Here is a 72,089-nt window from a genome sequence, read left to right as displayed (position 1 = left end):
TGGTCCACACCCTGTGGCCACCTTCATGAACCTTCCTCTACCCCACACCAGCTCACAAGGCCTGGGAATAGAAGCCTACACTCCTGGCACCCTGTACCCTGCCCTCCCACGTTCTGTTAGGAAAATTGTTTCAGCCAATGCTTCCTCCTGCCCCCTCGGCAGCTCTACCTTCTTCCTAATCACTCTTTCTGGAGAAGGAAGGTCCTGTGCTAAAACTGCCTTCTGATCTCATTCCTGAATCAACCTCAGCAGAATTTGACCAAACCCAACCACCAGACTGCCTGCATTTCCGCGGAGCTCCTCAATTCCTAAGCAGTAAGCGAGTCTGTTACCAACACGAGTGTCTTCGTCCTTGAAACTGCCCCTCTCTAATGTGAATATTAACACAAGCTAACTTTCTTCAGGTCAGAGCTTGTTCGATGACTCTTTCCTGGTGTTTTCACTCTTTGGAGACATTTTCTGAACTATTTCATGTAAATAGCATTTGTACATATTTTAACAGGACTGCCATTAGCAAGTTTAACTTGTTTTATCTTGTGCTTAAATTTTGGATTTATTTGTGACTTCTTACTAAATTTTCTCTTTGCTGCATTCTCTCTGTTTTGTTATTTTTTTTCTCTTTTCATCTGCTGAATGATTGAGGTTTTTTAAGAGCGCTCCTTCTAACCTCTACTAATTCAAAAATTATGCCTATTCCTTTTAAAAACATCTATCAAAAAACTTGGCAAATATAGTAGCTACTTTTTAAAAGATATATATGTATATGTATATGTATATGTATATATAACTATCATAAGTATCTCCATTGTCCTAAGACAATCCACTTAGAGATAACTTTGTTCAAAGAGCAGATTACTCCATTTCCTCATCTGCTGAAATTCATTTCCAGCTGATTTTTCACAAGTTGTAATCTTATTAAATAATTATTAGACCCTTACTGTTAGCTAATAGTATTACTGATTATGTTGTTGCATTTTTTTTATTCAGGTCATTTTATTTCTAAGTTCATATTTCCTTTAAGTGAAGTAGTCATTTAGAGGTTGGCAAATATTTTTGGTAAAGGGATAGACAGTGCATCATGCCAACTTTGTAAATGTGTGGTTTCCATCATGGTGGCTGAACCTGACCCCTGCAACAGAAAGGTGGAAGAGACAACAGGTATGCAAATGGACAAGCTTGAGTGCCAATAAGTCTTTACGGAAAGTAAAATTTGAATCTCATATGATATTCATGTGTTGTCCAATTTTATTCTTTTTTTCAATTCTTTTCAATCATCTGAAGATGTCATCTCTGCTCTTACCCACTGGCCATTTACAAACAGGCGGTGGATGAATGTTAGATGTCCTTTTCTTCCAGAGGGGGTCTGTGGCCAACTTGCTGTTTGCTTGTGTCTTTACATTTCTTTACCCTGTGTCATTCTCATTCCTGGAACTGTTTGAGTTGAGTAAGGAGTTCACCTTAGGACGAAGCGGTATTCTCTTCAAACAGATAGCTTAATTATTCTGGCACCCAGTACGAAAAAGCTGATATTAGTGTGGTCTTCATTTCTTGTAAATAATCCTTTTTTTTTTAAGTGTCCTCCAGTAGCTGGTTGGATCTCCCTTCTGTCATGCTTGGAGGTCTTGCTAGGTAGTGCTGAAACTGGCACACAGCACATCCCTCCCCAACGTTTCATGCAATCCTTTCCTTCCCCCCTGAAACACAGAATATATCACAGCCCCGGCACAGCGTCTCCAGCTGTTCTGTCTACTGCTCAGGATTAACACAGTTCAGTGCATCTTTAGAGGCACTTTTCTTGATTTCCAAAAATGCATTTTACGTATGTAAATTATCATGGCTTTTTGTAGCTCCCTGTTACTATTCCCAAGCTCCTTCTTCCTCTAGTTTGCTGCCTTCCTCTCATGTCTACTCTTTGTTTTGTCCCTTCTGGGTTGTTCACCACACAGATGGCTTTCCACAATCTGCATTCCCTCCTTTTCCCTGGGTGTCGGTTCCCCAACACTGCATCTCTTTCTCTTTTCCCACAGGTTTCTGCTTCCCTTGGTGTGTGGTGATTCTTCGTTATGTGGTTGTCATTGCCTTGAGGAATTTCTCTTCCTTGCACTCCAAGAGGTCAAAGAACACAGTATCAGTTCCTAATGAGGAATTCCCAGTCCAGTTCGCACACCACACAATGGACTCATCTTAAGAGAGTTTCCGTCTTTATGGTGGTCCCTGGTGCTGCCAAGTGTAGAAGGTGTTGCTGCAGTCCCAAGACTAGGGATCCAGCTACAGAGCAGTCAATTCTGCAAACAGGGCAGGGAGTTAGATCTGCAGTTTACTTGCAGCCCTATGCCACATGCCGACTCCTAAATGTGGTCCCCACTTACAGGAACTGGAAATGAAATGACCACTTCTTATGTTTTAACACGGTTATGTGTTACTACAGCCTGCTATTATTTCTCTCACCTTTTCGGTGTTCAGAAAATTGGGGCAAGGTTACAGCGTTTATTTGATACCCCATTTGAACTGAAACTCACATTGCTTTATGAATACAAGGCAGCAACCCTATCTGTCTCGAGATCATTTAAAACCCACAAAGCATCTACGATCTACCTAGCAACAATATTCCTTTCTTCACTGTATGATGATCCACAAATTCAAGGTCAGTGGGAGAAAGGATGGTTGATTGGGGAACCTACAGATTCCGTGCCATGGAATACTCCATGACGGAGGGGTTCTGGAGTAAAAATAACTTCAGAAAAAGTAAAAACCTTGTAGCACTCAGCAGACTCTAAACACACAGACTGACACAGGCTGGAGTAACCTGGTATGAAGACATTGATTCTTCTCAGTTTGACATTTCCAAAGTTCATTGATCATGAAAGTCTTTTTAATGTAGTGGTTAATGATGTACACATAGGAGCAAATCGGGCACGTGTGGAGGAATCTTGATTTTCCCAAAAGACTAAACTACAGAAGAGAATCCAGTGGGGCTTTAGTAATCTCAAGTCCAGTATAAGCAATGAGCCGTCCTACAGGAGAGTTCACGTACATCATACAATGTGGTGGACTGAAACAGCGGGGATCAAAACTGGGCTGACCTTCCTTATCAGTAATCACAAACAAGAGCTTAGTCCCCACACCTGCAGATCAGTGAGATGAGGCCTCTTAACAGAAACATGCTGGACTGAGCCCTTGTAAGCTGAATGGGTTCATAGGGTCCATATGAATTTGAATGTTAATTGCAACTTCACTTATCCTGCGAGTTGTTAAATCTGTACTTCTATAAAATGACTATAACACCTGCTATAGTGATAGGCTATAAACAGCCACTGAGCAAACAGAGACCCCCTTGGTTGTCACCACAACACTCACACCAGGGGTGTAGAACACTTTGGACAAGACTAATTCACTTGAGAAGTCATGACTATTACTATGGAAAGAAATTCTGTTTTCTAGCTTTATACTTCAATTGTTACTAATTCTGCCTAAGAGATCCAAGGAGTTTTGGTGCTAGGGGAAGGTTAACGGATCATTTAACAATAAAAAACCTCATAATATTTGGATAATGAGACTGAGGTTCAAGACAACCCATGACATGTCAGCAGTCAACGGCAGGTGACAATTACAACTTTCTCTTACCAGTTCCTCAACCAGTTATTTTTCAAGAGGAACCGTCATATCACTACATAGGTGAAGGAATTGCTTATCCAGGCTCAGGTAAGGAAGCCAGGGTTTACAAGCAGTAACAGATTAAAGCTACATTTCCTTCCTCGGACCTTAAAGCACAATAGGAGGTACATTGTACTTACCTTCATGCACAGCACATTGCTCCCTCCACTTTGTACAAATAAATCAGAGCTGTGCAATATTTCTAACAGCCAGCACACAGAGTGAACATTTACTCATAGCAAATCTGCTCTCACTGAGCCTGTTTCTTGCCTGGAAGGCTGGGCTCAAGTTATCCATGTTGGTCACCAGGAATGGTCCATGCTTAAAGTTTGTTTCTGTCACCTGGAAGACAGTTATCAAAGCAGGCCATGTGTACATCTGAGATGCCTCTGGGTATTTTTCAAAGGAGTTTAGGAAGGAGCCAGCCAAAATATTTTTATAGCACAGCAGGCACTGTTTTCACATTGGTTTTGGGGGTGAAGAAAAAGAAAAGAGAGGGAGGAAATTTTTGATGTACAACCTGGTTGACATGGTTGATGTCTCCTTGGGCCTGGAGAATACAAATTCTGACCTAAGTTGGCTCCACTATCCCCAGATTCCAAGGACTACACAACTGAGGTACATGCCATGGGCTGAAGAGCAGGTGGGGGCTCAAACATGAGAGGGCAGGAAGAGCACTTCAACTTGGACAAGGATGAGAGTGGAATTATGTGGGCTGGGAGGTCACGTGGAGACTCCCTCCAAGTCACCTTCTTTGTGAGCAGAGTGCGTCTTGAGCAAAGTGAAGAGACGAAGTGGGACTTGTGGGAGTGTTGGGGAGGAGCTTTGCTGGATGTAAAAATCAGTGTGAAAACTGGTCTTGAGGTGACAAAGGCAGAGACTAAATCACTGAGACCCACTCCCATCTTTTCAGTATTTGTTCACTTGGTTTTGAATTTATGGAAAAGGTCTCAACTTGAGGGCTATGAAAATAGGCTGAGGGGTTGCATTTGAGCACTGACTGAGGTTTAGTATTCCTTGGGCCATCGCCCAGTGGTAGGAAGCCATCCAGATTTCACATTTTCCCAGACAAAGAACTGCCATGGGCACACAAGATGTAGGAACTGGGTAGGAATGTGCAGCAGCAGATGGGATAGCTGGATGAACTTCCCTGGTCAGTGTGCCTAGAGCATGATAATGCTCTAGGCTCAGTCTCTTGCCATGTGCCCCTCCCTGTGTTCTTGTGAAGTGAGGGCAGAAGCACAGCCAAAGGTCCCTGGCCATTAATGTGAGTTGGAACAGAATCACATCTAGGAAGGTTGGTACACCTGAAAGGCCCAGAGTAAAGCTGGAGGACAGGAGCAGAGTCAGCCAAGTGACACAAGAGTGGGTGAAACCATGCTTCCCTCCATGATGGTGTGGGGGATGCGACCCAGTGAAGCCCTATACATCGCGAGAACAGGGGGCTTGAGCAGGAGCACTAGTTGCTCCTTTTTAAAAAAGGAACTCTCAGCCCTTCAATGAGAAGCATGGAGCTGCACATTCTGTTCATCTGTCAGAAGATGAGCTGAGACGGATGACTCTGTGAGCAGGGGGATCACCTGTCTCATCCAAAGAACACATCAGGGAGCTGCTGATCTTGGCATGTCTGAGGTCAGACAGAGAGACGGGTGTGGCCAACCTCAGCAGAGCTGTCCCTATGTCCAGCAGCCTCCTGTCAGATATCCTTCCTGTTCATGGAGAAGCTGAATCCCAGAGCAGTGAGGAGATTTGTTTGGGGTAAGCAGTGATCAGACATGACTGGTTTTTCAACCACACTCTCTGTATTGCCAAAAGTTAAGCAGTTGTTCAAAGCAATGGTAAAAGAGACAGTGCAGGTCATGAGTAACCATTAGCCTTCCGTGCCGACTCCTCCAACTCCATCACATTGAATAATGGACTAATGGGGTTCATGACACCCATGAGGATTTTATCTGGGTAGTAGCAATGTCCTAGCAGTGTCATCTATGTGACAGACCCCTGGAATAAAAGGAGGACTATCTGGTAAAATTGCCAGCTTTTGGTGAAACGTGTGCTGGTCAAGTGATCATGTAGCAGCTGGAAGCCGAGCCAGGAGAGCCAACAGAGAAGCTGAGGAAGAAAGTTTCTTGGAACGATGCAAGAGCGTGATCCTCATCCACAGCACCAGTCCCCCGACCCAGCCACAGCAAGAGTGGCACCCATCCCATTAGCCAAACCCTCCTGGTGGCCATGCTCCCACTTGGATGGTTCCAAGATTCATTTGTGGAACTCCTGGAGAATACAGTTGCTTCTTATCTATGGAGGGTATGTTGCATGAACCCCAGCGGATGTCTGAGATCACAGAGAATACTGGACATTTTTCCTGTGTGTTCTTGCTGTCAGTCTTAGCAGCCTCAGCACATGCTTTGCGCCTTTGCTGATTGAGCTAGGTGTGTCCACTTATTCACTAACAGAAATGGTTTTACGGCTTCTATTTGGCATGTGCAGATTGGCACCCTCACTACACCTGCCATTCAGAACCAGTGAGTGAAATTATGTTCAGTGGAACATGGTGACCAGCAGGCAGGTAGCATATACTGCATGGACACACTAGACAAAGGACGACTCCTATGTTGGAGGTTGGGGTGGGAGAGTAGGGTTGAGCAACAGCACTCAAGATTTTATCTTGCTACTGAAATCATTCATTGAAAAGGTATGTCTTTTTGTGATTTTCCTTCCCATTAAAAATTTTCAGGCATCAGTTGATTGTGGGAATGGACCCATGTGACATGAGACATGAAACCACTCATGGCCAGAGTTGGGTTGGGGAAGCCGTTACCCACATCTCCTGATCCCATTTCATGAGACTACTGACAATCTGAAGGTGCTCGGGCTCAGGAATCAGCATATCTAGGGCTTGTGCCCCTCAGGTGAAGAAACCTTGGTCCAGTGCTTCATTGCCTCCTGAAGTGAGAACTCCTACAAGAGTATCTGGGTTGGAGTGAAGCAAAGAACAAGAGCATGCAGCTTTGGTGGAAAATCAAGGAAGCTCTCGGAGAAGCTTGTCCTTCTGCTGAGAGATGAATTGAGGAGTCAGGAGCCAGCAAAGAGGAGCTTTTCAGGAAGCAGCTCAGGCTAAGACGTGGAGACAAGAGAGGTTCCAGCACCTTAGAGAGCAACAAAAAGAGAAGTAAATGTTAAAGATATGTGGGAAGAGCCAGCATAGAATATGGAGGATATTTGCACATAAGAAAGAATGGGTCAAGCAGAATTCCCAGGTGTCCAACTTGGCAGCTGGGGTGGCTTTGATGGTGGTAGAATTACCTGCATATAGAGTACAGCAGTAAGAGCAGGGTGAGCCTCACAAAGCCCAGGTCTGGAGTTGTTTCATGCTCCCTGCCACCTCCTCCACATGCTGAACAAGTCACCGTCCAGGTGGAGGCTGCAAATAGCCATCAAAACAGGTATGCGTCTAGGTAATGCTGTGTTTGAAGTCCCTGTGGGATGACATAGTGGAAATGTCAGGTGACGGATCAAAACATGGACACATGAGATTCAAAAGAAAAGTTAGGAAATAGTGTTACATCATCAGAGCCACCGGACTTCGAAGTGCAGATGGTAGCTGGAACTGTGGAAGTGGTAGGGTCATTTGGGAGGCAGGTTGATAGAAAACAAGAAGAGGGAAAAGAAAAGGGAAGAAGAACAAAGGAGGGAAGGAGACCTAGGGGCCGTGACAGAGTCTCAGACTTGGAAGGGAAAGCCCAGGAGATGTTGAATGAGTGGCAGACAGAAGAAGTGTGTGAATGACTAGAGATCAAGCTGAGTCTGGATGCAAGGGGAACCCATTGTCAGAACCAGATTTTAGATCAAGGTAAAGGACACAGAATTTGTTGTCAGACTGTGCACCTGGAAGAAGCTGTTATTTGATACTGAAATGAGCCCATCTGACAGGGCTAACCTGCTTATGAATGAAGTTCTGTTTCTTACTCCCCATTTGGAAGGTGTTGCAGTGGGCTTCGTGCATCCACAGCCTCATTTCACTCTAACAACTGCCTTGTGTAGAAGGCAGCATCAGCCTGACACTTTCCATAAGGAGAAGGGATTTGCCCAAGATCACAAGGCCAAGTGGCTGAGCTGTGATGCAAACCCAGCTTCCCAGCACCTTCAGAACACGCTTTGCTACTATCTAAGAGCAATGGAAAAGGTTAAGTTTTTGGTGAGTGCTGAAGGAGTGAAGCTCAGTTGTGCAAAGGCAAAGTGCTCAGTCCCTTGTGGCTGAATACATGGACCCTTCGATGTCCAGCCCCCTCCTGTGGCAGCCTGTCTCTCCGAGGAGGACCCTGCTGAGATCTGCATGATGTCGTCAGCCACCTGAGCGCTCGCCTCCGACTGATTTATGCGTGTGTTTGCTGTGCTTAGAGTAAATCTCCACCCCCAGGACATTTCAGTTCTGGTATTTATTGACCAAAGACAACTTGTAGTAAAAAAAAGTTTGAGATTTTGCCAAATAATCACTATGGGATGGATATCTGAGAAAACAGTGTCCTCTGGTAAATGAATTTCTTCAAATAGTTAATTTTGCTACTGGGGAAAATACCTTTCCTGTCTATTTTATGGCCTCTTTGTTTTAATAGCAAAGGCAGATTCTTCGTAGGCGTCTCTTAACCGCCTCAAAAGTTCATCAAGAGAAACAGAGAACTGTCAGAAGACATCTCCCTCAGGGAACAGAGAAGTCTTGATTCCTTTGAACCGGAACTCCTGGCCAAGTTTGGGTCTGAAGCCTTCAGGTGGTTAAACACCTGGAGAAGAGCTGTGAAATATAGATGCCTCCAGTGTGAAAAAAAATCACATAAATGTAGCTCAATGTGATACTGACACCAGGTTCTAGTACAGACAAGCTTAAGACTTTAAAGAACATGACTGGGGGAAAAAGAGAAGTCCCACAAATCAGTTTTACTTGGTGGCAGTGCCTATGAGCCAGTGTGCATGGATGGCTGCTTGATGTTGCAAACCGCCAGTGATGATTGATACAAATGGTGGAGCTCACCTCATCTGTACCAACACTGATGTTCCCTGCAGGAACACAGTTGGAAAACCATTGTTTTAGATAAAAATGCCCAAAACTCTCAAATCACTGGGGCCCAGACACGTAAGAGAATACAGAAACCATGAAGAGACATCTTAGGTTTTGGAGGCCTGGTGAGCAGGTGTCTCTCTGAAAGGAAATGGCTGCCTTCTCAGTCCAGGTACCTGCAGTGGTACTATCAGTTCTTCTGGCCTCAAAACAGAAGCCAGAAATCCTGAGCCTAACGGGGCCAATCCATGCCCTAATGCTTAGTTAAAGATGAATAAACTAAGGAAAGTGCCAAGCAAAATACATCTGCAATCCAGATCAAGGCTCCTGGCCGCAGCTGAGTTTAGATCTTCACTGTGGATTCAGAACCGGAAGGCAGCTGAACACTTGCTGCTCTGTCCTACACTTTCTAGTATTTAGGTTGAAGGTTTGTGGCTGGACTCAGAAGTCCAAGGCTTTCAATGAGAGAATGAGGGCTGGAGTAGCTGGGCCGCAGCCTGTGTCCCTGGTCCTGTGTGAGGGCCTTCCCCGGCCTCTGCTCCTGGTCCTGTGTGAGGGCCTTCTCCGGCCTCTGCCACTATATCCTTTGATTCCAGGTCATTTCCATGATCACTGTCCCCAGTTATTGCTCCATTTGGTCTTATATTTGCTCACTGATGGTGATGGTGACAGAGACAACAATAGAAATTGTGTGATGACTGCAACAACTGTAGCAGTTGTGTTGAGCTCCTTATCAACTGTGAGCTCCGTTTCCAGTTCCTGACCCCTCGTCTTCTCTTGCAGGTGGAGCTGTGGTTGCCCTCACTCATCAAGTTGGAGGACCAAGTGGCCAACGCAGGATTTAAGCATGGCTTTGTCTTTCTGTGAAGCCCCACTCACATCTGGCAGCACTGCCTGAACCTGTACCAAGCTGAGCTGCTGGATGCTACTGCCATTGTCCTGGCCTGGGCTGGATGATGCTGCTGCCACCCACCTGGCCTCTGTGTGCTGCTGGTCTCCAAGCCAAGGCTCAGCTGTCATTCTCAGCACTGAGTTGTTTGCACCAGCATTGTTGCCTTGAGCCCTACCCTTGATGGACACAAAGCAACCCCAACTCTGACTTGGAAGCAGAGGACACATACATATAGCCCAAGGTTCCACCGAGTGAGGCCCCCTGAGCAACTAGCTGTGTAAAGTTCTACCAATGGCCTCAATGAGTGCAAACCACCACTCACCCATTCACATTTACCCAGTCGTGGAAGTCAGGTGGCCAATCCAGCTACTCTCAAACCTTGTCTGCTCTCTGCACTGTACCTCACCATGTGGCAGCCCAGCTCACAACCTCTCACTCCCACCTCCCGGCACTTCAAAGCTCTGTACCTCATCTCTGCTCCTGTGTTCTTGACCACTGCAGTACTTTCTCTACTCTGCAACCAGCACATGCATTGAAGTTTGATCACAGCATGGCTAACTCTTGTTGCTTGTTGGTGGGGATTCAGTCTGAGTAATTTGCACACAGCAATTCTGCTGTCAGGTAGATAACACAAACCTTGGAAGTCAACCAACCAACACGAACTCAATGCAGTCCACAACCCAGCATGCTGTTTGATGATACTTATCTTGCAGTAAGTAGGAAAACACTCCAAAGTAAAGAAAAATATCATAAATTCAGAAACTAGAAACATAGTTTGTTGAGGTTGATGTTATGACACACAGGTAACAGTGGCATCCACTATGGTACCACTTTGTGTCCTGGCTGCTCCATGTCCAATCCTGCTAATGGCCTGGGAAAGCAAGATGGCTCAAGTGCTTGAGCTCCTGCCAGCTATGTTGGAGACCTATTTCCTGGCTTTGACCTAGCTCAGTCGTGCCCATTGTGGCCACTTAGGGAGTGAACTAGTGAATGGAAAATCTGTCTTTCTCTCTTGTGTGTGTCTCGCTTTCTCTGTGTAATTCTGCCTTTCAAATAAATGCATAGATCTAAATCACCAAGTTTTGTTTACTGAACCTGATTACAACTACATGATTGTACACTTGTGTATTCAAGTCCGAAAACATACCTTCCTATGATTGGCTGGACAGCGGTTTAGATTCCACCAAGGTCACTGCAAGGTGATATTTTGTGCCACAGCATGGGAAGGATGGAGCTGCTTACTCTCTTGCATTCTCAGTGCTGAGAAGAGGGGAGTGGGGAGAGCAAGAGAAAGAGGGCCCTTCTTCCAGATGTGGTGGGAAGGAAACTCCTGTGACAGTCAAGAGAATCGTGCTGGCTACAGATGAACCATGTTCCCCAGGTGTGTTGAGCTTCATGAAGAAGGTACCATCTCATAATGCCCTCAATCCCTGAGTCCAGGGCCACCTTGCTTCCAGGAGAATAACTCTGGAGATTAGAATCTTAATCTTTGGTGACATCAGTTCCCCCTCACTTGGCAACTTCTTAAAATCTGGGTTTCACTTGCTCCCATCACTAACTCCATTTTCCTTGAAGATGGGTCCCATACCCAAGGTACATAATGTGCCTGCTCAGCCCAGAACACAAGCATGAGAGCTATGAATGGGGCGCATGGACAGACACATTCTTCTTCTAATTTCATTAATTCCTCTGAATTATGTTGTTTTCTAGAAGACATATGAGACCTTGGGGCCAGTACCACAGTGCAGTAGGCTAAGCCACCTCTAGCATCAGCGTTCGCATATGGGCACCAGTTTGTGTCCAGCTGCTCCACATCTGATCCAGCTCCCTACTTAAGGTATGGCAAGGCAACAGAAGATGGCCCAAGGTCTTGGGCTCCTTGTACTCATGTGGAAAACACAGAAGATCCTGGCTACTGGCTTCAGATCAGTTCAGCTCTGATCATTGTGTCCATTTGGACAGTGAACCAGCAGTTGGAAGATCTCTTTCTGTGTAACTCTGCCTTTCAAATACTTTTTAAGAACTCTTAAAAAAGAAATATGGAGTGGCACTGCTGGAACTCAACATCGCAATGACATAAAAAAGGTTTGCATGATAACCTAGTAGCTAAACCTCACTTTGCACACACCGGGATCCCATATGGGTGCTGGTTCGTGTCCCAGCTGCTCCACTTCCCATCCAGCTCCCTGCTTGTGGCCTGGGAAAGCAGTCAAGGACAGCCCGAAAGCCTTGGGACCCTGCATCCACATGGGAGACCCAGAAGAAGCTCCTGACTCCTTGCTTCAGATTAGCTCAGCTCTGGCCATTGCAGACATTTGCGGAGAACAAGGACAAGGAAGATCTCTCGCCTGTATTTCCTTCTTTTTCTGTTAATCTACCCTTCCAATAAAAATAAAAATGTTAAAAAAAAAAGTTTGCGTGAGCATCACAGAGGAGGAAACAAAATATGTCAGAATGTTGTTTTTTTGTTCATTTGTTTGTTTTTGGGCCAACAGTACCATGCTCTTCAACCTTACAGATGTTCCAGCAATGCAGGGTTCACAGCATTGGGGAGAGGCCCAAGGAACAAGGCTTGGGTAGTACAATGGGGCGGGCACACAGAGGGAGCAAGCCAAACGTGCCATCACCCAGGAAGTTCTCGTGTCTGGGCTCTGCCATTCCTGGGAGACACATAATTATCAAGCAGTCTGGGAGAAGACTCTGAGTGAGGCCCACAAATAAAACCCTGCGATTCCTGGTAGAGCCTCCTCGACCCCGTTCCAGAGAAAATAATGTGTCTGGGTAACCTTTTAAAGCATCTTTCTCTCGCTGATACACTGGATAATTATTTATTTTGTTGTCTAATTAGCTAATTAGGCTGGCGTTGTGTTTTAAGTTGAAAATCCTGTTGTTTGGGTACCAGAAAATGGTTTTTTGTTTTGGGGGTTTGTACAGGGTAATGGGAACTTTTTAATTGAGTGGCTGGCTCTGGGTGATGCTGAGCAGAGAGGCAGTGTGGATCTTCTGGGAGCAAATTGATGCATTAGCAGTGGAAAGCTGTATTCAAAATAAGAGCACCTGGGTGAGGCTAAGTCTTGGGGGATGGTTTTCATTGTCATTTCGTTTGCTCATGTGATGCAGCAATTTAGAGTTTGCAAAACCCATTCACTTAAAACAGCCCATTTAGTCCAAACTAAAGAGCCGCAGGAATGCAATTTATTACTGCTAATTTACAGACAGGGCACCTGAGGGCCAATCAGTGGGTGGTTTTGGGCCCCCCAATATCCTGTTCTGCAAGCCCTCTGTCATGAGAGGGGAAGAAGAATCCAAGAAGATGGAGGCTGGAGCGAAGAGTCCAGGCGTAACCCTGAGGGGCTTCACTCTTCAAATGTCATCCAGCCATCAACAAATGTGAGGCAAATCTCTGTCTAGTGCTGGGAACGGAGTAAGCGGCAAGAAACAAAAGAGCATACAACACAGGGCTCCTTGCCCTGGCATGATGGATGACTGACACCTTCAGAACTTGGGCAATTCTCTGTGAAATGAGGACAATGTGATGGTCCCTGAAGGGGCCACCTGCCCCTTGAGAGATCCTGCATGGTCCATGCCAGGCACAGCACCTGGAGCCCAGCGGGCGTCTGAGCGCCTCCTGTGGATGCCAGCTCATCACTCCCCTCATGAAGGCACAGGTTCATTCTGAGTGTGGGAGCCAGGGTCCAGGGCAGCAAGACAGTAAAGCAGGTGCTGGACCAGAGGTGAAGGAGAGATGCTGCAGAGACCCTGGTGGCCTGGCTCCGGCTTCGCCTGCAGAAGGGCATCCACAAGAAAGCTCCAAGAAGGCACAGGTGATGTTGTCGGAGTGGGCAGAAAGCCAGTATCTCTTCTCTCATTTGGTGCAGGTGCTGAAGGACAGACAGTGGGGTCTCGCGGGAAACCAGGCTGTTTCTCACAAGGTGGCTTGCTTGATGGCTGAGCCTGCGGGCTTGTCTCAGACCTCATCTCACCTCCTCCCGGAGTGTGCTCCACACCGACACCTCCTGAGCCTGCAGATGGTTCCCTGCCTTCCAGCCTGCTCCTCTCCTGCAGAATGCTTCCTCAGCTCCTCTAGCTGCCGTGACGCTCGCTGTAATCTCCACCTCCATCTTCTGGCTCCTCTTCTGCCTTCCAACCTTAGATTGCATCCTGGGCACAGAAATACGCTGACTTGGAGGGGAGCTTTCAGTTCCTCCGGCATTGGGCGTGGGATGACCTCAGGTACAGAACCTCTGTCCCCTGAGTATCACTGGTGGCCACATCTGGGTCCTGCCCTTGAAAGAAGATACTTTGCATGGAAGAATCAAGAGATGGCACAAAGGGTCTCAGGCCACAAGTTGCAACACAGGAAAGCTGAAACTGATGGAGTGGATACGACACACCTGTCCCAGGGATGGCACAAGAATTCCTGCCTAGAATCTTCAGGGAATGTTTGAAAGAATACCCTAATGAAGCTGCCAAAAACAAAATAATTAAATGCCACAAACTCTATGACGCTAATCCAACAAAAAGGCCAAGCTTCTCCATTCTGGAGCAGCATCTCTGACCAGGGGACGTTTGGCAATGTTACAGATGCTGTTGATTGTGACACCAGCGGATGCAGGATGCTCCTGGCGGATTTGGGTGAGTACTGCACAGTGCACAGGACAAGCCCCACACATAGATCACCTGGCCCTCGAGGCTAGCAGTGCTGGGACTGAGAATCCCACTGTAGATGTGACCCATCCAAGCCAGATGGCATCCTGAGACACAGCACAAGGCCCCTGAGCCTACCATGCCCAAGGACCCCAGATAAGCTGACCCAAAGGTCATAGGAAACTTTCAGAAACTTAATGGAGGAGGTATGTTGCAGAAAACAACAAGAAACTATGATGACTTTCAAAAAATTTTTGCACTGAAATAAACTCATCTTTCAAATTAATTTCCATTAACTTTTTTGGACTATCCCCATCGACTTGGATTCTATCTCCTAAAGGACTGGGGTTGGGAGCCAGCATCCTATTAACAAGCACCTCTGCCAACCCTAAGTGGGGATTTAGGGACCCCGCTAGGAAAATCAAACCAGGTGACCTTTGAGATCCATCCAATCCTGCCATCTCCGGCCTCTGAGAAAACGGTGGCAGGAAGGTAAAAGGCATTTTCCTCATTACCCACCTTCAGAGAGTACTGGTTGAAGGACCCAATTAATTAGTATTTTTAAAGAACTTGGATATCTAGATTTTTTTAAATAAGAAAATGAACATAAGTGCAAAGCATCATGACTACTCATTATTTAATTTAATGATTTGTGAAGATTCTGTTACCATGGCGACTGAGCACTATTTATAAAAATTAAGAACATAAATTATAAATAATAATATTATTACAAGCAAAGGGGACTCAAACCTCTCAATCAAAAAGGAATGATTTCCAGAGGGAGAAAAACAATGTTTGCATCACATATGGGGAAGGGTGCTGGCTGATTTGCATATGGGGAAGGGTGCTGGCTGATTTGCATATGCACCCTGTTCCAGAGGGGAATCAGGCCAGGATGCTGATTCCATGTCAGACCTGCCTTGTGGCTCAGGGAGTGTGGGTGGTGCTCATCATTGTGTCGGGCAAAGCAGGGACACAGGTAAATTGCACTCTGAGATGCACTCATCCCCCCACTACCCCGAGCACCGTGGTGACATGAGTCTGCTCCCCCTGGTTCCGAAACTTTAGTCCCCATGGGCTGATGGAGAGGCAAGTCCTACGTCCATCCAAGTACTCAATCCGGTCAGCATGCTTGGGCTTTGTGCCTGTGATAATTTGCATGATTTAGTCCCTTCCTAAATTTGTGTGGGGATTGCATTGCAGCAGAATGCTGTTGGGAGCTGGGGCCTACCTGAGCCATCACAGGGCTTTGCCCTCAACGAATGATCAGACACCCTTCCCAAGGAGGCTCACCACCTCCCTTCTCCTGCTGTGTGAGAAGACAGTGCTGAAGGTTCAGGCTGGGGAGCAGCCCTCACAGATTCCAGCGCCTGGGTGCTATGCTTTCCAGTGTCCAGGACGGTGAGAAGTGAGTTCCTGTTCTCTGCAGGTGACCCAGTCTGGGGGGTTTTGTTGGAGCAGCACAGAGCCTGAGGTGGGCTCACAGCCCTCAAGACCCAGGGGAGCAGGGCAGCAGGACATCTGAAAGAGTAAGATGGAAGCCATGGCCTGACTCTCAAGGTGTCCCCTGAGCTCCACTCTCGTGCAGCTGTTGGTTCACTGGTCACACTACAGAGCGTGGGAGGCCCAAAGGACAACCAGTTCCACCAAGATGAAGTCCCAGGAGGATAGAAACACAGGGCAGGGATTCATCCAAGGTCTCTTTCTCTCTCTCTCTCTCTCTCTCTCTCTCTCACACACACACACACACACACACACATGCTGGTAAGCCCATACAGAACCCAGGACAGAACAGAACACACACACTAACACACATTACATACATGGTGTTATAGATGAAGTAGCAGAACCCAGATACCATAACTCCCAACCTAGCAGCTTTCCCTCCTGGTCCTGAACAGAGTGGTTTCTGCTGTTGGTTACCGCCTTGGCACTCCCATCACCATCCTGGCTCTTCTTACACAATCGTCCACTTACCCTGGCTAGAATCAGTCTGGATCACCTGAAGCGAGACCATACAAATCTAGTCAAGCCTCTGTTTTCCTAATGGAGTTGACTGGGGATGATGAGTTCTGTCTACAGTAGGAATTTTCACTGAAATGCTGTCCTCCCTCCCCACAGCCTGTCCAAACCCTGTCCATCCTATGAGAACTAGAGTACGTCACCAGCAACCTCATGAACCGCTTCATGACACGCTTGCACTTTGAATCAGTATGTCTGCCTAGAGAGCAGGAGCGCCTAGCTGGCCACAAAGCTACTGTCCTGGAGAGAACTCACTGGCCTGTCTACCTGTACACAAGTTGGTTCTGGGCCAGTCTTGACACTGGGGCCTATGTGTGGCATTCCAGACCCCCAGAGTGCAAACCCTAGAGTAACCCATTAACTTCCCATTAACGTGATTTTCAGGACACAGAATTAACCGAAACATATCCTAGACACTGAAAGCAGCCGAAATGTTTCCAGAACATCATCATTTTCCTTGACATAAAGAGGGGGTTGGGTCTTCAGGCTGGGCGGGGCTACACACCCATTAGCCTACATGTGAACTGGACTGGTGGGAGACACAGGCTGGGCTAAGCGACTGTATCTATTGGTGCATGCATGAGCCGGAGTAAGTGCAGTCCGGTCGAGCTTTGCCACAGCACCAGCTGGCAAGTGCTTTGCACGTTCTATCAAGTTAGACTGCAGAACCACCTGGAAAGTGCAAGATCCTGGGCTGCAAGTGGGCATAGTAGGGAAACTGGGCACTTCTCTGACGGGCTGCAGCTCCTACCAGTAAGCGTAAGAACTAGTGCTTGGGGTAGACTTGGCTGGACAGGTAATAGCACTTGCCAGTGTAAGTGTGGGCTGGAGAGTGGGGTTAGTTGAGCTGAGCTAAGCTGCAGCACCCAAGGTGTGTGCATAAGCCAAATAAATGATACAGGACAGACCAGACCAATCTGCTGTACATACTATCATGTGCAGGAACCACAGCTGGGGGCAGGCCTGGTGAGAGGTTATTAGAAGTCTCTCCTACTGTGTTGCAGTTCCCATGGTGCACCTGAGGGCTGAGTGTGTGGGGCAGTGTTGGGCTGGGCTGCAGCATCCATTGGTTTGCATGACAGATGGGACTGGAGACAGAACTAACCTAGCAACTGCAACAACCAGTGTGTATGTAGGCTATTGTGGGCCATGGACTGAGCCAGATCCCATACTGACTGGGGTCATCTCAGATGAGGTCTCTTTGGAGACCCCAAAACTAAATCACTGAACTCAGAACTCCTACTATGAGGGAAAGTGGAAGATCTGTGATCATGGGGTGTGTGTCAGAACCGGGCCTCCTCAGTAACTGAAGACAGTGATGGCACACCCAGATACACATATGGGATATGGACGCTCACTGGGGCCTGCAGAAGAATCCAGTACCATGGCAGAGTATGGAGGGCAGAACAAATTGGACAACTCTCCCAGCCAAGCGTTGACAGCAAGGATCTGGGCAAATGGAGATTCTAAGGAACCACTATGTCAGCCAATGTACCTTGGAAAGATTTCCTCATCCTTGGAGCAATGAACTCAGCAGCATTTCAGGTCTATTGAAACCACTTGAGCAGTACGCTTGGAGCATGCTCCATAGCAGGGAGGGTGACTATTCCCCATCCCCGGGTACTGATGTGATTAGGATGCTGGGTGCAGCTCCTCCCCTTCTCTTCCTCCTACCCCTAGAAACAGGAAGGAGGAAAAGAAAATTGGGAACAATGATCTCATCCACTTTCCCCTATTCCTTGACCCTCCCCACCCTAATCAGTGGTCCATGTGGGCATGTATCCTCAACTATGTAAACATCAAAAATAATGTAAAGTGAAAAGAAAGGGCATTGGGTTTCTACAGAACCAATGCTACCATAAATATGTGAGAACACAGTCATCCAGCACAAGATGAGGCACCCCAACGTGAGGACCAGTAGGGCGATGCTAAGGTGGGAGGGGGGAAGTTGGAGCAACTGAGCTGTTGCAGTGCATGTATTTTCAAGATAAGTGTGTTAAGCAGGGAAATCATGACGCATGCACTGTCCAATTAAAAAGGCAGCCAACGGTTCAGGCATATGGATGGGGTTGTTCACACCACAGTTGGACTTCACGGAAAAAGAGGAGGAAGGAAAAGAAGCCTCTGGCATCAGAGGAAAGAGCTTTGCTTCCAAAGGTCGTCAGATGCAAGGGAGTGGGTGCTTGAGACGCAAGAGTGGCTCCAGGCATGCGTATAGCAGCTGGCTTCCGGCTCCATCCCATGGCGGTTAGGGTCATGAACACCTCAGTCAGGAAGAGAGACTCTGAGACTTGTGGTTATTCCCACTCATGTCATGTCTCATAGTGTAACACTCCCAGTTTGGGAGAGAAACATAAGGTCCTTCTGTACCATCTTGTGAGTGGAGGCTTGATGTCTGACAGGTCAGATTCTCAGAAGCAGCTGAGGAATTGCTGAGTGCGCCCACAGAAGCCTGAAGCCGGGAACTAGCAGCCCCATCCTGGTTGTTAGCTCCCACCCTCCCTCCAGGCCCAGAGTCAGGATGGAGGCATCCAAGCTACCTCCTCCCACTTTGTGCAGGAGCTGGCCTCATGTGCTGTCCTGCTCTCGAAACACGGCCATCCCCACCTGTGCTGATCCCAGTGCCCATGATGGGGTGGCATGGAAGCTGCCATCTGCCTTGTCCCCTGAGAATCGGTCTCCCCACATTCTCTCTGCTCCCTGCATCCCAACCAGATCAGATCCAGAGAGGGATCCCCCAGGAGCTTTTGTGTGAGCTTAGCCCTGTAGGAGGACCGTGACTTGTGAGCAATCTCCATTCTAGCCTTGATTGGAGAAAACAGTTCCACTCTAGGCTGGGAAACCCAAGCAGAATGCTAGTTCTCTGGCTTTTTAAAACGAAGCCACTTCTCCACAAGTCCTCAAAAAACAGTTCTCACCACTTTGCATTCAGACATATTTTATTAGGTGGATTAATTCTTTCAGATCAGAAGAGAAAGTAGGGATAAAATGTATGCCAGAGAGTGACCTCCGGACTCCGAGATCCAGAGAACACCCCACACAGCCTGGGCTCCAACGGCAGGAAGCAGGAACTTGCTGGCTTTGTCCCCAGTTGGGCCCCAAGTCTGATTCCTCCACAAGATTTTCATTGAAGCTGCTGCCAACTGGACTCTGGTTTGTTAAGACTATGGCTAGGGTGGACAGTGGGATACTTGTTTTTACATTTCCTCAAGGGAGAAGGAGGCAGTGGGGTGGGTAGAGAAACGTAGGGTTTGTTGGCTTGTGTGAGTCCCATAAATAATAATTCACCAAAGGTTAGAAAATGATTCGTTTTTCATATCTCATTGCAGGCTCCTTACCCAGCGTTCAGACAAACATTTATTTAGGCAGATAGTTCATGAATTATACAGGGCTCTTTTAAATGGGGCGGTGGGTACAAAATGAGAGCATGGCTAAATGCTTCTCCTGGTGCCGTGAAAGCCAGGTGAGAGATTCCTATCAAGAAAGCACATGCCCAGGAATGGACGTGTCCCCACCTCCAGGCCCCCATCAGGGGTCAAGGGCTCCTGAACTCATGAGACAGTGGAGACACTATGGACTTTTTAGCCAATGTGGAAAGATACTGACCTTCCATGCAGGGTAATGCCTACGTGTTTGTGTGCTCGATGTATTTTTCATACATTCCAGCACCTATATGTGACTTGAAGCCTCCTTTCCCCCACCCCCAATAAAAGTACCTTCAAGGTTCTTGGTACCAGGTCATGACCCCTACTTTAGCTCAACTGCTTCATTTCACAGATGTGGACATGGGGATCTGAGCCCAGAAGAGGCAGGACAAATAGTGAGTCCTCCACACGATGGAGTGGAGTCTCTCTGATTGCTGCCCCTGCTCAATGCAAGGGGTGTGGCTGCTGGACACAGGGACAATTGAGGGTGTAGATCCCACACGAGGCTGGAGGGCACGCCATGGTGGTTAGGGGACTGGAGATATGTTCACATCTCCATGTTCAATGCAATGTGTGCTGTTACCAGTTGGGTGGCATTAAACTAGAAATGTACACAATGTTCAACTCAACAAAAGAAGCTAATTTCTGCTGCACCAGCAGTTAAACACCAAGCAAATCTAGCGTGGGGAGAGATGAACAAGGTACACAGGAGAGGAGCGAGAAACACACACAGCAGAGGGGAAAGGAAGGCAACGAGAGGTCAACAGCCTAGCAGACAAAACATCTGCTGGGGATGCCATGGAAAGCCTCTCTTAGGAAGTAAGATAGGACCTACACACTGAAAGTTGAGTCAAAGACAGGTCCAAAGTGCTTTTAAACTACAGTACCGGAAGAAAGAAGCTGTGTGCTCCATGTCCTTCAACAGGAAGGTACGGGCACTAGGAACTGGCCACCACAGGGTCACAGAGCTACTGCGAAACCAGATGAGTGAAAGGTAAGGGCACCTGGGCATTCATGCCAGCCTAGAGCCACCACCACGAGGGATGGCATTATCGGTACTGCCGTGGATTCTTCCCACTGGATCACAGAAGGACATACCAAGGACATGGGGGAGAGGAAGGAAACAGTCACTGGCTTCCTCCTTTGCCATCCTCCCATCTTCCAGGTGTGTCGCTGTCAGTCAATAAGATCCCACCTCTGCAGGGCATTGGGACCAGGGGAACACAGAGGCAGGGTGGGCAGGCTCCTGGCTGGGGTCCAGAAGGGAGACACAGGGCCCTCTCCAGCCTGCAGGTGAACATGCTGAGCCTCACAGCCATGGAGGCATTCATGGAAGGCAATCAGCCAGCAAGATGTCCACAGGATAGCATGGGGAGGACCACCTCCCCAAGTGGGATCCCCACAGAAGGCCTGTCTCCTCACGTCATTGCTGCTTTTTTTTTTTTTCAAATTGGATTTGTCTCTCAGAAAAAACCAGGGCCTTTGTTCTAATCCTAGATTCTATCAACAAGCAATTACTTGCTTTCAGGAGGTAGGGCAGAATTTAATCTTTTTTGCAAAACATGAAAAACCCACACAATTATTATTGGTGAAACATTTGTCAGATAATGGAGTGCAAATAATTTTTATCTTAACAGTTTTTAGCACCCAAAGCAAGGGTCTTGTTAGACCTCAACACTTGATCTTTGGGGAGCACGAAGGATCCTGAGCTCAGATGATGGAGTTCATTGCTAATCTAAGATGCTCTGTACTGACAGGAGTTTAGCCATTGCCAGCACCCCAAATCCAGATTCTTCCAAGCCCCTTTGGCAAAAAAGTGCCTCTGTTACAGGCAATTTGAGCTTCAAGTTTTCATCTTGGTCATTACCGCTGCGGCAGCTGATTTAAATATTTTAATGAATGATGTTATTGTCTCGCTGCCTGGGGGTCTTTTCAGCAGAGGTCGCAATTTGAAGGTGGAAAAAAAATACATAAAAATAGCTCTAAATAACTCGGTGACGATGGATGACTCACTTTACCTGTGTACCAAAGCATAGGCATGGGTGTCACCAGGCGTGAGGCCTGGTGCTCATGAAGGATGACCTTGTCTCGGAGAGGAGCTGCCGTGAGGTGCACAGGATGTCATCTATGGTCAGACCAGACTCAGCACCTGGTGGAGAGGAATGTACAAAGTACAATGGGATCAAAAGCTCATGGAAGATGCGCACCAGGGGGAGAAAAACCACACATGGGCTTCAATTTTTCTTTTTGGGCAACAAAATAAATTATTCTTTTAATTTCAATTTTCCACCAGCATTTTGAAGTCTTACCCTACAAGTCACAATATGTACAGAGAAGTGGAAGGAGACGATGAGTCGCTCACATGTTGTGGTGAGTTCTCGTTTTCTGCTCAAAGAGAATATGACTCAGGGAAAGCCTGGCTGTGAACCCTTCAACCAGACCCCAGATTCCCGCATGGAGTATGCAATTCCGGTCGTTAGAAGTGGACAATTCTCAGGTGGCGTGGATTCAAAGCCTTGGTGAAAGTGGTCATTCCTCCACTGGAACAAAACAGAGGTAATGGGGTTGTTCAGAAATGGCCCATCAGTTTTAACATGGCAGCCTCCCAAAGGATTTGAAGGTCCAGCCTTCTGCAATCTCCATTTTCCATGATGATGTTGCACCCCACCCCTGTGAGTGGTATTTGTAAGGTCAGCACTTGCAGTAACTACACCAATCCACTCAGCCATGCAAGAAGAAGTTGTTCGCTGAGCACAGAGGTCCGGAGATGCTGTATCCATGATGATCTGGAGTCAGACTCTGCTTAGTCCTGGAGATTTGGTGAGATGGGCATCAGTAAAGAACAAAAACCAGTCCGTGGCTTAAACTCAGATTTCTGAAATGTAAGAAAGCCATTCAAGACAGTATAGGGGCTGTGACCTTGGGTACTGGAAACAGGGTTTGAGAGGATGGGTAGGCTCCAAAGGATGTGAATAGATTATACATGGATTAGAAGAAACAGAACTCCAAAAATACAACTCCCTAATTGGTATGATCCCCTATAATACAATGGAGCTGCTGTGTAGACACAATTAACTCCCTTTTAAAGATCAGGAATCTGGGACTCATAAAACTCTTGCCAAGGGTGTGGCCAAGGTCAGAAGAGGAGGGCAGCCTGGATGTGACCAAGGAATGCATTGCTGAGCCTTGAGTGTGCACGTGGTAACTGAGGTGCCTGGTGGAAGGCTACACAGCAGAAACCTGTCAGTGCCAGGCACTTGCAGGGCAGCAGTGCTGACTCTGAGACAACGATAGGTCGGGCGTCAGGAACACAGGCAGGCGTCCGGAACACAGGCAGTCCTCATCCTAAGCCCAGCTTGCTGAGATGGTATCTTGTTGATGTCTGAATCTACTTGCAGAAGTTCGTGGCATATAAATGCACAGAAGATGAAGTTGTTAATCTAATGCTAAAAACACTCATAATCAGAGGCTACTTGGACGGAGGGGGAAACAAACCAGGGAGGCTTTTAGATCGGATGGTCATTACAGGTGAGTCACAGGTGGGCTGTCCCATGGTTGGCAACCAAGCCCAGGGTTATATTGTGCAATTTCAGGATGAAAGGAAATAAGACCCTTCTCTGGGAAGCTAGGAGAGAAGTGTCCCGCTTCAAGTGTAGTTTCTGAATCATTTCTTTCTTGACAGATTTTAGTGCCCACTGCTTAGTTTGGCTTTGAGTGAGAAGGCAGGTTACTTTTGTGTGCAGTTTTTGGTTACCAGTCTGACTGGTTCTGGAACATGGGTGGGATGCCACCTCTGTCAGAATGCTGGCCGTCCGTCGGCTTTCCTACCTCCCTGAAAGGGTTCCCAGAGCATAGCAGCCAGGGCGGCAGCCTGCTAGCACCCTGGAGCCCCTGGGCTTGCTGCGGCCAGTGTGGACAGATGTCACCAGCTGCCTACACCTTCCAGCTTGCTGCAGAGATCCCCTGCCTTAGGAAATCTGGTCCAGAACAAAGCAAACAGCAAGAATGTTCATAATTAAGGTTTTCAAGATTTCTGCTTCACTTACTTTGCTCAAAAAGCATAATCTCTCGTAAGTAACAATGATGAAACCAGTATTTACAAAGACCAAATGGTCCCAATCCTTGGGCCTTGGAGAGGTAGCTTGGGAGGGAGCGTCAGGGAAAAGTTGGCCAAGGGAAGGACAGGAAATGCTTTCTACCTTGGAAGGTCCTGGCAGGCAGCCCGCCACAGCTCACAGAAGCTTGGAAAGATCGACTTGGCCACTCTCCACCCCAGCCAGCATGCCGCCATGTTCCCTTCCGGGCTAATCCAGAACGTGACACAGTGAAAAGATGTAGAAAGCTCCTGTGTTGTCAGACATCATAGCTTCTCCAGGAAGCCTATTCTTTTCAGAGCCTCTCACCAGGAATACGCACATTTGCATTCACTCGCCTCACGCCTGGGTTGAGCCTGTCTCCCCGACCCAGTGAGATAAGTATGTCCTCACCCAAACAAAAAGCATGATGGGTAGGGTCACACACCCTGAAGACCATAGTGTTAGACAGAGGGGAAAGTCACATTCAACCAGTTTTCTTGGGTGCACTGGCTGGACGAAGGTCCTTCTTTTTTTATTATTATTATTTATTTTATTTTTATTACAAAGTCAGATATACTGAGAGGAGGAGAGACAGAGAGGAAGTGGAGCTGCCGGGATTAGAACCAGCAGCCATATGGGATCAAGGTGAGGACCTTAAGCCACTAGGCCACGCTGCCGAGCCCACGAAGGTCCTTCTTTGTGGTCACCTCCCTACTGGGGAGGGTGCTGACCTCCAGTAATAATGGCCCACAACTTTGAGAAGTTTACACTTCAATATGCTCATCACGGTCATTGTTTCATGTACTGATACCTCAAGCCTATAAGGTCCAACCCATCATTGTCTTTGGACATTAAGACTCAGGGACATCAAGACACTTTCTTGACACCACACAGTTTAGGAAACTGGGCTTTATTGCAGGGCATCAGCTTCCACATGTCAACTCCTTCGTCTCTGATGGGCTGCTGGCGAGAACATGGGTGCCTGAGAGTTGGAAGATGAGTGCTTTGTATAAATGGAGCATACAGAATTGTTAGTGATTAAGGACTAGCATTGTGGCATAATGGGTAATGGGTAAAACCACTACCTGCAGCTAAGGCATTCCATATGGGTGCCAATTCAAGTCCCAGCTGTTCTGCTTCCAATCCAACTCCTTGTTAATACTCTTGGGAAAGCAGCAGAAAATGGTGAGTGTGATTGGGCCCCCTGCACCTCTGTGGGAAACCCAAATGAAGCATCTGGGTAGTGAACAAACAGATAGAAGATCTCCTTGTGTGTGTGTAATAACTCTGCCTTTCAAATAAATAAGTTAATTTTTATTTGAAAAGGTAGGAATTGCTACAAATTCAGACTAATATGTATGAGTGTCACACAGGATCACCAGGGTGAAGGTGCTTAGCACTGACCAAGAGAATGATCAACACATAACGTGTAATCACACACACACACACACACACACACAGGCACTCTGTAAGTAAAACACTTCACAGACATCTCCTTCTTATCCAACACACAATCCCTGGAGGTAGCTATTGTGTCCCAACCCTCTCTGTAGAGGCTCCAGGAAATCACGAGTGGCAACCATGGTGCTGCTCATCTTTGTGTTAGTCTTGCCAAGAACAACAGAACGTTGTCTTCACAGCTCAGGAGACTGGACATCAGAGCCCTGGTGTTGGTAGAGGCTCCCGGTGTTGGCAGGCCATGCTCCCTGCAGAGGCTCCACCTCCCGCCCTCCATCAGTGAACCTCAGCTGCGTCTCTGGAGTCCTAGGCTGTCTTCACATAGCTGCCTTCTCTCTGCACCTGTCTTCATGAGGACACCTGTTGTATTGGATTAGGGCCCACCCTAATTCAGTGTGACCTTCTCTTAAGTGGATTACATGTGAAAAGACTCTAATTCCAAATAAGGTGGCATTCACAGGCCCCAAGGGTTAGAAGGTCAACGCATCTTTGTGTGTGTGTGTGCAGAACAACACAACCCATTTCTGCTTGCTGTCTTCCTCCGGCACTTTTGTCAGGCCTCTCTCTTTTTCTCTCTCTTGTTCACAATAAAAGTCATCTTTCAGCTAAGAGAAATGTTTCGAGGTGACAGAAGGAGAAACTGAGTCAAGCAAAGGAATGAGCCCACAGTATGAGAGCTCCAATCCGCACCAACTGCTTCTCTCCAATCCTCGCTTTGTTTCTGTTTTTCTGAAAAGTTACTGAACTTCACCTTCCAAATCAGGATGTGTTGATGAGAAAAAGAATTGAGCATGGCTGTCTTTGCTAATGGTGACTTCTGAGACTTCTAACTTAAACAAATAAATAATAGAATATTTATGTTGTAAAAAAAAAATATTTGCACATAAATTCCGGAGTCTTAAGAATGATTAAAACTTGCATCCACTGTCACTCGTGATGAATGGTGTTACCGTCTATTATAAATGCTGCTGTTTTCCTTGACCAGATCATATTACTTAAAGCCATCATAGGGAAAGCCAAATCTCCTGCTATGAATTTGGGGGAGAGAATTCACTCCATCCCCTTGTGGCTGTGCAAGTATCTGTCAGTGATAAGCCTGTATGAAATCTCAAAAGAGTGCACAACCCAGATGACACTCACATTTGGAAATGACACTGAGCATCAAGTCTCAAAATCTACACAGCCCAGGCAAAAGCCTCTATTTGCAAAATAAATTATTTGTGAAATGCAATGTCTCGATGAAATACTCACATTGAAACCCATTTTGCATTCCCAGTTTTAGATGCAGACACAGGTTCGTGCTGCAGTTTCTCCGGTCATATCTGAAAGTGAGCAGACACGTTGAATTAATCGCCTGCAGTTGGCAGAGAGCAGAGTAATCCGCCCGTCAAAGCAAACTGCAGAAATCCACAAATAAAAGCCAGAGCCACAGGAAAGCTCAGCCGCCCAGGAAAGTTTGTATGAGTGCATTTAAAGACTTAACCTCTTTCCCTGCCAACCTGGAGATTTTAGAGTCCCGTTTTAATAGGCAAGTATATACGAGCTGACTTTCACCAATCACCTGCCCATCACTGCACCTTTTCTTCAGTTACAGTTGGGAACAGAACATTCCTTGCAAAGCAGCAGAGGAGGAATTAAAAACTCCCATGGATCCGAGCAGGAAGGAGTTGAGACTATTTGTTTCCCCATCTCTCTTTACTTTCTCTCCTAGGCAGTGCCCCCAACTTGTTGTGTGTCAGGTGATAGGAAAACCATAAAGCAGAAGCCACCTCAAAAACCCTGGTGACCTGTCTCATGACTGAGGGAACGGGAGGCAAGAGTCTTGTCCAAGATCCTATGAGGCATCAGAGCTCCCCCAGGCTATTCCCAGGTCATTTTTGTCCAGGAACATTCCATCCCTTTGGAGCTGCAAAACTGACTTTCTGAACTCCTGCTATCACCTGTAACCTTGAACCTCACGCGTGGTCTGCTGCAGCCTCCGATTGTCCGATGCCAACTCCGCCGCCTCTAGCGGAATGAGCCTCTGTTTTCTTTAAAATGGGAGAGCCATTTTTGAGAACCATCCCTGCCCCCACCATGAAGCCATGTGCAAATATAAACAATGATTTTTTACAGATTGCACTAATTAGAATCCCTCACGAGCAGCCCAAACAAGTGCACACTCTGGTGCTTCGTTAATCAGTGCCAGCAGCCGTGACTTCCCCACGGCGTAGTCGGGATCTGCCCCCACTCTATCTTCTGATTATCTCTTGATTCTGTCCCCTTGACTTTCTTGTCTCACTGCTTTTATGTTGTCAGGGATATCCTCATTTCCAGCTCTATCCTAGAGAAACTGGGATTTTTATTCGCTGACAGTCTGAGCGATGAGGCTGCTCAGGCAGAAGGATCTGGGCCAGGTAAGGTAGGGCCATTGCTATGCAAGCAATGGATGCGTTAGCAAAGGCAGGAGAGGGGAAAGAATGGAAGGGGAAGAGGATATTCCAAATATTCCAAGGCAGATCAGCCGGGCATGATATCTTGCTGGACCACATTTGCTGTGGATGGCATCAGGTCAAGGGGTTGCCTACCAGCCAGACAGCCCTGATCCAGCACAGTCCCACTCACACCCTCCACCATGAAAGATTTTCCTCTTCTTGGCTCCATTTGCACTTTTTAAGATTTCCTTTCTTTTTTTTGTTGCCAGAAATTTTAATTTATTTTATAATGTCTCCAAATAATTGACAGGAATTTCCCTTTCCATCGTCCCCATCACTCCCCCACACTGATTTCCCTCTATTGTTAAAACAGTGTAGTCCTTCAACGAGTCACCAGTCCATCGTTCTGCAGGCAACCGAGAAGGGTTAGCAAATGGAATGTCTTCAACCCCAGAAGAAGAGACAAACATGTGTCGGGCCTTGATGATCCTGTGACCTCAGGCAGCTGGGAGAGCCCCCTGCAGGGTCACCGTGCCACCCCCAGGCTCCTGAGCATCAGCATCTTCCCAGGCTGATTCCCTCAATTCCAAGAGAGTCTGCTGGATAAGAGTTGTCTGTCTTTACCTGCAGTTAGTTCAACGGGTTTTTAACAGGCGCCAGTGTTGTGGTAGAGCAGGTAAAGCTGCTACCTGCAGCAGTGGCATCCCGTATGGGCGCTGGTTCATGTCACAGCTGCTCCACTCTTAATCCAGTTCCCTGACAATGACCTGAGAAAGCAGCAGATGTGGTGTTAGTACCTGGGCCCCTGGCACCCTTGTGGGAGTCCTGGAAGAAGTTCCTGGCTTCTAGCTTCAGCCTAACCAGTTACTGTGATTGCAACCATCCAAGAAATGAATCAGTGAATGGGAGATTCTCATATTCTCTCTCTCTCTCTCTCTCTCTCTCTCTCTCTCTCTCTCTCTCTCGTGGGCCAGAAGTCCCGTGAGTTAGACACACATCACATGTGCACCTCTGTGTCTGAAGGACAAGGAGCGGAAGAGAGAAACCTCATGGTTTATTTTGGATACCCAGGAATGGCCACGTCTATTTTTCACAGCCCAGTGGAGACTGAGTGAATGAAAGGCCTGACCGCACCAGCCCCACACTCCGCAGAACATGCTTCTTGCGGGTTCCCACAGCATCCCTGCTCTCTCTGCCCTGGGGCCACCAGGCTGACCCAGCTCCTCATTCTCCTGTCTCCCCTTGGCGTTGAGAAGCTTGAGGGCAGCATTCAGTCCCACACCAGGCACAGAACGGGAGCTCAGAATATGGAAGGCACCTCTCATCTGCAGAGGATGCTTTTGGGAATTCCCAGCAGGTGCCAGAAACCAGGCCCGGAATGCTGTGTGTGCTGGGACCTGAGTAGAAGCAGAGTCCATCTGTCCTTCCACGTATCATGTCGGGGTGCCTTCTTGGTCCAGCTACTCTTGCACTTTGGGACAAGTAAAGTAACTGTGCCTGAAGACAAGCACTGTGATGCCGAGGCAGCAATGCAGTCACTACGAGTGGGAAACACAGAGTGGATATGCAAACAACGTGAGTCCTAATGTCCTGGGCTGGACACAGCAGGGTGGCGTGAAGTTATATCACGCTTCTCAGAACTGTGCACCATTAAAACTTAGCAATCACGAACTTCTGGAATTTCCCATTCATCTATTTGGTTCATGTTGGGTCGTGAGTAGCTGAAACTGTGAAAGGCATAGGCACAGCTAAGAGGGGCTGACTGCACGGGTTGACTAGCGAGCCTGAGTATGCACAGGGTCCCAGTGCTGGTCTTTCGTGCCTTCCAGGGCTCATAGAACCCTTCTGGTTTTAGTATTTTATCCCAGCCTGCCAGTCAGCAGCAAGGGGTCTTTACATCCCCTTCCCACAGCTTCAACATTCCAGAGATGGTCTCCAGCCAGCTGGGGCTCCACCAGACGGAGTGAGACTGGCAGGAGTCGGAGACAACAGCAGCTCTTGGAAGGTCCCAGGGCAACCTGCCGCTGCTCTGGGCTGGGGCTGCAATCATAAACACACCACCAGGGAAGCCAACCTCTCCTTCTCCCAGCTTCTGTCTTGCTCACACTGGCTACAAAGGCGTGAAACAAATGCAACCTTTTTAACCAGACCACATTTTTTAAGAGCTACACGGATACTTTTTGAAACACAAAATGATGCCACTGGGAAAATAAGAGAATTTTTCTGGAAATAGCTGATGGCAGCCGCTGAATCTGCTTCGGGTACATTTCAGAAAGAAAAGAAGGAAAAATTCAAACAAGAGGGACAGAGCATGCCAGCTGCTTCGCCAGGGTGCCCTAAAACGTTGAGACCAGTGGATTTTGCCTTCAATTTTATAACCTTTTTTTTTTTTAAGATCAAACTAGTTTTTATCCTCCTTTCTTTCTGAAGCGCCTCAGGTGTGTTTTAGGCCAAGTACACTGGACAATAGGTCATAACAATTCTTGCAAATGCCGTCCAATTAACACCAAGTGGTGGGAAAATAAATCAGAAGCTAGCAAGATAGGAAAACAAGCCACCACGCAAGGCGGTTGATGTTTATCCAATCAGAACACATCAGCAAGGGCAGCCCCAGGTTTAAAGACTTTGTAATGAGCAAAGATCCAATTTTGTTGGGCAAATTTTACCATCCAAGAGTCCTATCTCCTTTCGTCTTCCACCAACCAACACCAAAACACAGCAAATCCTGTCACGTGTTGTCCCCAGCTTACAGGGAACAAGGAAAGCAGCCAGTCTGATTTCAAAAAGGAAGCAGGCTCCCGTGACCTCGTTAGCCCTGACGCCTATCAGCATTTGGGGAATGAACCAGTGGAGGAGAGCTCTCCTCTCCTCTCCCTCGGTCTCTGTCTTGGTGTCTCTACAAAAAAGAAATGAAGCTCCCACTTGACACATTGAGTATCAATTTGACACAAAGACTGTGGGTCTGAAGACCACCTAGGGATGCCCCCCAGAGCACGCTGGGCACTTTATCCCAGAGATGCCAACAATGCCCTCAGCTAGAAGCAGCCACTTAACTTCCACCTTCCTCCTACTAAAGGCACACTCTCTCCCCACAGCCCTACCACCTGTCCCGTGAAATCTAGGCCTGAAAATTATGGTTGCCATTTTCAGATTGGATCGAAACACCTTCTGGGTCCCATCCACTGGAGACTTGATGCACACTGCAACAGGGCTGCTCAGGAATGACCAACTGGCACTCCTGAGTGACGGCTCTAGGCAGGTAGGTCACCACGTGATCCTAGCCATGCAGTGGACCATAGATTCAGTACTCAATCCTCCCCCCTTGGGAAAGTCTCAACAGAACTCCTCTGAGTGTACCGGTACTGCTGCACCTCTGCCAGGAGGGCTCAGCGCTCTTGCTGCCTGTCCTCTGTCCTGGAAGGAAAATGAATGCAAACGCCAGCGGCTCACAGCAGCAGTAGGGTAGCTCACACAGCACCCTCCACCCTTGAGCACCTGACAGTCTGAGTGGCGGTGCCTACTGTGTAGAATAATGTTTGTAAAGCAACTGGTGCACAGTAATTGTAGCTATAGTTGAGTTACTCACTGCACAGTGAGAAATATAGCTGTACCTCTGTTAAACATAAAGCTCTTGTTTTAAATAATTACATAAAAATATTTTGGAAGTAGTAAGTATTGCCTCCCAACATAGGTGTATGTGTTTCATATTATATATTACACATATATATCAGCTAATATGTATCTTGTTTTAATGAAGCATAACTGCTTTTGTTCTTGGATAAAAATAAATATAATTACATTTTCTCATACCCCAACAAATCATTTTTAGTGCCTTATCATCCAACTTTAAAGATTCTGGTAGAAAATATGAGTTTCAAGTTACTTTTTAAATGCAATTTCACAATAAAAAAATCTTCCTAAATCCTATGCTTTCGGCGACTCTCCTAGGAATATCATGTTAATAAAAGTATTGCCCAGCTCCCTGAAGAGCAACTGAAAGGCTGATAAACATGTGAGACCAAGCTCAGCCTCATTATGAATCGAGAGAATGCAAATTGAAACAATGAATTCTCTTTGTCAAACATCAGACTGGCCAACAGGAGCCTGTCAGGTAGGAGTGGGGCTACAGGCAGTGGGAACCTCCATCACTTCCGGGGGGCTCATCAGATGTAAGGCAACACTTCGGACCAGAGTGTTGGCCAGCTTCTACAAACGCACAGGGGTGACGAGGGCAGCCCCTCCCACGTCCGTGGGAGCACACACCTCGGAGGCCGTCTTGGTTTTTTTTTTACAAAGGCCCTAAGATACTTCTAAATATAGGTACCAGCTCATGAGGAAGGGGCATGACAAAACAAATGTATCGTGGTGCCAAAAATCATGAGATACACATGTATGTTTTCGTAGTGCACCTCATCCATGAAACCTCAGGAGCTTTGTATGTGTTCATGTATGAATGCATATGCATATTTGTGTATGTACATTGTATATTACGTATATTAAAATATATACAACAAAATACTCAAAACTCCCTAAGAAGTCGACTTGGAAATAGGTATAAATGTTGAAGAACCTTTGCAGCAATATGTGTGCCTTGCTTCACCTGTTTGGAAGATATTTAGCATCATCCTCATAATTATTCCAATTCTGAAGTGCAGATGCTCCTGAAAGATATTTTGAGGTACCTTTGACACCTGTACTGTGATTAGAAACTCTGCCTCCTGTTGTTTTCGTAACAACGGTCTACTAATGCAGACATAGATTTTTATCTCCATTTGTACTCAGGGAAAACATAAAACTTGGGACAAATGTTACTAAAAAAAAAAAAAAAATACACACTAGCACTCTTTCCTCCAAGTTCTGGACTCCAAATTCAGAAACTCTTCCACCCTAAATCCCAGAAGACAAAGCTGCTTATGACAGCAACAAGTGGAAAACAGCCAAGGACAAGAATAGGTAGATGAAATGCAATCTGGAAAATGGGTATCACTGTGCGGGTCAGAGGGACCGAAGTGCCCGCAGAGCGTCACTGTGCGGGTCAGAAGGAACCAAAGTGCCCACCGAGTCCCAAGACATGTTCCTGAGCATATGAAGCATGAGGAAGAGAAAACAGAGCCACAGTGGGCTTCTACTTGGGAACATGTTAAAATACGTCGCCAAACAATGCTGCTCATCATTTACTGGAAACAAATCCACCACTTGTGGGTTCATGTGTGATGATAAATTTAAGTGTGGATGAAAAAAATTTACCAAACAATGCCTGATAATTGCTCGCTTTGGGGAAGAAAGAAGAAAAGCCAGAGTTATCCAGGATGAAAACGTGAGATCCACTCACCCAACTTGCATGTAGTGCAGGCAGATAACAGACCAAAAGCTAGATAATGATGATGATAAATAGATGGATAAATACAATTCTAAGTATTGAGTGTGTTTTACCATTTTATAAATTTGAATATGTGTGTTTATATGATACATACATGTATGTATAAATGCACAGGAATAAATATATGCATATTTACATATTATTCAAGTTCCAAAGAGATCATTACTATGGTAATACTTTCTCAATTTTAAAACTTGTCTGAAACCATCATCCAGAGTGTTTTAAGCTCCAAATCATGAAAAGAAAATGAGAAGAGAATGAGAAGAGATGTGCACGGCCAATTGCTTTGCCATCACTTTGTCAATAATCCTAACATATTTTTGGAAGAATACGAAAATAATTATTTGCAACAATATTTAGCAAGTTTCCTTTTATAACTTCATGGTGTGTTCTTTGTGCTCTTCATAAGCTCTGGCTGCGTGGCTGGGTGTGAAAACACATGTACAAGTTAGGGACACAACAGAAGACCTCAGTAGACAGTAATGCATCACAAAAGAACAGACTTGGGCTTTGTTAGGGATCTGTTCGTAATTTTGTAGACATCATTAACCCTGGGAAATGGCACGGTGGGTTCCCTGGTCCATCATGGTCATGGAGCTAGACTGTGCCTCTATTTGAGTTGTTCCCATCACTTTGTTTCAAAGTAGTGTCTGGCACCTGCTATTGCAAAAGGTTTATCACAAATGTCTCAGAAGAGACAGAACACAACACAAGTGAGGGATGAATCTGTAGAGTGACATGACATGGGGAGATTATGTAAAAGCTATTTCCAGCCATGAAATAAAATCAATATGAACAGACAGAAAGCACTGAGTGCCATGCTGTTGGTGCAGAGGCATGCGATAGCTTTTAAATCTATTTCTTGTGCCAGCTGTGCTTGGCTTTTGCAATTCACAGTCCACAAAATCCAAATGTCCAGAAGAATCATGAACATCCTGTGGTCTGCATGACCCTCAGTCTTAAGTTGCTGCTGCTGACGGTGATGATGAATGCAATGTGTCAGGCACTACTTATACATCTTTTATTCCTTCAGTGTTTGGCCTGGAGGACACTGAGTCAGTTAGAATATCTAGAGTGACATAGAAGTCATCATCTTCTGACATACTAAGTTCCGTCAGTAGGGAGCTCTAAGAGCACAGCTGAGCTTGGCCTGATTCCACAAACTGAAGCTTCCCGCTGTGACTGGTCATTGAGCTGACATTGTCTGTGTGTACCACATCTGTCTACACCGATGTCCCCAGAGGCTCTTGTTCACACCAACTTCCCTCTGGGCCCCTCAAGAACTCCAAGGCCACTGGGATGAGGCCCTTTGTGTTCTAGGCACCCTCTGGCACCAGTGTAACTTGATTTCACTTTTGTATTCTTGGAATCATCACATATTGAATCCATAACTAAAGGACAGAGGGAAGAAAATGCAGAAAATAACAGTGAAAAATGTTGTTAGGCCTTCCAAGCCACTACATTAAGTTACCAAAACATTATCCATTAATCATTGAGGTCAGTTGGTGCCTTTAATAGAAGCATCACAAGATCAAATCGTGGAAAGAGTACAGAGAAGACTGGAGAAGGTAGGGGTGGGAAAAGCAAAGCCAGGTTGGGGCAGGGTGGTGCGGGGATCATCAGGAAGATAAAACCAGAAACAAGCGACGTTTGCACCCGGTTCATAAGAAGCGGAGAGAACTCGCCCTGTGGGACGCAGCCAAGTCACCCTGGCCGTGGGCCGAGAACACGTGCTCTCCAGGGGCAAGGTAGGGAGTCTCCGAGAATCACAGGGGTTGGAGACGGAGGAAGACTTTACAGAGGAGAGACAATGCTCACAGATGAACAAGGAAACTGGAAAGGGGAGGTTGAATATCCTTTTCTGAAATTGTTAAGACCAGAAGTGTTGTAAATTACAGTTTTTATAATTTGGAATGCTTTCATTTACAGAATGAGAGGATAGGAATGAGACGCGAATCTACCTATGAAATTTGTTAATGCTTCATATACAATTTACAAACATTGCCTGGCAGTAATTTTACACAACATTTTTAAACACCTGCCTTTTGACTGAGACCTACACAAAGACAACAAGTAAGGGAACCATGCGATGCCATCACGTTCACACTCAAAGCGCTTTGCATTGAGAGTGTTTTCAATTCCAGATGTTCACGTTACGATTGCTCAGCCTCTTGAAAGACCATGGGAACACAGGAGGCTGGACAGGAGTGAGGACAAGCAAGAGTGTTTTTGTTTTGTTTTGTTTTTCATAGGCGCACAGGACTTCTTGGATACTCAAAACAAAAACTGAGACTCAGCCAGCTGAGCTCTGTCCAGTGTGAATTTGCTTCAAATCTGTAAAATCCAGGCACTGTTTTGTCTAGGTATAACTTCAAAAGCCTCCCTTTGAATATCTAAACCCAAATTCTAGATTGAGATTTCTTTAAAAGCACCTGTTTAAATCAGAGACTAGAAGCAGTAACATAAACTCATTTTTTATTTTCAACTTTCAAAATAACTTTCTAGTTGTTTTTTTTTTTAATTGCCTTCAAGGAGCACAAGTGCTTACACACAACAGGCAGTCAACGATAGTGGGTATTGAAATATCAGTGTGGTCTTCCCAGGTGCTGAACAGTAAATACAAGTCATGGAAAAAGTAATGAATCAACTTGAAAACCCAGTGGGATGTTAACCTCCTGGAGTACTAATAGCACAGTCTCCATCAGGGCAAACTGCACGTTGGGAAGGTGTTGGCACCCAACTTTGTTCCCATGAAAAGCCTCCGAGTACTCAGTAATAAGAGCTGCTGGCAGGAGCTTGACAATCTTTAAAAATATCTACCCTCTGAAAGAGCTTGTCATGCCAGAGCTATCTCTCACACAGACAGCCGTTAAAAGTGCCAGGGGGCGCAGGCTGTGCAAGAAGAAAAAGTCAGAGCCATCCAGAAGAGCTCCATTTCAGGAGTGGGCCCTTATCTCAACCCAGGCAGACCTCTGCCCCAAGAGGGCAGCGAGACCCACACCATGACTGACATGATTAACAGCTTGGAGCGCACTGACTTCTCATTTTTGTTTGCATTAAAGACAGGTTCAAGGGAACATTGCTACATGGGACAAGAGGTGATGTTACTTATTTTGGGAGTCATCTGGTACTCCTCCTCCCTTTTGAAGGAAGCACCTCAATGACCGCTGTTCTGGCTGGCTGGCTGTATAGGGCTGCGGGTTCACATGGACCCTATGGTGGGACATGTGTTTTGTGCACTTCTATGAGCCCAGCACAGCCTGGAGCACAGTAATTCCTCAAGGATGTTTGCTGGATGCAGGAATGAAATAGCTACCTTGCTATATAAAGGCCAGAATGATCTGAAAGATCAAAACTGAAGAGTTGAGGATGGCTAAAGCAAAACCTGCTTTAAAGAGAGGAGTAAATATAGTTGATGGTCTAAGCAAGATAGTTGGGAGACAGGCTGGAAGCCACAGCAGGGAAAGGCCTTGTAGTTGCCCGTGACTGCTGTTCGCACTCGTAATTGTCCTAGATAGCATGCTGTAATCTGCCATCAATATGGACACGTATTTCTATGCATTTTCAAGCTTTTAAAATATATATGTTTGTATGTACGCATATAGAGCAAAAGCAGAAAAGAGAGACACACACAGAGATAGAGTTTTCATCTGCTGGTTCACTCTTCCAATGCCTGCAAACAGCAGGGCTGGGCCATGCTGAAACCAGAGCCTTGAACTCTACGTTGGTGTCAGGAACCCAAGTACTTGAGCAGCAATCCAGATGCCACTTGGGATGGCCACATCCCATCTCAGAATGCTGAGCTGGAGTCCTAATTCTAGTTCCAGTTCCAACTTCCTGCTAATGCACACCTGGTGGGAGACCTGGATGGAGCGTCTGGCTCCTGGCTTCAATGTGACAGAGCCCCAGAGGAATGTTAAGTTCAGATGACTACCAGAATGGACAGGTGGACATTCGGTGGAGTGAGATAACATATAAAAGATCTCTCTCTCCCCTGCCTCCCCTTTCTCTCTCTCACTCTCTTTTTCTCTCTCCTCCATTTTCTCTCCTTCTCTGTCACTATGCCTCTCAAATAAATAACCTAAAAAGAAGAAAGGAAAGAAAAACACAGTAACCCTCCTGCAAAATGCGGCAGGTGAGGGCATCATCTTGAAAACTCTGGGGAAACACAGAACAAAGAGGATGTTCCAGTGCTGGAATCATTTTTTAAAGGGAAATTGTCTGGCATTACGGGCATCTTCAGTGAGGACCAACCACAAGCTGTGAGTGATAACAAAGCAGAGGTCAATAGAACAAGAAAGAGACAAGTGAGATCAGGATGGGTTGTGTGCATATGAAAATGTCTAAAGTCTACCAAGAAATAGTAACATCAGAAATAGCATGGTTTAAAAAAAAGGTACATTTGTAACTTTTATACCAACACCAATTAGATATTTTAGAATGTAGACAAGAAGAATATTGGAAGTGCAGATAACATGAGAGACAGAAGAACAAAAGTGCTCAACATCTGAAGTTAAAGGTGATCATAGAGAAGACATCAAGAAAACTGAAACAGAGACCAAGGCATTTGGTCAAAGATGGACCCTGTTTAGTTTAGGAGGGGAAGAATTTTTAAGAGAGAAAATGAAGAGAAGGACCATTGATAAATCATAAGAGAAAATTTTATAATGAGCTTTACAAGTATTCAAGCCTATAATGTAGATCAACTGAAACTCAAGATAGATCCTATCTAATTTCAAATTAAATGACAAATTGCCAAAAAGCACCACATACGGAGATTTGGGGAGCAAGATCAGAGACCCAAAGGTTTTATACCCAGCAAACTTGTCTTTCATGGGTGAATGAAAAAGGAAGTCATTTAATCCCAGCTGGACAGGAGAGCAGGCCATAAATCAACTCAAACTCGCCTATGAAAATTCAGTTGGATACGCATGCAAAAATGTGACTGTCCATCAAAACTGGACACTGAGTGATGGCATTTAAGAGCTGGTAATGGACATTAAGCCCAATAAAATCTAGAGTTTGGTCCAAACAGCGTTTGAATTGTGTTCACCAGTCTACTAAGATTTTATAAGGTGAGTAGCCAGTTGCTTAAAATTATACACATGAGATTATTTTCAGGAGAAAGAGTTTGAACATCTATATCACAAGGTTGAAAATAAGCCATACACATTAACCCATCAATCTAATCTAAAACTTCCTTCTAGACAAGCAACCAAAATTCACTTCAAAGATTTAGGCTGCAATATGTTTTCTTCCTCTTTGTAGATGATACTAATAGATCAATACCGCATTAAAATTTCTTTTAAAAAATAGAAATGACTTAATGAGTTCTATAGCCACACAATGGAACTTCATGCTTTAAAAATGCTTAAAAGAATAGGCCATGATTTAATCCCAGGTAGAAAATAAGTAAGAAGCAAAAACCATATAAACACTGTTATTTCAACCTTTCAATGCTGATAGCTGTGTTATGGATTGGTAGGTAACTATTCATACAAATACAGAACATAATTTTAGAAAAACAATCAATCCCCTGTATAGTAAAATAACAGCAACACTTTTCTATACATATCTGTCTTTATGAAAATTTCTACAGTGAATTAGAGTGTGTAGATACTTTTTAAATCTCTATAATGAAGTTAGGTAGGGGAGCATAAATTTTCTAAACTTCTGCCATAAAATTGTAAGACAGGCATGAGAAACAGAGAGGTGAAATGTCTACTTTTCAATTTAAGAACCATGGGAAGTAAAAGAAAAGAAATAAGGAAGAAAATGCTTTCTCGTGGCAAGAAAGCACAATGGGCTCATCTTTAAACTCAGCGAATGCACATGCCAGCATCAGGGAGGGCCACACCACTTTCTCCGTGCCTGCTTGTGCAGATTAACCAGGCTGTAACCGCAGCAAACTGTCCTAGGCACCTGATCTTATCAAGACGCAAAGTTGAGTTAGCCCAGTTTCCAGACCCAACATTGGGCGGGCTGGACATGTGATGCAGGTGGCACAGATGGGAGGCAGGAAGGAGCACTTGATGCGCCAGGAGGCAGAGAGCACTGTGGCATTCGGCTCAGGCTTTAATAACAGTCCCTCTGCAAGGACTGCCTTCCAAGGACACCCCACAGTGACCCAGGTCCCTGAACAACACGATTCCAGGGGCTCCACTCTCAGAACTATTACCTTTTGACCTTGGGGCTTAACTGTATGCATTAGTTCAAGGACCAGCTTATGTTCACAACATAGGAGCTCTAACATCCATAATCCCATCAACCATTCATTCATAGGAATCTTCAATCCTTGCCATGTTCTAAGCCAGAATTGGGGAATACAGTCATGAAAATTCCACATAGCACCACCCTTGCCATGGACTATATCGACATTGGAATAGTCACATCTGAGTTATGACAGAAAAGGACAAATGAGATTTTGGGAGACATTGGGAGCAGTGCAGGATTGCTTGTGTGCAGTGATACCACGTCTGGACAGAAGGAAACACCCTGGAGACCCAAGCAGTGGGAAGCCTCAGCCCCTTCCTGAGCATGCCGTTGGTCCATAGGCAGTAGCTGATGTTTCCCGAAGCATTGTACAGCCTGACACAGCATCATTTTAACACAGGTCAGAACCGATGATGAGGAGTCTGTGGCAGGTAAGACACACGTCTACTCATTGAAAAAGCAGAAACCAGTGGCCAAGAGTCCAGATACCCTCCTGTGTGCAAATGCAGACACAACTGGAAACTCAGGTCCACAACACCAATAAAGCTGGGAGTGAGATCTCCGGTCCTGGGTGGCCTGCACACCGCTCACACCGTCCTCCTCTGAGACCTACCGGAGCGTCTCTCAGCATGGAATTTTCCCAACTTTCCATTTTTCATCGCCCCGCTGGGCTCTTGGAGTACTGACTTTCCAATGACAAGCTGATTCTTCAGAAAAGTTAATGGTAAACTAGTTTTCAAAATTACACCCATTTTCCAAGTCCCCTCACACACCCTTGACCTTTGTGTATGATAGTATATTAGCCAATTTTCCTGAATCTAAGGAAATACCCAATTTTATAAAGAAAAGAGGTTTCTTTGGGACCACAGTTTCGGAGGTTTATGGCACAAGGTCAGGCAGGTCCCTCTGGCTTGATGGTCGGGGATGACATCCTTAATGGTAGTTCCAGGGTGGTGCAAGGCATCACATGAGGCCTCTCTCTCTCTCTCTCTCTCTCTCTCTCTCCTTATGAAGACCAATCATGGGGGCCCACTCTGATGACCTCACCTACCTTGCTAAGCTGTACTTCTAAATGTTATAATTAAATTTTCTACCTTTCATCATCATTAGGATAAGACTCCAGTGACACATCTCTTGAGTTCAGCAGGGCAGGACGATTCCAATCCTGGAGGTTATCTTCCATTTGGCAAATATTCAAGGGGGAAACTCATAAGACAACCCCAGCTGTGCTGGGAGATGTCTGATGTCTAGGTCAGGCTTTTTTTTTCTGCTTGTTTTATTTTGTTGATTCTCCACTGCCACACATCTGGATTGCAGGTAAAGACGTGGCAGACAGGTCTGAGCTCAGTTGGATTGACACAAGTTAGTGAGGAAAAAAGCACCCATGTAAACTCTGGAGCCTGTTGTGTAAGTGACTCACCATTACGCACAGTAGCACAGACAGCATGGTCCCACCGTCTTCTCGCTGAAACCAGCAGAACTCATGTAGTGAGTCATTCTTCCCAAAGAAGGTGACTGAAGAGACAGCCACTCTCGATGTTCAGGGAGTCGGAGGCAGGCCCTGCCTAGAAAGACCAATCGCACGTCTTTCTCTCCAGTGCCCAGCACAAGCACTACCTCCCCACGCCAGTCATAAATCAGTTGGTAACACATGGCCTGTTTGCCAAAGCTTTTATTCCTTTTGTTCAACGTGAAATATTCCAATTGGGGCCACTGAACAGGACAGCTCTATCCACAACATGGGGAAATCTTATCGCAGGTTTTCCTCCCTCTACAGGTAGTACTTCCTTGCCAATCACCTCCTCACCAGGAAGCCAGGAAGCCTGGTTCCTGCCCGGTGAGCCAGGCAGCCTTTTCGGAATCCGGTTCTGCATAGGTGGGCTGGGCACAAAGGAGTGCCCACCCCTCTTATCTACTCCCTTTTTCAAAGTCCTCACCTCCCTGGTCCTTCTCCTAGTACCTACCTGGATCCTAGATACCACAGGACTTCCCTAGCTGGACAAGGAAGAGAATGAATGTTTACCCAATACGTTGTGGCTGTACGGCCACACTGAGACTGAACAAAAAGAATTTTCCTTGATTGAACGACCAGAAAATTAGAAAAAAAAAAACAAAAAATATTCCAGTCCATATCATGCATGAGTAAGAGGAATCAAGACCGCGACTGATAACCACGGCTGCCTGCTTGCCAGCACATGAGGACACCCCAAAATAAAGGCATGCCTACGTCTGCCCTGCGGTGCGCACTCTGTACATGAATAAGAAAGCATATAAAAAAAGATGGGGCTGGTTGTGGGGCACAGGGCCTGGAGCATCTTGTATCAGAGCAAGGGTCCAGGACCCAGCTGCTTCACTGCCGACCTAGCTGCTTGCTGATGCCACACAGGAAACTCAAATGGGGCTCTAGGGTTTCTGGCTTTGCCCTGACCCAGTCTTGCACTGCAGTTATGAGTAGTAAACCATCAAACTAGATGTGTGTGTGCGTGTGTGTGCATGTGTGTATGTGTGCGTGTGTGCGTGTCTGTCTGTGTGTGTGTTGTGACTCTGCCTTTCAAATAAAAATCAATATTACAAAATAAAAAGGGAAGATGAAGACAAAATGGAAAGAGTAGGGAAATGGTGGTGACGACACACTCCTTGCCCTCCACTGACAAGACCAAGCCAGGCGGACAGGGCTGCGACTCCCGTCTGCCCTGACACAGGCACAGCTCTGCGCCCTCTCCATCTCCGCTTTCTGTTTGCTTTCCTTGCCAGGGCCCTCCCTGAGCATGGGGTGGGTGGGGGTGCAGAGAACGGCAGGGTGTGGGGCCAGCCGGCCTGCCTGAGGGCGTCCTCCTTGCCACGCACCTGCAGCCCCCAGCCTCCTCTGGTGACAGCTGCCTTAAACCTTCAGTGTTCACGCAAGTGGCTTGTTGCCGAACTTGCATTCAACAAAGGCCTAGAAACATGGGTCAACACGCTCCAAACGTCTACTCCTTCACGAAGTTGTCTAAAGAGGTTCCAACGCCTCTGCTGAAACAACATTGGCAAGCACCTGCCAGCGGATCCCTGTGTCACTGTGGACGTGAGGCATCGGGGCCCCTTGACCTCATACAAAGTTAAAACTCCTCACCTGGATTTTCCAGGTCCTGCACGAGCTTGCCCTGGCAGTTTATACCTCATTACCCTTCATGCTCATTGAGCCTTTAGTTTCTTGTCCTCATGTTCTTGCTTCTTTCTGTCCCTCCTTCCTCCCTCCCTCCCTTCTTCCTTCTTCCCTTTCTCATGCCATTTCTCTCATTTCTTCTCTTTCCTTTCCCCCAGACAGCAAGCACCCCCTCAGTTCTGAGTTCGAAGCAGGTGTTCAGGATAAACAGATTCTTTCTGCATCCGCATCTTTGTCCCGAGATCCTCTTCACTCAAACATCCACACCTATCCCACCTGGACACAACCTCGCTCACTTTTCCATGTTAAATCAGGTACTAGCGCTTGCAATTAGGGGGTCTGGTTTGGGCAGTTTGCACTTTGTTTGAAGAGCCTTCCCCATGCCCCACTTCCTTCTCTGAAGTTGGACTCAGAGGCTCCGCTGATCCTCATTCCTGGTTCTTTTCCCTGCACACGCTACCTTGGGTGTCATTTTATACCGCTTTCTTGTAACCTCAACTAAGCTGCACGCTCTTCCCAGGCAAGGAGGAGCCTGTTACCGCTGTGGGCTTCACAGACAGCACCCCACACCTCTGCATCTTCCTACAGATGACAAGTTCCTCCCAGGGACAGTAGAAACCAGAAGACGGCCAGACTCTCAATGCCCACACACCTGAATGGTCCTTCATTGCATCTCCTGGATCCTCATCCTGTAACCTAACCATCTTCTGAGAAACCCAGGCACCACCTGTAGGCAACCCAAACGCACACTCCCTGGGGCCACCCTGTTGTGGTGGGCACGTCCTAAACGCCTTTCCTGAGCTTGTACGGTTCCCATGAAACAGTTGCCTGTGCTGCAGCCACAGGACAATGTTGGCTCCAGACAGACATGAGCATGCACTGAGCTGCCTCTCCATGGCCATCAGTCCTCACACTGCCTCTGCCATTGGTCTCAAGGGCTTCTGACCCCGCCTCCCGACCTGTCTCTCCACCTCAGCCTTGTCTTCTGCCAATCCATTGCTACACAGAAGGCAGAATAATCCTCTTAAAACATCAACGAGATGAAGTCACTCGCCGGCTTAAAACTCTCAAAGCTTTCCCACTGCCCCAAGGATAATGTCTAAATTCCTCCACAGAGCCTTGTGCCACTCGGATGGCAGCCGACCCCTCCCACTGGGTTGCTTCTCAGCGCACCTTTTGGAGCTGCAGGAGCATTCCAACCCCCCTCTCCTGGTGGCCTCCAGGCCGCCTCAGGAGTGGCGTGATCTGCCTGCCTGGCGCTTCCCCCTCTCATTTGCCTGGCTGGGCGTGCATAGTGCCTCATTATCACACACCAGTCAAACTTGCCAGGCAGTGCAGTGACAAGGACACCTCCTCACATCCCTGCAGCCCCGCGGAAGCTTCCAATGCCATGAAGTGGCCTCCCTGGGCCCACCGCAGCCCAGATGTTCCCAGGCTCCCCAGCGGGAGCTTCTGCTGCACCTCATTACGAGCGTTGTGGTAAGTAACAGCAGCACCGACACCAGTCTGCAGAACCAACACATGCATATTTGATCTGTGTAAACAGTGCATATAATATGACATTGCCTTTCAAAACTCCCTCACCACTCGGAAATTCAAATGAGAGCCTGCACTACCCTCGCACTGGAGACTAATGAGGGCATCATAAATATTTGATTAAAGCCAGGCCAAATTCTTGAGTTTTTGCCTCACAAAATTTTTAGAAGCAACTGCTCAAAGATGTCTCGAATAGGGTAAGGACTTCTGCATTAAAAGGTGGCTTCCTTCTCAAAGAATTTTCCAGAGGCCTCTGCTAGTGCACAGCTGGCAGCTGCTCCCGGCGTGTGCTGCCAAGCTTGAAGACTGCCTGTCCCTGTGGCCTCCTGGTCAAGGAGCTGATGCCCCCCTCCGGGAGGTAGCTCAGTAGGGGAGGATTTGGGGGTACGCGCAGAGCTGTCCTGGCAGGGCTCTGTCTTGCTCAGTCGGCCTGGACAGAGGTTATCAGAGAATAAGCGCCAGGCTCATTGGCCCGGCAACTTCAGCCACAAACCCGAGTATCCAATGGGAAAGCCTGTTGGGAAAGCCGGCTGTATGAGAAGGTCTCGCTGGGTGCATCATTGGCTCTACTGCCCCTACTTTGTATGGCTGCATTTGCGCAAACTGGAAAAAGCCTGCTTGGGTGCTGTGCTTCATTGCAGTGTATCTTCTCCAAAGTAGTTGGAATTTCACAAGCAGCCAACCAGTGCAGGAACAAATGCTACATGATCAACTCGCAGAAGATAATTACACAGAAAAACAGAATCACACACATGTCTTTAATAACAAGATCACATATTTCATGCAGCATTAGCCAATCAGAGGTGGTAATAGTTCTGTGAAATAAAGAATTATTTTCTTTAAAAAACTGAATTCTCAAGAATCTAGCAAAAACCACTCAAGTGGTTTTCTGTGATTATAGAATTTTGAGATTAAAAACAAAAGAGAAATTATCAAAAAGTTTGCAGTCTATTTCACTACACAAGCACTTTTTAATGCAAAAGTAAGATTAAGTGAAAAAAAGGCATCACTTGAACCGTTATGACAAACATACAGCTCCCACTGCTTAAAACAACTTAAAAATAGAAAATAAGACCATTGGAGTAGGTCATTGGGAGAAGTATATAGATGGATAATTCTAGCACATAGAAGGAAAAAAACATTTTTAAAGAAATAAAATCCTCAAATGAATAAATGATTAAGTGAAATGTGTTTTTTAAGTATCAAGAGGCTTCTGGTTTTTATTTTGTTTCATTTGCAAACGGTGATATTGAAGAAGTGAAGAAGATTCTGATGTGTTTACAAGAAAGTTAAAGGAAAATGTACAAGGCATCCATTTTTAAATATTCCAACGTTCTTCAAAAAGTGCATGGAAATGGGTTCAAAAGACAGATTTATTTCAATGCAAAGCATTTTGAAATCCATACCTAGCTTGTTCATAGGAAGTATTTTCCACACATGCTTTGAGGTCTCTTCATAAAGCAAAAGTCTTAGAAATGTTCAACTGCTTTGCCCAAGGATTTCATGCCTGGATGTCACCACCAATGACATAGGATGTCTCATACATGAACAAAACTCTGTTGCCTAGTGGTCCTCATAGCACTGTCTAAAGTGGAAACCTTCACACTTCATGAAGAACAACAGGAAGAATTGTAGACAGGAGAGGAATAGTTTGATTTAAAAGCAAATAGTAGCAGTCATTCAGACCCATGCTGGTTCTTAAACCAAGGGGTGTGAGCAAGGAACAAAGAAGCTAAATCCATCTTTGATAGTATGAGGATGATGCTTTAAATTGAGGACTGGCCTGGCACACAAGAGGGCTCAGGCAAAGGACACCAATCATGGCAAACCCAGGAGACCCCATGGAGCTGACAAGCAAGCACTCCCATGGCTACACATTCACAGTCCTGTCTTCCCATCTACCTCTCCAACCAACCTATTCCAGACAAATCCCAGCGTCACCCGCTTCGAGAAGGGGCCCCTATTCAAAGACAAAAGCAGCTAAAGATATCCAGCCAGAGATGCCTCCAATCTCCTGGGCTGAAAGTAGGAGCAAGTTGGAAACGTATCTTAGGACATAACCTGAAAAAATCCTGCTATTCAGCAAAGCAATAGAGTATCCTAAAATAGTTTCATTAAAAAGAATAATGACTCTATGGAATCAAACATCAAAAAGAAATTAAAAACCCCATTGGTGAGGGGCACAATAGAATGAAACTTAAAAATAAATCGACAAAGATCAAGGCAAATTGAAAGAGAAAAAAATCTTCTAACAGAGAAAAGATCATTTTGAATAGTAAACAGGAATAGATCCTAGTGTCTAGGAACACAGAAATTTGAGAAAACTAAGGGAAATATTTTTTTTTATAACAAAAAGCTTGAAAGCATAGGAGATCATGAAGAAAGACAAAGGAGATACAACACATGTGTAACTGGGAACCAACATAATGAGAAAAGCAAGTAAGACAGTACAACTGTTGAAAAACATTGGGTAAGCAAGATATTTTTGAAATAAAGACTTGAATCCACATCCTGAAAACCAATAATTCCCAGACAAGTTAAAACAGATCCATGAACAGACAAACATAATTTGATAGAATTATTTCTCTTCAACAACAACAACAAAAATTCCATGGCTGGAGGAAGATCCAACTCTTCTGCAAGGAAGAACTCCAGCTTGCCTTTTGAATTCTTCCTGCAGCCTTCAGAGACAGAAAATGATGGAGACCAAGATTAAAGCGACAGTCCTCCACTAAGCCTGTCACCCTTAAGCATTAGTGGGCATTTGCCCTAGCCATTCAAGCACCACATGCCATGTCCATGCCTCATGTCACGGCACCTGGGTTCAAGATACAGGTCCACACGTAGGTCCAGCTACCTACTGGTGCACACCCTGGGAGGGAGCAGGGTGGACACCTGGGTTTAGATACAGTCTGCCAGGTTGGACCCGCCCCGACCCTGACTGTGGCAGGTGTCTGGGGAGCAAACCAACGGGTGGAAGCATTCATTCTCTTCTCCCAGACTTCTCAAATAAATATACAGATAGTTTTGAAAATGTAAATAATAAAAGAGTTTGAGGACTTGCTCTTAAAGGAACTCTATAAAAAGTTATGCTGCCATCATTTCAGGAATAAAGAGAGAAGATATTGTAAAATAACTTGTGATGGTTTTCATACTAATTTAAACAAACATTACACAACTACAGGGACATTTTGCTACCAAACAAGGTACATATCCTCCCAATAGTTGCATTAAAAATGTCAAAAATTAGGAAAGGAGAAAAGAATGAAATTATATGAGTGCTCATCTCATATTTTTTGCAAGAGTTGAAATTTTTTTTAAAAATGAAGATAATTCATAAAGTTCAGGGAAGATTTGAGTTAAGAAATAAGCTTAATTTGATTTTGATATAAAGATCTTGAAATCTATGGCTTGTGGGGTGTTAAGACAAACTGCTCAGGGTCTTTACTGGGTTGTCATCGCCTTACAGCAGCTCCGTGGTGTACCTTGGTCTGTCCTTGTGAGCCTCAAATCTCCTTGGGGCATGCGTGGGGCTGCCTCTCCTACCAAGCATTCGCCAGTCTTGTGTTTCCACTTGCAGTCCTGATGTTTGTCACCAGAGACGCAGAAGAGGCATATCAGTGCTCCCCAGGGAAGTCTTGTCGTCTCCACTCTGACAGTGCACACTCCTCTCTTGTCCCATGTCCCTCATGGCCCCTGCAAATTAGCTATGCTGCTATCTTTATTTTCTCAAATTTATATTTCAGATGTTAATATAATCTTCACCTTTTTATTAATAATGCTTAACAATATTATCTTGAATATTTATGCAACATTTTCAAGAACAGTGAAATTAATGAACAATATGCAGTAAATGCAAAAAAAGGGGGGGGGAGGGACCTAACAGGAGAAAAATATTATCAGGGGATTTCCATGTATCTCTTTCTGCCCCAGAAGAGTCAAAATCAAAATGAAATAAAGCAAGATAAAGTGAAAGTGAAATTCAGAGTCGTCTCAAAATTTAAAAAAAAAACTTTAAAAACTTTTTAAAAACTGAAAACATAGGCAACCTCAGTGACATAAAACACAAGTTTGTGAATATCCAGGTCCAAAGTCAACAGGTGCCGTCTCTGGCGGACGAAGCCCAGCAGAGAGTGTTCACCAGTCCACAGAGCCGTCAGCAAGGCCGAGGGCCACAGCAGCTGATAGGCTTACCAGAAGAGTCCTGAAAGTTCCCACAGAAAGGTGGCCCAGTGAGGAAACGTGCCTCTCTGACACTTGGAATCCTTCCAGCAGCAAAGCTCCTCTATCCCAACAACTACATCCTTTCCACCTGCTAGGCCCAAACCCCTCCAGAGCCACAGTTCTACATCTTTCTTTCCTCCAGCATCCTTGGTTTGAAGAACACAACCTTCCCAGGGCATCACCACAAGGATGAGCCTGATGCAGGTGTCCAGCTCAGCTCCTGAGAGGTGAAGAGCAGAGCATTTCCTAATGGAAAATCCTAGCCAGCAAGCTGTCCTGAAAGCCACGTGCAGAACAGGGCATCCGAGGATGGAATATAGCACCATCCAACATGAACACATGGGGCAGGTGGAGAAGTGAGATGCTGGAAGCCACGTGCAGAACAGAGTGTCCGAGGATCGGATACAGCACCAGGACTCAGAGTCAGCACATGGAACATATGCAGGTGGAGAAGCGAGATGACGGAGGCCGAGGCTTCAGGCAGCCTCACACAAGCACTGCGCCAACGATGACAACAGAAAGGCAGAAATGGTAGGACAAATAAATACATCCAAGAGCTTGTCTAACAGCATCAAAGAGTGCCTTTAAAAATCTTACTAGGGCCCAGTGGCGTAGCCTAGCGGCTAAAGTCCTTGCCTTGAAAGCTCCGGGATCCCATATGGGCGCCAGTTCTAATCCCGGAAGCTCCACTTCCATCCAGCTCCCTGCTTGTGGCCTGGGAAAGCAGTCGAGGACGGCTCAAAGCTTTGGGACCCTGCACCCGCGTGGGAGATCCGGAAGAGGTTCCTGGTCCCGGCTTCGGATCGGTGCAGCACCGGCCGTTGCGCTCACCTGGGGAGTGAATCATTGAACGGAAGATCTTCCTCTCTGTCTCTCCTCTCTGTATATCTGACTTTGTAATACAAATGAATAAATCCTTTTAAAAAATCTTACTAAAGTTAAATGAATATTCACATCTTTGAAAGTATAAATATCTACTTTAAAAATAGGAGCATCAAAATCACCAGAGAAACAATGGAAATTGAAGCGAAGTTTAAAAAAGCCAGTTAATGCTATTCAAATAAAAGATTCTTGATGAGCTAGATGGGCGGTTTTCTAGGAAATAGTAAAGGAACACACCGATCTCCGATGGAAATACCCTCTGAAGGAAAACAGCATAGTAGCAGGAATTATAAATGTTTTTAAAAGCTACCCCTCCCCCTAGAAATCCTGGTGAAAATGGTTCCATAGATGATGTCTTCCAAATCTAATGGGTTGCTGCCACATGCCCTACCTCTTCGGGAACACAGCTAAAGAAATGGCGCTTCTCAATTCCTGCTGCGAAGCAAGGCGAATGTTGATTTGAAAATCCAACAGAGGGGATAAAATAAAACTACAGGCCAATCTCCTATTAATATTGATGAAAAATCCTAAATAAAATATTAGCAAATAGAATCCGGCAGCACATTAAACCAGTTCCAGGATGGCAATCGAAGCACCAAAGGGGCTTTGCGTCCCCGCACCCAGCCACAGAAACAACAGTAAAGCAATTTTAGAAACAAACAAATAAATTCCTGTGCTGAGGGCTCACAATGAGGGATCTCAGAATGCTGGAGCAGGGTAAGAAAGCAAACAGGGAGGAGTTCCGTGGAGCTCGGCGACCTGGGCGTGCTCCTTCTAAAGCATGCTCTGGGGACGCTGAGGTCATATTTTTCAGGGCATCAGCCCACAAGGACAAAGAGAACACGCCTTAGCTCACTGCCATGCAGCTAAGCCTGCAAGTCCCAGTGACTCAAGGTAAAAGAAGGTGCTTTTTCAATCCCCCAGAAGCACTGTCTGTGAACACAAGGACTCTTCTCCCACACCTGCAGGGGCAGAGTCTGTTAGAGGCTCAGCACCTTCAGCACATGGTGCCCAGGCTGGCCCCTGTGATGGACACGCAGTGAGCAGACGAGGGCAGCGAAAAGGGAAGAGCTCAAGTGAGAAGTTGTATGAGCCCGCTGGGAGCAGACCGCACATCCCCTCTGCCCAGTCTACCGGCCCCTACTCAGTCCCAGGGCTCTGGAACTCTGGGAACTCTGGGAAACAGTCTGGGCCGATTGTGTTTGCCTCGGCACCTTCCTTCCTTCTGCTGTGCAAGTACCCATTGTCCATCTGCCTTCAACCACACCCCCAGATTATTAGTCCCAAATGCAACATAGTAAGTCTGGCTTAGTCTAGAGTCAGGAGCCTCGCACAGCACACCAACTCACAGTGGCCCCAGACTGGAGGGGCAGCCTTCTCTGAGCAGAGAGGGAGCTGAGCTGAGGTTGAAAGTTTCCCCTCAACAGCAGTGTGCAGGTCTAACATGGTAAGGCTCACCTAAATACGACCAAAGGAACTTGAAGTACTCACGCAGCTGGGAAAGACTCTGCATGTAACAATAAAACTCTCCAAGTGACTCAAGAATACACAGCACAAAGGTAGACAGGTGCCGACTTTCAAAAACTTTGGGCTGGTGACAATTACCGACAGACAGATACCAAATCGTGAGAAACCCTGTAACTGTGAAATCAGACTCGAGATGAAAGTTCAATGTTTAAGCTGTTGATGGGACACACAGATGGAAGAATTCACTGGAATGTAGCACAGAGATGTGCAGATGAAAATGAAAGTCCTTACGGGAAAACTGAAGAGACTCCCACAGAGACTCAATGGGAAAGAGAAAGAAGAGTATTTGCAAGGACCAGCACCAGGAAGGCGCGCGGGGTATCAATTAGGACCCCGTGGGGACAATCACATGCCACCTGACAGTGCCTGTGCTCCGGCCTTGGCTCTGCTTCTGACTCCAGCTTCCTAGTAAACACATCTCAGGAGGCAGTCGGTGATACCAGGCTCAAGTACCTGGGCTCCTGTCACTCCTGTGGGAGACCCCAGCGGAGCCCTGTTCCCCAGCTCTGGTCTGGTCTAGCATGTGGATTGTGAGCCAAAAGATAAAGAATCTCTCTCTGTGTCTCTCTCTCTCTCTCTCTCTGTCTCTCTCTCTCTCTCTCTCTCTCCCCCCTCACTCCTTTCCTTTCACATAAACCAAAAAGCAACAGTGTGAAATGCAATAGCCAAGCTGGTTATTGAAAAATAAATAAATAAGTGAAAATAGCTCTACAAAAAAAAAAAAAGCTTCAAGCATGAAGCATAACTAGCAGATGGTTCTCAAGAGGCGACGTTTAGAGTTGCGGCAAACAATACACGTAAAAACCTGCATCTCAGCGATGGGGCTGAATCTCATGGACTAAAAGGCCACCAGACACACAGAGACACAGACAGCTTCAAAGACACTGTTGGTGGTGACAGTGGACATCTCTGTAGATACAGCAGATATCAAAAATTTGAGGTGATGTGCTAACTAGGGATATTCCGTGGGAGGACTGGTTCCTTTGTGATACGGCTGGACACTGGAACAACAGCGCTATCAGAATTAAACCCGTCTGAATCCTTGGTACAGCAGGGTTCCCTGTTCTCAGGAGAGAAAAACAAGGCAACAGGAGATGCGTAGTGGGGTACTCAAATGCAGATAAACAAGTAAACAACAGTGAGGCATGTATGGGTGGTTATGCCCCGACTCCCAGGATGCTAAGAAGTACTTTATAATAAAGGTTTCTGCTGGGAGGTGGACAGGTAGAGGCCTAGAGAGAAAAAGCACTGCCCCCTCCACTTTGTTTCTCTACGTGTTCAATGTCTAAACTTTTAAAATGTGTTTACACAATGCCTTTTCAAAACTAATTTTGAGAACATGAAAAAATTGCATGATAGACAATCAGTGAAATATAATGACATAATGTTATGGGATTATGGGCGATATTCCATTCTCTTTGCACTTTGCATTCTGAATTTTCTACAAAGATTAGATAACGACTTTATAATCAAGGAAAATAAACTAGAATAGAAGCAACTTTAATGTAAGTGGAAGTGTAATTTTCAGATAAGCACCCTTTCATGTAAATACAGGAAATTCAAACTAAAACCTCTGGAAGCACCAAATCACCATGTATTCTGACCTGACAGTCACACAAGGAAACACTTGTAATACCACATTAAATGGGAAGGAAAAGAATGTTCCATTTTTGGTGATGGCTTAGTGGCAGTCACTGTTCTGGGTAAGAAGTGGTTGTTGACATGACAGCAAACTAGGGGGCCAATCAGAGAGAGAGAAAAAATGCACTAAGACATTTATTGGACACAACACATGAGAAAGAAATTTTTTGTTGTTTTACTTTACTTCTATTTATTACAGATACACAGAGCCCTTTGGGGGGGGGCAGCCCATATGAGTTTATACAAAGAACATATCAGCAAGTGTTGGTCATCATGTTGGGGCAGGGGTATTGGTGGAGGGAATGTTCCTATGTCCAAACAGCTTCCAGCATGCTCAGAGTCTTAAAAATCCACTTGCTCATATGCTCTTTGTTGGAACATTTCTTACAGGACGGTTCCAGGTGTGTGGAGTTTTACTTGTGTGCAAAACATATTGAAATGCACACGTCCCTTGCATTTATCAAAGCCCCCAATCCCAACAGTGCTGTAGCAGTAAGCCCAGGGATCCTTTGGGAGGACATAGCTTGACTTCCCCATCACCTGGACGTGCCTGGATGCAGAGGAAGCTTACCTGCCTTGCAGCCTCCACAGCAGCGAGCCAAGTCTCCTGGGCTGCCCTGGCTCCTGCTGCCCTTGTATGCATTTCAGCACAAACCTCATCCCTTTCTTTAAATAGCCCCTTTGACCAGTTCAAACCGGACTATTTCCAAAATCGCACCACTCTGCCTGCATTTAGGTTTCTAATATGCATGTGAGACGCACTCCAAGTAGACGGCCACCTTTTCCCTTCCTGCTCCAGCTCACCTTCCCTTTGCCAGTGTGTAGGAGCATCCAGACCCAGCCCAAACTCTAGGCACTGGGATTTCTTTCTCCCTTCCCCCACTCCTCACTCTTGTTCGACAATCAAGCCCTGTCGACTCTATCACCAAGTACACCTGGGATAGGTTCACTCACTTGCCACTTCCTTGACTACTTGGCACAGGCCACCTGCACACACCTGTTCCACCTTAGACAGTCCACATTTCATCTGCCTGGACACCTTCCCTATAATTTTTCATGGAAAAATCTTCATCAGTCTGATTTCCCCACATAAATCCTGACTGCTCAGAGACATTTCCACAGACAACTCGGCCTCTATCACAGTGTCCCTTTGATCTCTTCCAGATGGGTTGTAGTTGATGTGAGAACAGACACACCAAGAGTGCAGGATCCTTAGCCATGCTGTTCACCATACCTTCCTGAGACAAATACAGGGCTGGCATGCTGTCAGTCTCCAGTAAGGTCTTGAAGAATTAAGAGAGCAAGCAGAGAGGTATTAGCATTCTCACCCTCTCATCTAGCTCATGAGAACCTATCTCACACACACAGCAGGGAGGACCAGTAAAGTGTGTTGGACAGTGAGAACTCAAGCATGTATTTCTTGAGATTTAGTTGCCCATAGATGTAGAACTGATAAGTGGTCCACCTGTTAGCCTCCCACTTCTGTAAGTAGTTGCCAGAATTCTAGGTGGCACTTGGGAAGGGTATAGGGACACCAGGCATGGTCTCAGATGTCACACCCGTATTAGCCTACTTAATTATTGAACAACTCTGTATGACAAGAGCTACTGTCATCCACACTTTGAAGATAACACCAAGGCTCAGAGATCAAATGTGTTTGCAGAGGAAGGACAAGAGAGTGGGCATCAAGCTGGGGCTCCTCCTCATCAGGACTCCCAAGAACTCATCCATGTTGCCCAACTACTCAACAACCACCAATGTTTGTCCTTCCTTCGTAAGTCCTGTTTGTTTTGCACTTGACTATGCAATGCCACTGCCTCATGTGGTATGTAAATATAAACTAATTACAGTGAAATATGGGTGCAAACCCGGTTTCTGCTGTTAGAAACAACATCCATCTCAATAGACCCATGAGGCTACTCTCTCAGCAAGCACAGATGGAGAAATTTGCCATCACACAAAGCTGTCTTGCATAGCACTGCCCAAGAACATACATCCTTGGAGGGCAAATGCCATGTCTCACAGATGTCATAGTTCTTTCTGTTTTGCTTTGCTTTGCTAGGTGTAGGGGTCAGCTCCGACAATTAGCTTGGCAGAAAGGCTTCATAGAGATGAGCCGTTCGTTCCCGGAGGATGTCTTTGCCTTCTCATGGAGAGCTGGCTTATCTGCTGCTGATAGGTAAACATTCACATCAATCAGACTCTGCATTGCTCACTGAGCAGAAAAAGGCTGAAGGGACCGGTGCCCCTCTGCTGCTGGCTCTGCCCCCCTCAGGAACCAGCTTCCGTTATCTGCCTCCTCTTCCCCTAATTAGCGACGTTTATTGTATTTTTTGTCCATATGGATTTTTTCTCAATAGATATATTTGACTATTTAGCAGTTTAGAACTTCCAATACCCTGGAGAGAAAGTTTGAAGTCAGAATCTATTAAGGATGTTTATAACACTCAAAGCTGAATTTTCTTTTATTGTCTTTAATTTCTTCATTTTTTAAAAAAAAAATTAGGAACAGTTTTCATCCCATCACAGTCCAATGGATTTGCATTAGCAAGTTAATCAAGACCTGGTTCTTTATAGCTGGCTTGTGGTGCAGTGAATTACAGAATCCCATATGAGCATCACTTCATGTCCACGCTGCTGTGTTCCCAATCCAGCTCCATGCTGCTGCACCTGGGAAAGCAGAAAGAGATGACTGAAGCACCTGGTTCTCCGCCACTCACTGGGAGACACTGACAAGGAGCTCCTGGCCTCTGACCTCAGCCCTGAGACTTGAACCTGTGGCCCTTTGGGATGCTGGCATTGCAGGCAGTGTCTCAGCTGGCCATCTTTATCTAAAACAATCAAACCGAACAGACTTTCCAGAGCATTGTGTGTGCAATCCGACTGACTTAAGATATCAATCAAGGAAGGTCCTACTGCTCACACTGAAGGAAGGGTCAGAAGGACTTGATGTGGGAGCAAGGAGCAAAGAAGTATTGGACAAAAGAAACAGTGCCTGGGCCTTCTGAAAATCTCCATATGGTTTAAGCAGGCAAGATTCAGACCCCTGGGTAAGGTGGACAGCCATACATGACATGGCCCACTTCCAGTGTGTGCAGGAGCCAGGAGTCAGACCAGTGACTGAAGTTGGAGGGAGGTGGCTTTTAGCTTAGCTCTGGGACTTTGTGCTCACAACCTGCAGTGCATGGGGGTCATGTGATCTCTCATGCACCATGGCCAAGCTGGCCATCGCCATTTCTGTCCAATCTAAAGGTCTGCCTGCTATAGCTGAACTGGATCATGAACTCATAGATTTGAGAGATGCATTACCACTCTTCACCATTTATGCACAAACATCCAGTGAGACTGTTACATTTCCAGGGTGGCATTAAAGATCTTGCTCAAGCCACTTGGAGAGACAAGGGAGAAAAACCAGGAAAAGATCACTCCCAGGTCTAACCAACTCAGAACTGCCTGGCCTGGTCTACACCCCTTCACTCATCCCATCACACCTCACCACAGCTCCAAGGAAGAAGGCGTGAGCCTGAGGAGCAGGGAACATTCTCAAACAGAGAAGCACAGGTAGAAACGCCTGTTGTGGTCCAGGGGGTGATTAGGAAATTGGACAGATTGAAGCACACACTGGGCAGCCTGGGACACATCTTTGAGGGCTGGTCTGCCACACGTCCACTGTGCCTTCAAGATGATGTAGATCAATCGGGGGGAGGGGCACAGAGAGAAAGGCAAAGAGATGCTGTGCTTTCTGGAGCCTCTCCCAGAGGGAGACTTGGGTGAGAGTTGATACAGCCCCCAGTGTGCCCAGGATTCCTATTAAGCAGCAGAATAAGACGTTAAGTGATGGCTTATTGGAGTGCTCGTCCTAGGCAAGGAAACAGCCAATGATTGCAGAGTGCTGTATTATTACTTTGTGTTTGCTTATCTTTTTCTCTCCTTACCTGATAATCATCTGTAGCTCTATCTGTCTTTTTAAGGACATGTGAGGAAATAGAAAAGGTTAGGGAGGACAGTCGAAGAATTGCATATTATTACCTGCCTTTCCAGAGCTGACTGTGCAGTTGTTTATTTTGGATGAGATAACAGGGAAGATAGAATTGTTCAAGGCAAATATTGTTCAAATTTCATAGAGCCATACTTCCCTCCCCAACTCACACAGGGTGGGGTAGGGGATGCGGGCACTGGAGCCACTGCTCAAGGAAGGATGGGAAGTAAAATCCACTCTCTTTGTCCTTTCTGTCCCCTGGAACCAGTGACCTGACTGTAACATTGGGTCCACTTGCATTCTTAGCATGGGGCCAGTTTCTTACACAGAAGGTCCCAAATAAGCCTGACTGTTGCACCCTTTATGTGCTGGCTTTTCCCAAAGCAATGCCTTGTGGTCTTCTCCCAGTCTACCCGTATTCCTGAAACATTCTTTTTTCTTGGTCCTGCCTTGCTCCAATACCCCACAGCATGCATCCCTTTCTAAGGGGATCTCAAGCCTCCAGAGCTTGGGGACCTACAAGAAGGTACCTGCAGTTTTCCTACTGACTCAATGTCACTTTCATACCACCATGAAGTTAAAAAAAAAACCAAAGCTGGAGGCAGGCTAGTAGTGAAGCCTGGCCGGGATCCCCACATCCCACACTGAAATGCCTAGATTTACATTTCAGATACAATTGTGATTCCAGCTTTTGAACAACTCATACCACAGGGAGCAGCAGGAGGTGGTTCAGACACACGGGTCCCTACCACCCACATGGGTGTCCAGGATTCAATTCCCGATTCCCAGGTTCAGTCTGACCTAATCCCACCTTTATGGACATTTGGGGATATACCAAAGTGTTCTTTTTACATCAATTTAAAAAAAATAAATAAGTAAACAAACTTTTAGAAGAAAAACCACAAATTATAATTATCAACTTTTGAATTTGGAACCATTTGCACTAGATTAATCCTTCGCTTGATGTATACTTTGCAAATACCTCTCCTATTCCACAAAGTGCCTCCTCTCTGTTGATGGTTTCCCCTGCTGTATGAGATGTGAAGCAATTTCACCATGACTCCCCAGCTCTGTTGTTGGGATGTATTTCACACAAGAACGAAGTGAAGTCCTGGCCCTGTCTCACAGGCTCACGTGTTCCCTGTGGCTGGGTTCACAGGCTCTGTGTCTTTGGAGAGCAGTGTCCAGCATAAAGTGACCTGTCCTTAAATTCTACCCAGAACGAATACGCAAATATTGCCAAGTGAGTATTTTCCAGAAGAGGAGGAGGATGTTTTAGGACCCATCTTGTTCCTACAGTTCTGGTCAGAGGCCATTGCCTCTGAAGAGAACATCACTGCAGCCAAGACACCAGACCCTGGACCGAGCGGAGGGAACACTTCTGCAGGAGGCTGCCTTCCACGTTGTGCTTCAGCGTCACCTGAATGGCAGCCCAGCTGGGTGCTAGAACCTGTAGCTTCTGAATCAGCACAACCCTGTGCATCCTGGGCCTGTTTTCACATCAGTTAGAAGAGCAAAACTAAAGCATGAGCCACATCAGAATGTCTTGAGAACACAGAGAGGGAGCAAGCAAGCCTAATCACAGCGGCTGCCATCATGCATTCGCTCTCATAAGTTGCTCTCTTCAGCAAGCTGGTAGCTCAGGTACCACACGATGCACACATCAACACACGGTCATGGTGAACTCACGACAAATTCTCAGGCTCAACCTAGAACCTCTCCCTGGGACACCTCTTGCACCCCCACAGCCCACTCCTCCTCCCTGTCTTCCAGGATCCCTGCCACATGACTCAGCCTTCCTGTGCCGCCTCACCTGTGGCCAGGTCTGCTGAATGACCCAGTGACGAGCTTACACGTTGCAGTCTTGACTACAAGATTGGCCCAACAGCTTCCTCTTTGTGCCCTCATGCCAGCAGGCATTGTGACTGATCAAGTCCAGCCTTGAGACCTTACACCATGGCCCAAGCTGCCACCTCAGGCACACCTGCAGAAGCATCTTGACACCATGAGAGAAATCTAAACCAGGTTATTCAGGAGGTGCTGAGGGGACCGTATTACAGCTTCCAGTGGTCCTCTGTGAGTCAGTCCAAGTGCAGGATGCCACATGCCATGGTGTATTTACAGCTGAGCTGGGGAAGGGGTGTAACAAAATATGGCCTGGATCCAACAGGATCTGTCTGAATATTCACAATGGCAACTATTTGCTGGGATTCAGAACATAGTGGTTTAAGACAACTTTTTTGCTACTAAAGCTTTTATTCTTTTGGTCAGAACTTTGGGATGGGGTCTGCATCATAGTGCTGTAATGCCAGCATCCCACATGAATGCCGAAAGAGCCCCAGCAGCTCCACCTCTGCTCCAACTCATTGTCAAAGCTTCTAGGAAGGCAGCAAAGCACCTGCACCGGTGAAAGTCCCAGAAGAAACTCCTGGCTCCTGGGTTCTGCCCAGCACAGTCCTGTCCTGGCTGTTGCTGTCATCTGGAGAATGAACTAGCAAATGTAAGATTTCTCTGTCTCTCCTTCTCTCTGTGTGTAACTCTGCCTTTAAAACAAACAAATAAGTCTTCAGAAAATAGAATCTGGGATATACACACAGATAGAGAGAATATATGTAACATTACAAAATATTTAATATTATTAGAACAGCTCTTCAAAGTCTAAAAAGTCTCATGTAAAGAGTGATAAATAGATTAGAGAGGAAGAAAAAATAAGTGTTCTTTTGGACTATTTGGGCCCTAACTGAGCAACAAGTCAGCTCATAGATCTGTTGACAACCAAATTTGTACATCAGATTATGTAGAGTTGTTTCAGAAACCAGCCCTGCATTATTCAAGGAATCTAGAAAGAATAGGCAATAGAATTATGCTGATTTTTAAATATAATTTTCCAGTAGTTTAAAAAAGAATAACTTTTTCATTTGAAAAGTCAGCAGGATCAGCAGGCAACTGAATTTTGTTTTCGTTGGAAATCAGTGGGTGGGATGACAAAGCCACATGTTTTCCTAAATGGAGTGAGAGAAGCAGCCGAGCTAACACATCATACTCAGCCAAATTCCTGTCTCATAAATCCATGAGGAAAGAGCTTTTCTTTTCTATGGTGTACTTGTTCCTTAATCCCACAGGACAATGGTAAGGCACCTTCACTAGCCCCAGTTCTCTGCTGGGGCTGGCGTCATGGTGCAACGAGTTAAGTCACGGCATGTGACACTAGTCTACTTCATCAGTGCGCCGGTGCCGTCCCACCTGCTCTGCCTCCCATCCAGCTCCCGGCCAGGGCAGCTGGGAAAGCAGCAGCAGATGATTCAAGGACATGGTCCCTGCCACCCCCGTGGGAGGCTCTCGTGGAGTTCTAGGCTCCTGGCTTAACCTCCCCAGCCACAACAGCGGCCACTGAGGGAGTGAGCCAACAGACAGGTGATCTCTCTCTTTGTATCTCTCATTCTTTCTTTTTTTCTCTCTGTCACTTGGTCTTTCAAACAAATAAAATAAATCCTTCATAGGAACATTCTTATTTGAGGGAGACCAAAAGCAAATCTGGAATCTCCAGAATCTATGAGAAATACTTAATTTAAGAAGCCAAAGCAGCCCAGGGTCATTTTTATAAAGAAGTCAAGGGCCATGACTGTCTTAGCATATCCCACCTGTGCACAGCCAAGGATGCTGTGCAGCTCAGGCGCAGCAGCTGCCTGGACTGAGTGGGAAAAGCCACAGGGAGGCTTCACTACCTGGAGAGCATGAGGCCAGAGGTCAGACAAAACCCTGGAGCTGAGTCGGGCAGCTGGACTCAGAGGCAGAGAAACAGGATGAGATGGGAACGGAGCTGGTTCTAGCCACCAATGCCCTTCATTCCCTGGCCTTGAACCTAAGACTAGCAACGGGTCTCCCTGGGCAAGTGTCTTCATCTGCAGGATGGGGTCTGCATCATCCACACTTCAATGATCTGAAGATTAAGTAGTAAAAAAGCACACAGTGATTTGTGCATTAGCACTAATTCTAGGAATGTTGCCCGAGAGGCAATGGCAGGCAAGCAACAATCTGATGAGCCGATGATTCAAGATCCAGACAAAGTTCGGGCAGGGCAAGACATAAACAGCATACAGGTGTTAAAATGTCCCCAACTTTGCCTGGGTGTCCTAAGGGACGCTGTTACCTGGCTGGGTTACCTGGCATTCAAAGCACCAATTCGCCCCTCCTGTGGTCAGTTCACTGATTGTTTGCAACAGAAACTCTGAAGAGAATCCTTGGTGAGGGAGAAGGTCATCTGGTCAAGAAATGACTGTGTGTGCTGCTCCTCCTGTGCACTTGAGCAGGGACTGTCTGAGCAAAGATTCTGGCTCTTCCACTTACGCACACAAATGACCTCACCTTGAAACAAGTGCAATGCTGCTTCCTACCTTACTGTACTTTTGTTAAGATTCAAGGAGCGGGTCCGGCGGCGTGGCCTAGCGGCTAAAGTCCTCGCCTTGAAAGCCCCGGGATCCCATATGGGCGCCGGTTCTAATTCCGGCAGCTCCACTTCCCATCCAGCTCCCTGCTTGTGGCCTAGGAAAGCAGTCGAGGACGGCCCAAAGCTTTGGGACCCTGCACCCGCGTGGGAGACCCGGAAGAGGTTCCTGGTCCCGGCATCAAATCGGCGCGCACCGGCCCGTTGCAGCTCACTTGGGGAGTGAAACATCAGATGGAAGATCTTCCTCTCTGTCTCTCCTCCTCTCTGTATATCCGGCTTTCCAATAATAATAAAATCTTAAAAAAAAAAAAAGATTCAAGGAGCTTACACATGTGCAGTAGCCAACACAATGCTTGGCATGCAGCCTATGTTCACAATAAATGGCACCTACTTCACTCTGGTCTATTTGATCTCATTCCTTGGCCTAGAAATCTCGTATGTAACCTTGGGCTTTCCCATTTCAACTAAATCCTGTAGACCCTGCAGCCAGGATGTGTTAGAGACGCATTCCCCCTTCCCTTCTCTCACTGCCCTGTCCTGATGCCAGTCAGCACCACATGCTGGGTAGCTTGCCATGACCCTCCCTGCACCATCTTCCATGCTCTGACAAGAGGAAAACTCAAAAGCCACTTAGAGCCTATGTACAATCCCTTCCACAGTTCCTCAAGGCCAACCCTACCCTGGCCCTATGGTACCTACTGCCTCCTGCAAACTCCCTCCCAGGGTCCCTAAGGACAGCTACACAGTCTTATCTCCATCTGAAGAACTGCTTCAGATATCCCTGGCACAATCTGCCTTATACTTTACAAGACGAGTTGCTTACATCTATTATACCAACCATACCGACATTGTCCATGACTGGGTCTTTTAGTTCCATATTTCAATGCATCTAGCTAAGCTTTGCAAGTAATAGGTGTTGAGTTAATATAGGAAAAGTGGAAAAGAAGAGAAATCTGGGACAGTCTGTAAAGGAGAGCAAGTGTAAATTCCAAAAAAGAGTTCCTCAGTCAAAAGTTACTCGTCCCAGTCTCCCAGCAAGTGAGCATGGCAGTCTCCTTGAGCGGTCTATAATTAGACTATGACAAATAGGTTCAGAGCATGTCATGAAGAGTAATCTTCCTGTTAGCAGAAGCTCTCTCGTCCTTGAGGTACTTTCTATGTCACTCTAATCTGTTATTTTAAAATCTTAGATTAGATAGACGCCTGTCAAACGTGGGCACCCCTCGGCTTCCTTCGCCGTGGGTGGACAGTAGAGATGCAGCAATTCCCAGTTCAAGAAAACCCACAGCGAGGCAAGCTCAGCTCAGCAGTGACACTTCTCAGCGTGTGGAGTGCACACTTACCCAACACCTCCGATGTGCAACACACAGAGAGAGAAAACAGGAGGGACCTGGATGGCTTACCCAGTTCCACAGACTCTGAGGTGTTAGTGGGTACATCCCGAGAACAAGTGTGCTGAAAAGGTCAATTAAAGTGAGAACACAAGAACTCTTGAAGGCCCAACTGGAGCGAGGGCTGAGGGATAGGCATTCCCAGAGAACACTGAGCCACACCTCTTAATAGATGATGTAGGCATCTTGCCCTTGGCAGGTGACCACAGCCTTGTAGTCCAACTGAGTCTCAAGGATTGCAAAAATGCACCAGGTTCAGGTCTCTCTATTTTTTAAAATTTTGATTTGTTTTTTTATTGGAAATACAGATTCACAGAGAGAAGGAGAAGCAAAGAAAAAGATTTTCATCCACTGATTCACTCCCCAAGCAGCTGCAGTGACCAAAACTGAGCTGATCCAAAGCCAGTAGCCAGATACCTCATCTGGGTCTCCCATGTGGATGTAGGGCCCCAAGGCTTTGGACCATCTTCTATTGCTTTTCCAAGTCACAATCAGGGAAAATTAGATGGAAAGTGGAGCAGCTAGGACAGGAACCAGCTCCCACATAGGATCCCAGTGCATGCAAGACAAGGATTTAGCAACTGGGCCATTGAGCTAGGGTCAAGCTTCCTTCTGTCCTGAAAGGATGTTCACAAGTCTGGATAACTGCTCAGCTCCTCCTTACCCAGGGTGTATTTCAGAAACATAGAAAGTGGACCTGGGCTCTTGGGTCCTGAGGAAGCAGCCACTGCCTCAAGCATGTACCTGGTACAGAGTCCCCAACAAGGATGGATGGATGGATGCACTGGAAAGAGATCTGTTGCAGCAACAGACATGAGTTCAAACTGTGACTGTCACCGATTTGTCCTGTGGCACTGCATGTATCGTTAACTTCTTGCCCCCAACTCATTGATCTGAAATTTTTAAAAATAAAGGGTAAAACACAGAGAACCCCATTTCCCCAATGAGACATTGTTAAAAAAAAAAAAAAAACTCAAAAGAGGCTCCTTAAATGGCTGGAGATGTGAAGAGAGTGGTACACAGGGGCCCAGAAGAGTGCAGGGGCCGTGGTGGCTGTACCTTGGATGACAAGCATTCGCTCAGTCCTTTTCCTTGTAACACGACTTGGGAGCACACAGAGAGATGCCATCACAGGCTTCTAGAAGTTTTAACGCTCTTTGTCCTGTCATTGGCACCAGCACCATCTCATCGTTCTGGTTATCTGAGGTGAGTCCCACAGGGAGCACGTTCCTGTGGCCTCCACCGATTCTCTCATCTATGTGTTTGTCTATGGCCTGCAGATGGATGGAGGAAACCCAAGGCAGTTTGTAACAAACAGTGATGGCATAGGAGGAACGCCACTGAACACAGGCACATCAGCTATGGAAGATGCCATGACTTGTCATGTAAGAGTTCATAGAATTTCCTGACCTTGAGCTCCCAGCAGCCAATGCAAGGAGGGAAGCAAGATCATGCCGCAGTTTTGTTGTGAGAGTGGAAGAAGCCAGTCCATTCCTTGGGAGAGGCAACTCCCTGCCATGAACCTCAGATAGAAGTGCTTTAAAAGCAACATTCCAGGAGTCCAGACCAGACACTTTCCTTGCCTGGGGTGAAGTCCAGGGCAGGGCAGGAGAGCTCAGGCACGCCATGCGGCTGAGTAGACATGGTTGGGAGGGGACATGGTTCAGACAGGACCCAGTGCACAGGCTCCTAGGATGAGGCTAGCCCTAGGTAGTGGGGTAGGAAACAGCTACACTGGAGCTGTCACAGCTGCCCATGGCATTCATTGGCACATGTGGGTACCCCGTGAATATTTGCCCAGTGGGAAAAGTCAAGCAGGATATGAATATATTGTTCAAGCTAATAAAACCAGAAAATGACTTAGCAAAAAACTTTACCAAACTGAATCTCTCTGTGACCTCAAGAGATGTGGGTGGGACTAGAGACTCGGTTTTTAGAGTCACTGGCTGGGGCCAGCACTATGGTCTAATTGCTAAATCCTTGCGTTTCACTCACCGGGATCCCATATGGGTGCCAGTTCATGTCCCAGCAGCTCCGTTCCCATCCAGTTCTCTCTGCTTGTGGCCTGAAAAAGCAGTAGAATGTGGCCCAAAGCCTTGGGACTCTACATCCGCATGGGAGATCTGGAAGAGAGAGGTATCTGGCTTTGGACTGGCTCAGTTATGGCCATTGCGGCCACTTGGGCGGTGAACCAGTGGACAGAAAATCTTTTTCTCTGTCCATCTCCAGGTAAATCTGCCTTTTCAATTTAAAAAAGAATTTAAAAAGTCACCAGCTTTTATTTGAAGCCCTCCTATGTCTTTCTCTTGCTAAAATATTTGTCTATATGGTACCAAGAAACGGGGCTGTTCCTGAAATATTCTAGCAAACACTTCTTCAGGAGTGATTGATAACAGGGAACTATAGAAGGAGTCATGACAAATCCAGATTGAGTTTAAGCGTTTGATTAGAGAAACTGAAAAACATTCAACGTGCCTTGCTGATTTGCTGGCCTCAGTTCTCACTGATGAGTGCCCAATTCATTTTTTGCCACCTGACAAAACAGATCTGTCCTGGGACAATGGTGGAGCTGAGCAGCGGCAGCTGAGGACCAGTTACTGTTTATTTTACCGACTGGCGCGTGTACAGACAAGTCCGCAGATTAGTAACCTGGTGTCATTTATTTCATCCAATACTCTCAACCCCTCCATGCTAATCACACCAACACCCTTATTCCTAAATGTGCAGCCTCTTTGCTCCTTCCCACTCCAATTCTCTGTCTCTATTTTCTTCTCTTGATTTCTCTCTCTCTCACTCTCTCTCTCACTCTCTCTTTACAATATGTACTTTATCCTCAGTGTCTTAGATATCACATTGGAATACATAAGAAAAGGTCATTTTTCACCTATTCCACTCCCTACTGGGAAAACACGTTCAGTTGCATTGCTCAAATCCTTTCAGCCCTGGAGGAAAATCTGTTATGCTGTTATGTTTCCGATCATTTCTTACCCATCTAGATTTTTCTTTTCTGTCCACACATTCCAGAACAGTAATGACAGACACTGTAACACCCTTCCCATAGCTATAATTCCCAGAGGCTGTGAGGGGCTAGGGTGTTGGGCAAAGGGGAAACTCGGGTTGGTTTTCATCCATCTGTAATAGCAGGAGGTGACCAAGGATCACCTGTGGGAGCCCTGGAGAACCCCAAGGGCCCTAAGAAGTAAAAGAGGAAGGCAGAAGTGGAGGTCACAGTCACAAAATAGGACTCCACCTGCTCTGGCTGGCTTTGGAGACAGAGGAAGGGGCCCTCTGCCAGGGAATGTGGATGGCCTCCAGCAGCAGGAAAAGGCAAGGACACAAATTCTCTGCAAGACACTGCAGGAAAGATGGCAGTCCCATCAGCACCTTGCTTTGGTCCAGTGGACCTCAGCATTGAAACCACAGGAGGCGGCTTTGTGTGGCCGCCACCCAGCATGGGCGATGACCTCACCTGGTGCCACCTGTGCCAGGGTATGGTGCGCAAATTGATACCATTGCAATGAGGAGGGACTCATGAACTGAGTGATTCTAATAGAAACCTTAGGCATTAGTCCATGTGTTTTTATTATGATTTAAAGAGAGATACATAAAAATCTGAAATCTAGCATTTGCTAGCCATGTGAACTTAGACAAGTTATTCATCTTCTCTGAGCTTCAAGACCACGTGGGTAACAGCCCTCTCCTTGTAAGGCTGGTGAAGATGAACAGCCTCAAGCCTCAACCTGGCTCAGCATCCGACTAGATGCTCAGCAGTGGCGGCAAGGTACCCATTTTTGTGAATTTCCAAGGAAGATCTACACAGTTCCAAATAAGTATGTAGGCCCAAAAGAGACTATTTGGTGGAGGCAAAATCAGGACAGCATCCCCCTTACAGAATCGTCAGACGAGATGTGTATGTGTCACCTCCATCGGAATGTGCTGCCGGGGTATGGTGCGCAAATTGATACCATTGCAATGAGGAGCAGGTGGGTACAGCAGAGAGCTTCCCAGTCCCCTAATCCAGGGACCTGCCACTGTCACAGGAAGAAGAAAGCTCAGCGCTCACCCCACACAGCTTTGCAAAGATGCTCTCACTAAAGGGCAACCAGCATGGGAGGCAGATTTCTTGAGCAACTAGTACTCCTCAGCAAACCTTTCCGCCCATAGCCTGAGCCTGCAGCACATGGCGACAGATTGTTCAATCTGTAGGAGCCAGAACTCTGAATTTCATTTAACATTTAATTAACTGGAATAGACCAAGAACTCTGGCAGCACTCTGATTGCAATCTGTGGATGGATGGGCATTTTTATCTGAAAATGATGACCAGCTTATCTTCTGTCTTGCAGCTATCACACATGATATGTATCTCTCGTTATCCTAGCCAATCAAACACAGAAAGTTTATTAAGATTCTATCATTCGAAGTTATCACCAGTGATAGGGTTTTTCATCTGAATGCGCTTGTGTCCAATACCGTATTCTGTCGAAGAGACCCTCAGAGGGAATGAGAGAGGAGGTTATCAGTCATAAGTGCGTAGTGGATCTACAGCCAAGTGCTCTAATGATGATGGCCTCCTGAGTCACCTAAGAAGGAGTTGACTACTCCCATTTCTTTAAAAAAAAAAAAGGAGAGAGGAAAAAAATGAAATGCATCGACATGGTTAAAGTGTAACATAAAGATGTGAAGGAATCAGAGTGAACCTGGGCTAGGAGCGTAAAAATAACACTAGGTGCGTAGCCTGAAATGCAAGCTGAAATGCAGGCAGCATGAATCTATATATATATTTTAAGTGGGTAGCTCTGAGCTTCCTAGAGGTCATAGAAAAAGAGGAACTAGTCAATTCTGAGATGTGTGGGGTTCAGGAAATGACTCCGATTAAGTATTGATGAGAAAATAGCTTTCATCTAGGCTAGAGAATCTACTCAGCTAGACCGTGGGGATGACTTTTTATGATGAATGAATGTTTCTTGAAATCTTACTACGCTAGTTGCTGTGTTGGTTCAGGGCTGTCAGTGTGCAATCAGACTGAACCATATGGTGAGCCTCCACTCCGTCTCCCACCAGAGGTGGGGTGTTTCCATGTAGAGGTGTGTAACATCCACCAGGGACAAGGGGTTAGGCTGAACTCCCTGACTTTGTGCAGTTGCAGCCATTTTTACGGACAAGACAGAATTTTAAAGAAAGATTTTCATGGGGGAAATAAGAAAGGGCACTGGCCCAGAGACGAGAAGCAACCAGGCATGGTGGTGCATGTCCACCGGAGGGGTCACGGTTGATCTCAGCCTCCCTTTCCAGGCTGCAGGATCCCTGGGACTCTTCCTGGATCTGCTCCTTAAGGTCATACCCAGAACCTGCTACGGGGTGGATGTGTCCACCCTAGAAGAAGGCAGGAAACGAGAGGAGAAGCCACAGCATTCTGAGTTGTGGTCAACATTCATCCTTTGATGACCTGATGGTCTGTGTGCCTCGGGGCATCATCCAGATTCGTGGTGCAGCACTGTCCTTCTGGGGCAGTGCAGAGAACTCCATGGAGACTTCGGTAAGTTTGCTGGCACGCCTGGAGTTCACAGAGCCATTTCCCACCCCCCAGTGTTAGCTGCTATCCTTAAACATCCGGGCAGCTGCTGGGAGGCGAAGCTGCCTTCCTCTAAGCGGCAGTGGCGGACATATGTGACTGCCTCCTCACCTTATGCCATGAGCTGTCTGAACTCAAGACTGTGTCTGGATGTTCACAGAAAATTCCACACCACCCTCGAGCTGGGGACCAGGGGCAAATCATGCAACCTCCCTGGGTTTTAAACCTCTATTCCATCGAAGAAGAAATTCCTTGCAAACACAGCTGCTAATCTGCTGTCCCCAAACCGCTAGAGTCACCAGGCTGTTCTCCATCTTCCGTCTTCAAAATCACAAATATGGGAATCTAAAAACTCTACTCCCTCGCTTCCACCTCCTTGCTCCTTTAGAAATCCCAATCTGGGTGCTCCCGGGGCGGGCCACGTGGAACATCAAGGTCCTTCCAGGGTGCCAGAACTTCTCTCTTCTCTCCACCTTGTCCCTGTATTCCTGGCTCCTCATCTAGTGGGGGAAGCCTTAGTCCCCTCACACTTCCTCCACTTTCCCTTGCTCCGGTCGCGGGAGCCACAGCAGACGCCTCCGTGTGCCAGCTCCTGCCTCCGCGACTCCTGCCTTTACCTCGATGCCTCTGACAACAACTCTTCCTCAGAACTCATTAAGCCGGCTTCCCCGTTAATTCATTAGCACCCGGCAATGATCTTTCTCTGCCTCCCGCAGTCTCTGCCCTCACAGATTTCATTTCGGAGGTTTCTCTCCCATTCCGTTTATTGTGACATCATTTATGAAGTTCTCCCTTGCCAGAAAAGGAGTCAAAAATAACTATCTATCATTTTAAATTGCTCTGGTGGATAACTCCACACTTTAAGAATATCAAGGAAAAGAGAGTCTAATGACAAGGCTACAAGTGGATAAAGAGCTGACAGCGTAATTACATCACCAGATGCTTCTCACCACCAGTTAGCTGCTTCCCGGGCCTCTCTGAAGCCATGGGTGTCAGGTCAGTAATTAGGCTCTTGCAGACAAACTGGAAGTGCCATCTGATCTCTTCTGAACACCCCCATCACTCCTGCTAATGCCAAGTTCAATACGAAACACACCGTCACCATCCTTTCCCCGAAAGGCTGCCAGAAGTTCCCAGGGACATCTCACCCTCCCTCCCACACAAGTTAATGAAGTCGATGTTTCCCCATGTGTCAACTTGTTCCCAGGATGGCAGCACATTGGTGCCCGTCGACAACACCCAGCAGCAACCTCGGCTGTGTTTTTTGATTCTCCTTCCCTTCTGAATGTAGCCCAGCTGACATGTTCACACTCAGGGCTCCCTCGTGCTAATTTCTTTGTTTGATTTCCTAGGGTGGTTGACACCTGGGAACAGAGCAAAGGGCATAAAAGTCTGGAAAACTGCCTTCGAGAGACATCTTCTCGCCGTGGGTTATTGGTGATGATCTGATGCCACCTGGACACAACCCAGCTCATTGATCTGTGTCGAGTCTGTGGAGAAAGAAAGGAACTTGGGGCCAGCTAAATAAAGCAGGACACAGACCCAACAAGAGAAGGCCAAGAGGCTGGCTGTCCACCATTCAGAGTTCAGGGTCGCCAGGACAGCAGTAGCAGGTGGTGGCCCAGGGCTACCAGTTCTGTTGGAGAGAAGACAACCAATCCCAGTGTGAAGGAGCTGGTCTTTGGAAATGTTTGACAGCAGTTGTCTTTGGAGGGAATCATCTGCAGGCTTCAGAATGTCTCTCGATCAAGGGCAGTCAAAGACATGATAGCAAGCCAGGTCAAGGCAAGGAAGGTAAGGGCTCCTGCTGGTGGACCCCCTCAAACTATGTTTACTTTCTAACTGGTCATTAACACGCTGGTCATAAGCAAGTTCATTCCCCTGCTCTGCAACTCTGTGGCTTCAGTGAGGATAACTTGCTCAGCTCCCACGCAGCTGGGGGTGGCTTGGCTCTCACTCTGTGGAACAGAGACACCATAGAAAGATCAGGTAGGGCATACCTTCTTTCTGATGACATTGCTGAGCTCACTGCTGTAACTCCCAGAGTTGAGGGTTGTAGGGAATGGCCATAAAGACAGTCCTCCTAAGAGGAACACCAACACTGAAGACATCTGGACAGTGACAAACCTTCATCACGTCACATATTCCTTCAGAAGCAGGATTGGGTCTCCCCGTTGTGAGATGAAATCAATCTCCTGGTGTTTGGGTTTACTCTGCTTTTAGTTGGTTTCATTTTCTGGCAATGAGAAAGTCGTAAATTACTCAGTTGGGTTGAAATCAGTCCTAAAGGGAATGGGTATTCAGCAGTTCCATAAGAGGGGTTCTCAAAAACTTTCAGGGCTGAAGATTAGTGTGGGTACCAGACAAAAAGAGGAATAGTAACTCCCAAGCCAGTCTGTTTGACAAGAGAGGAGTTGACTCTTAGTCCCTAATGGCTGAGTGGGTCTTGTCGCCCAAGCCATGGCAAAATAGGTCTGCTGATGGGGGCTGAGCGCTTGCCTGTGAGGCCACAGAGCTACTGTCCACATTTGGCGCTGTCCCAGCCTCACCTGGGAACTTGGGATGGGCTATTTTGATCCCTCAGCCCTTGGTTTCCTCTGTGTGAGATGGTGGGGTAGACCATTTGACCTCTGAGGGATTCTAGCCCCTGAAAACCATAACCTCCTCCTCCCATCTGCTCCCCTGTGCATCCATGATAAAGCAGAGCTTCTAAGAACCTCCAAGGTGATGCTTTCCTGACATCAGAACCAAAAGACTAACTTGCACTCCCAGTCGAAGAATCTCCCCTCTTTCTCTTATCTTTCGCTCTATCTTCCATACAGGTGCCAGGGAGAGGCTCCTGCAATATGCATGAGATCTCATTTCACTGGATAAACATTCAATACTGCAAAATACCTTCAGCCCTGTTGAGGATCACATTTGATCAAAATTAACTTACCTATTGAGATTTTATGAACTCTTGCTGTAATGCTTTTTTTTTTTTACAACCCATTAAATAGAATTAAAGGGGCATCTATAAATGTTAGAAGGTACAACTTTACGTGGCATAAATTTTATTATCCTATTTTCATTTAATGTTTCTACAAAATCAGTATTGAAGCAAAGTGCATGGAAAGATATATGCACCAAGACGTGAGTGCAAACACATGGTGGCCTCTCAGAGAGCAGCGCTTCACTGCCTCAGTTCAATCCTGAGATCAAGATGCTTCAAGTGGCTCAAGTTTTTAACAATCATGGGAGAGAGAGCGCGCATTTACTTGAAGTCTTGGTCATGGGAAAGCCAAGCTTCAGATGTGGCGAAGCAGCATCTTGATGTCACTAACATCTTGAACAGGTCATGAACTTGACCTCCCAAGAATTGCTTCTTGCTTGGTACCCTGAGAACCATGGCCAGAGCCTGCATGGAGCAGCCTCAGCCCAGACTTAGGGTTCATCAAGAAAACAGGTTCCCTGTTCCAACCCCCTTTAATCAACAGACCATTTTTTCAAAGAGTATTCTGTAAACATTAGCGTCTCCATGATTTAGCCATAATTTCATGATTTAGTGTTTCATAAACATCAGCTTTTTCAAGTTTCCTGCAGGAAACATTCTTCTAGATGGTTAAGGAGTCTTTTGCCACTGTCTGAACTGAGAACACAAACAGAAATGTTTTAGAGAATATGGAAACTCCTCAGACAAGGCCATGTGAATAAGCTCAGTACATGCGGTGGGTGCACGCGACGAAGGAGATCACATGGAAAATGAGCTTCTAGACTGGGGATGAGGTGTTCCTGGACAGAGAACATGGTCAAAGGCAACTCCATATGTTGAATTTCAGATTTTCTCAAAAAGTGTCCCACTGGTTTAGCCACTGAGAGAACATTTCTGAGGATCATGTAGAAATAGTCACTGTAATCTCATCCTGAAAACAAAGATTGTTCAGATTTGCTCAAGCAAATGCAATAAATTTAAGAACTATGCAGCGAGCCTCCTCATGACAGCACCATGAGTATGGCCCAGACAACCTTAGCTGACCCCCGTGGCCCCAGGGAAGGTGGAGGCTGACATCCATTAGGGGCTGGGAGCACAGGTGCACTTGCTTCTCCTCACCTGGCAAGAGTTCTCCCCAGAACAAAATCAGAGAGGCAGGGTTGCCAGGACTTCTCACAAGGCAGTGAGAGAAGCTGAAGGCAAAGGCAGTGTGCAGATCTCCAGGGTGGATTTTCGGTGATTGCATTCAAGACTTCTACTAGTCACAAAGTATATTGCTTTGGGACAGACCCAAATTTTGAGTCAGTTAACGATAGCTATAGTTGGAGAGAAGGGGAGGGAAGACTGGAAAGGAGAGAGGGAGAGAGAGAGAGAGCCTTTTCTCATCCAAGCACTTCTTAAAAATCCCCATTAGAAACTGGTTAATGAACCCAGCAGATAATGAATGAGTCTGAGGAAGGGACCTGATGGCCAAAGGGGGCTGCGAGATATTAAAAGAATCACTGAGAGCTAAAGCAATGAGAAGGGCAAGAAGGGATG

Source organism: Ochotona princeps, chromosome 26 (assembly GCF_030435755.1).
Source record: "Ochotona princeps isolate mOchPri1 chromosome 26, mOchPri1.hap1, whole genome shotgun sequence".
NCBI classification, from domain to species: Eukaryota; Metazoa; Chordata; class Mammalia; order Lagomorpha; family Ochotonidae; genus Ochotona; species Ochotona princeps.
This window is presented reverse-complemented; position numbering follows the sequence as displayed.